Here is a 65,518-nt window from a genome sequence, read left to right on the forward strand (position 1 = left end):
TGCATCTTAATCAGAAGTTTTAAAGGGGAACTTTAAATATGTTTGTGTGTGTGTGCGTGTCTCCGTCCGTGCATACGTGCTTGTGTGTGTATGTCCTCTCAGTACTGTTCTGATCTCTATCAGTGATCAACTGCAAGTGAAACTGTTCTAAGTATTCAATCACATTCAATCAGGAAGCTGGTGGACCTGCTAGGACATTGTAGGACATTGAATCTCCCCTTTCCACAAAGTGGTCATGTTAGTTTGTAGGCCAAACCGCTTCGGACCCTACAGACATTTTGAGAGAAGACCGATTTTTGGTATGTCTCATGGTCTGACAAACACCGCTTTAGCTCAGCCACCTTCCACTGCAGATGAGGAAGGGTGATATCGGCGGATGTGGTTGATTGAGACGCAGCCCATACAAACAACCCATATATCTCCATCTTAAACTGACAGATTTTGATGGGAATTGATTTATTATGTTACTTAGATTGACGAACCGTTAAAAAAAAATATCGGTAGATACTAAGATTAACATGTTTCAACTGGAAATGATGAAATGCACCGCATGCAGTGTGCAGAAAGTAAAATGTACTAATGTAATGTTGATTTGTCAAAGAACTACTGGTATAAAAGAAGCTACAATCTGAGGAAAAAACTACTGGTATACAGGAAGCTACAATAATTAGCAATTGTATTATGATACAAACAAATAAAACAATAGGTGCATGTGTATGTGCGTGCATCTACACTTCTGAGTATGTTTGTGTGTGCCGGTTTGAGAGAGAGAGCGAGAGAGACTTGTGAGGGCTACTGTATGTGTTACAGTATGTTGTCATGGTGATGTTAAACCACTTTCTCACAAATCCAGTTGAGTTTGCTGTCACATGACAAGTCATTCCATGCCTTCAGAAGACTCTGATCTTCACGTATCTCAACACAGTCCTCCTCACCATTTTCTGCTTGGCCACCACCATTATCAGGCTGTGGTTTATACCAGTACCTACAGGGTTAAAAACAGTCAGATATCATGGTTAATACCAGTACCTACAGGGTTAAAAACAGTCAGATATCATGGTTAATACCAGTACCTACAGGGTTAAAAACAGTCAGATATCATGGTTAATACCAGTACCTACAGGGTTAAAAACAGTCAGATATCATATCAAGTGAAAACATGTTTTTAGACATTTTTGCAAATTTATTGGAAATGAAATATTTAATTAACATAAGTATTCACACCCCTGAGTCAATACTTTGTAGAAGCACCTTTGGCAGCGATTACAGCTGTGAGTCTTTCTGGGTAAGTCTCTAAGAGCTTCCACACCTGGATTGTGCAACATTTGCCCATTTATTCTTTTCAAAATTCTTCAAGCTCTGTCAAATTGGTTGTTGATCATTGCTAGACAACCATGTTCAGGTCTTACCATAGATTGTCAAGTAGATTTAAGTCAAAACTGTAACTCGCCCACTCAACATTCAGTGTCTTGGTAAGCAACTCCAGTGTAGATTTGGCATTGTGTTTTAGGGTATTGTCCTGCTGAAAGGTGAATTCATCTCCCAGTGTCTGGTGGAAAGCAGACAACCAGGTTTTCCTTTAGGATTTTGCCTACGCTTAGCTCCATTCTGTTTTATTTTTTATCCTGAAAAACTCCCCAGTCCTTAATGATTACAAGCACACCCATAACATGATGCAGCCACCATGTCAAGGGGTGCTGAAGGTGGGTGTGGTGCATGAATCAAGCGCAGGACGCAGAAGCTCAGTCCAAAATACTTTATTGCAATAATCACGTAGAAAATAAGCACAATAAGCCCGAAGGCGAAATCACGGCGCACACAGGCGTCAAACCAGGAGGAGGAGCAGCCTCGGCCGAAACCGTGACAGTACCCCCCCCTTGACCCCCGGCCTCGGGGACGACCAGGAGGACGCAGAGCAGGGCGCGCGGGATGGTCCCGGTGGAACTCCGACAGGAGAGATGGGTCTAGGATGTCCCTCTGCGGCACCCAGCACTACTCCTCCGGGCCGTACCCCTCCCACTCCACGAGATACTGGAGACCCCCCATCCGGCGTCTGGAGTCCAAGATGGACCGAACGGTGTACGCCGGAGCCCCCTCGATGTCCAGTGGGGGCGGAGGAGTCTCTCCTATCTCATTGTCCTCGAGTGGACCAGCTACCACCGGCCTGAGAAGAGACACATGGAACGAGGGGTTAATATTCTTATACTCAACAGGTAGATGTAACCTATAACACACCTCGTTCAATCTTCTCAGGACTTTAAAGGGCCCCACAAACCGCCGACCCAGCTTCCGGCAGGGCAGGCGGAGGGGTAGGTTTCTGGTAGAGAGCCAGACTCGATCTCCGGGTGCGTACACCGGCCCCTCACTGCGGTGGAGATCGGCGCTCGCCTTGTGACGAAGGACGGCCCGCTGCAGGTGGACGTGGGCAGCGTTCCACGTCTCTTCCGAGCGCCTCATCCAATCATCCACCGCAGGGGCCTCGATCTGGCTCTGCTGCCACGGTGCCAGAACCGGCTGGTAACCTAACACACATTGGAAGGGGGTTAGGTTGGTAGAGGAGTGGCGGAGAGAGTTCTGGGCCATCTCGGCCCAGGGAATGTACCGTGCCCACTCCTCAGGCCGGTCCTGGCAATACGACCTCAGAAACCTACCCACATCCTGGTTGACACGTTCTACCTGCCCGTTACTCTCCGGGTGGTACCATGAGGTAAGGCTAACCGAGACCCCCAAACGCTCCATGAATGCTCTCCAAACACGGGAGGTAAACTGGGGGCCTCGATCAGACACTATATCCTCGGGTACCCCGTAATGCCGGAAGACGTGGGTAAATAGGGCCTCAGCGGTCTGTAGGGCAGTAGGAAGACCCGACATAGGGAGAAGACGACAGGCCTTTGAGAACCGGTCCACAACGACCAAGATGGTGGTATTCCCCTGAGAGAGGGGAAGGTCTGTCACAAAATCCACCGAGAGGTGGGACCATGGTCGTTGTGGAACGGGCAGGGGTTGTAACTTACCCCTGGGCAGATGTCGGGGCGCCTTACACTGGGCGCACACCGAGCAGGAGGAGACATAAACCCTCACATCCCTAGCCAAAGTAGGCCACCAGTATTTAGTGCTAAGGCAATGCACTGTCCGGCCAATAACCGGATGTCCAGAGGAGGGTGACGTGTGAGCCCAGTAAATGAGTCGATCCCGAATCTCGAGCGGAACGTACTTCCGACCCTCAGGACACTGTGGAGGGCTGGGGTCGGTACGCAACGCTCGCTCGATTTCGGCATCGACCTCCCACACCACCGGTGCCACAAGGCAAGACTCCGGTAGTATGGGAGTAGGCTCAACGGACCTCTCCTCCGTGTCATACCGCCGGGACAGTGCATCTGCCTTACCATTCTGGGACCCAGGGATGTACGTGATTTTAAATACGAACCTGGTGAGAAACATACTCCATCGAGCCTGGCGAGGGTTCAGTCTCCTCGCTGCCCGGATGTAGTCCAGGTTCCGATGGTCAGTCAAAATGAGGAAAGGGTGTTGAGCCCCCTCAAGCCAATGCCTCCACACCTTAAGGGCTTGAACTACAGCTAACAGCTCCCTGTCCCCAACGTCATAGTTACGCTCCGCCGGGCTGAGCTTTTTTGAGTAAAAAGCACAGGGGCGGAGTTTAGGTGGCGAGCCTGACCGTTGAGAGAGAACGGCCCCTATACCTGCCTCAGACGCGTCCACCTCAACCTGAAAGGGTAATGCGGGATCCGGATGCGCCAGCACCGGAGCCGACGTAAACAGGTCCTTCAGTCTCCCAAAGGCCCTGTCCGCATCAGCTGACCACTGCAGGCGCACCAGACCCCCTTTCAGAAGGGACGTGATGGGAGCTGCCACCTGTCCAAAACCCCGGATAAACCTCCGGTAGTAATTCGCAAAGCCCAAGAACTGCTGCACCTCTTTTACAGTGGTTGGGGTTTGCCAATTACGCACAGCGGACACACGATCCACCTCCATTCTCACCCCTGACGCGGACAACCGATAACCCAAAAAGGAGACCAACTCCTGGAAAAACAGACATTTCTCTGCCTTGACATATAGGTCGTGATCCAACAGCCTCCTCAATACACGACGCACCAAGGTTACATGCTCGGCTCGGGTAGACGAGGACACCAGAATATCATCAATGTACACGACCACCCCTTGTCCCTGCATATCCCGGAAAATGTCATCTACGAAGGATTGGAAGACTGATGGAGCATTCATCAACCCATATGGCATGACAAGATACTCGAAATGACCTGACGTGGTACTAAACGCTGTCTTCCATTCGTCGCCCTCCCTAATGCGCACCAAGTTATACGCGCTCCTGAGATCCAATTTTGTGAAAAACCGCGCTCCATGCAATGACTCCGTCATGGTCGCAATCAGAGGGAGTGGATAACTGTATTTCACAGTAATCTGATTGAGACCACGGTAATCAATGCACGGGCGCAACCCTCCATCTTTCTTTTTCACAAAAAAGAAGCTCGAGGAGGCGGGAGAAGTGGAGGGCCGAATGTATCCCTGTCTCAAAGATTCGGCTATGTAAGTCTCCATAGCTTTTCTCTCCTCTTGAGACAAAGGATACACATGGCTCCGTGGGAGCGCTGCTCCTGCCTGGAGATCAATCGCACAATCCCCCTGTCTATGAGGAGGCAACTGCGTCGCCCTAGTCTTGCTAAACACGAGAGCTAAATCCCCATATTCAGGCGGAATGTGCAGTGCGGGCACTTGGTTTGGACTCTCCACTGAAGTCGCCCCCACGGAAACACCCAGACATCGCCCCTCGCACTGAGCAGACCACCCATCGAGAGCCCTCTGTTGCCACGAAATAGCAGGGTTATGGGTGCTTAACCAGGGAATTCCCAGCACCACTGGGTACGCAGGAGAGTCGATCAGATACAGCTGTATAGTCTCTTCATGACCCCCCTGCGCACACATCCTAAGTGGCGCTGTGATCTCCCTAATCAACCCCGACCCCAACGGGCGGCTATCTAAGGCATGAAAGGGAAAAGGTTTGTCAACAGGTAGGAGAGGGATCCCTAAATCTACACAAAACTTCCGATCAACAAAATTCCCAGCTGCGCCTGAATCTACTAGCGCCTTATGCTGGGAATGAGGTGCAACCTGTGGAAAACAAACAGGTATACAAAAGTGCGCAACAGAAAGCTCTGGGTAAGTGGGACGTCTACTCACCTGGGAGGCCCCCCCAGTGCGTGGCCTGTTGTCTTCTCCCCCGGAGAACCCTCCCCAGCACCTGGCCGCAGTGTGCCCTCCACGACCGCACTTGGTGCAGGAGACAGGCCCCCTCGGGCTCCTCCTCCTCCTTTCTCTAGCGCCGGCACCCCCGAGCTCCATAGGGCTCGGCTCGGAGGCGCCGGAGGGCGGAATGGACGGACCCCCCTCGGGACGTCCACGGGTGGCCAGCAGGGTGTCCAGACGGATGGACATATCGACCAACTGGTCGAAGGTAAGATGGGTATCCCTGCAGGCCAACTCACGTTGAACGTCCTCCCGTAGGCTACATTGAAATCGATGAGGGCCCGTTCATTCCACCCTGCGTCCGCCGCTAGAGTCCGGAACTCTAGAGCAAACGCCTGTGCGCTCCTCCTCCCCTGTCTCAAGTGGACTAGACGCTCCCCCGCCGCTTTGCCCTCAGGTTGATGGTCGAACACGGCCTTGAAGCGACGGGAGAACTCGGCGTAGGAGATGGTGTTGGCGTCCATCTTCCTCCACTTGGCGTTAGCCCACTCCAACGCCTTGCCCGTGAGACAGGAGATGAGGGCGGAAACGCTCTCGTGTCCCGAGGGCACCGGGTGTACAGTGGCCAGGTAGAGCTCCACCTGCAGGAGGAACCCCTGACACCCGGCAGCTGTTCCGTCATACGCCCTCGGGAGCGAGAGCCGAATCCCCCTGGGTTCCGGACCTGGGACTGGTGGACCGGCCGATGGGGTTGGCAGGGTAGGTGGAGGCGTGGGTACCCCGCTGGCCTCCCATCGGTGCAAGGTGTTGATGACGTCCTGTAGAGTGGTCCCCAGTTGTCGTATCTGGTCATCTTGGCCGCGGACATGCTCCTCGAGCGACTCAGGCGTAACTGCAGATCCTGCTGTTTCCATTCTGGTGTGTGATTCTGTCAAGGGGTGCTGAAGGTGGGTGTGGTGCATGAATCAAGCGCAGGACGCAGAAGCTCAGTCCAAAATACTTTAGTGCAATAATCACGTAGAAAATAAGCACAATAAGCCCGAAGGCGAAATCACGGCGCACACAGGCGTCAAACAAACGGCGCACTAACATGTGCGAAAACCCTCTCCAAAACACTGGAGGGAAGTACGTAGCTCCAACACGAAAACAGAAGAGCAATCACACACAAAGACAAACACAACCAACGAGAACTAAATAGGACACTAACGAGGACTAACAAGACACAGGTGTACAACATAAAGACAAAACCAAACGAACATGAAACATCGATCGGTGGCAGCTTGTACTCCAGGGACGACGACCGCCGAAGCCTGCCCGAACCAGGAGGAGGAGCAGCCTCGGCCGAAACCGTGACACACCACTATGCTTTAAAATATGGAGAGTGGTACTCAGTAATGTGTTGTATTGGATTTGCCCCAAACATAACACTTTGTATTCAGGACAAAAATGTAATTGCTTTGCCACCTTTTCTGCAGTATTACTTTAGTGCCTTGTTGCAAACAGGATGCATGTTTTAGAATATTTGTATGCTGTACAGGCTTCCTCCTTTTCACTCTGTCAATTAGGTTAGTATTGTGGCGTAACTATCAACAATGTTGTTGATCCATCCTCAGTTTTCTCCTATCACAGCCATTGAACTCAGTAACTGTTTTAAAATCACCATTGGCCTCATGGTGAAATTCCTGAGCGGTTTCCTTCCTCAACTGAGTTCGGAAGGACTCCTCTATGTTTCTAGTGACTGGATGTATTGATATGCCATCCAAAGTGTAATTAATAACTTCACCATGATCAAAGGGATATACAAAATATATCTACCAATAGGTGCCCTTCTTTGCGAGGCATTGGAAAATCACCCGTCTTTTTGGTTGAATCTGTGTTTGAAATTCACTCTGGCTGAGGGAGCTTACAGAAAATTGTATGTGTGGGGTACAGAGATGAGGTTGTAATTCAAAAATCATGTTAAACACGTATTGCACACAGTGAGTACATGCAACTTATTGTGACTTATTAAGCAAATGTTTACTCTTGAACTTATTTAGGCTTGCTATAACAAGGGATAGAATACTTATTGACTCAAGACATTTCAGCTTTTCATATTTTTAATTAATTGGTAAACATTTCTAAAAACATAATTCCACTTTGACATTATGGGGTATTGTGTAGCTCAGTTGGTAGAGCATGGCGCTTGCAATGCCAGGGATGTGGGTTCGATTCCCACGGGGGGCCAGTAGGAAAATGTATGCACTCACTAACTGTAAGTCGCTCTGGATAAGAGCGTCTGCTAAATGAATAAAATGTAAATGTAAATATCATGGTTAATACCAGTACCTACAGAGTTAAAAACAGTCAGATATCATGGTTAATACCAGTACCTACAGGGTTAAAAAGAGTCAGATATCATGGTTAATACCTGTACCTACAGGGTTAAACACCATCAGATATCATTGTTAATACCAGTACCTACAGGGTTAAAAACAGTCAGATATCATGGTTAATACCAGTACCTACAGGGTTAAACACCATCAGATAGCATGGTTAATACCAGTACCTACAGGGTTAAAAACCGTCAGATATCACAGTTAGAACATCACAATCCTAAATAATATACAGAAACGTTTCAGCTTAAATTCAACTTTGTTGACTGCTACCATCAATGACAGTAACCTGTATAGATAAAGGTTGAATGAACTGAAAATTGGAGCCTTGTTGTCAGAGTAGCTGTGGTCAGTGTTGTTCCATCCACCCATTTCCAGGTCCCTTCTGTCTCTCTGTCAGTCAGACCAATCCTGACTCTCTTCTTGAGATTGACGATAAACTCTCATGTTTTTGATAAAAATAAATATATATACAGTGAGCTCAAAGTATATGAACAGTGACAAATTTTTGGTTGTTTTGGCTCTGTACTCCAGCACTTTGAATTTGACATGATACAATGACTATGAGGTTAGTGCAGACTGTCAGCTTTCATTTTAGGGTTTTTTCATCCATATCGAGTGAACTGTTTAGAATTGACAGCAGTTTTTGTACATAGTCCTCCCATTTTAGGGGACCAAAAGTATTGGGACAAATTCACATATATGTGTATTAAAGTTACAGACTCACAAATATCATACCCCCAAGATATGAACAGAGCAATAGATGGCACCAACATCCCCATCACCATCCCAAAACTAGTTCAATTATGTGAAACGGAACGGCTTCCACTCTTAATGATCCAATCTTCAAAATGATCTCTCTCCCTCTTTAGCTGGTCTCTCTCTCTTTAGTCAAGTTGTTGTAGCTTGTATGTAGGTGGTCTCTCTCTTTAGTCAGGGTGTTGTAACTGGTCTGTAGCTGGTCTCTCTCTTTAGTCAGGGTGTTGTAACTGATCTGTAACTGGTCTCTCGCTGTAGTCAGGGTGTTGTATCTGGTCTGTAGCTGGTCTCTCTCTTTAGTCAGGGTGTTGTAACTGGTCTGTAGCTGGTCTCTCTTTTCAGTCAGGTTGTTGTAACTGGTCTGTAGCTGGTCTCTCTGTTCAGTCAGGTTGTCTTAGCTAGTCTGTAGTTGGTCTCTTTTCTCAGTAAGGGTGTTGTAACTGTCATGTAGCTGGCCTTTCTGCAGATGTGACGTGGTGATGATGTCACCGTTCCCCCAGGGTGTCAGCACTGATGTAGATATCCACAATCCTCTCCTCCATCTCACCTCTGTCAAACCTTCTTGGTCATATCTGGCGTGGCATAGATGACCTCAGACATGTTCAACAATGTTTATTGACTATAGCTACAGTGCCTTAAAGCAGGGTTTCCCTTAGTGAACGTTTAGGTTTTTGCTCTAGCACTACACAGCTGATTCAAATAAGCAACTCATCATCAAGCGTTGATTATTTGAATCAGCTGTGTAGGGCTAGAGCAAAAACCTAAACGTGCACACAGGGTGGGTCCCAGTACTGAGTGTCTGAGTCCGAAGCTGACTGCTTTTGACCCTGTTGTAGGTGGGGATTTGTGGAACGGAAACATGTCATGGCTGGTTATAGTTGGGACACTTTCTTCTTCTTTTCAGATTTTATCTGATTCCTGAGTAACTTCCTGGTCTACTGGGGGAAGTTCCACCCACATACTGTGAAGCAACACAAACATAGGCACAGACACACACACGATAACATATGCACTCTACACACGTACACATGGATTTTGTGTTGTAGATATGTGGTAGTAGAGCAGGGGCCTGAAGACACACTTCATGTGTTGTGAAATCTGTTGTGAATTTATTGTAATGTTTTGAACATTTTATAACTGCCTTAATTTAGCTGGACCCCAGGAAGAGTAGCTGCTGCCTTGGCAGGAACTAAAGGGGATCCATAATAAATATAAATACAAATACATACACCAGGCACACTCATATATGGTCTCTTACTGCTCTATTTCACTGATTAACATATTGGATGTATACATCTTAACAATGTCTCTGGATGCTTTAACAAATAATGAATAACCAGACCTGGGTTTAAAAACGATTGGAAATCTGTCAAATACTTAGAGCGTTTGGGACTATTCTATTGGTTCCATTAAGTCAGGCAAGCTCAACCAAGCACAGCTAAAGTATTTCGGTCATATTCATTAGGCACGAAATGGAAGAAAGCAAACTGAAACAGGGAGGGACTAACTGTACCTGTCCAATAAGAATAACATGTTTTCATTTGCCGTTGTAAAACATTTTGCTATGATGTGCCCTAATGAATATGCGACCCAGGTCTGCTAGTAACCACCAACCACTGACAGACAGGCTGACAGGAAGCTGTTGTTAAAAGAAGTCAGTGGTATGGCTAAATATGAGTTGGCACAGCTCAGCATGCTGAAATCAACTGAAATTACAATACAATAGGTGCTCCAGCAATAACTTCCCTAAACTTACTGTGTCCCAAATGGCCCCCTATTTCCTAAATAGTGATGGCACTGGTCAAATGTAGTGCACTGTACAGGGAATATGGTGCCATTTCAGACGTACCCTTAATGTCATTATTCACATTCTATGTAGGCCTTATGCACTGCATCTGTCCTAAAAACACAGACCACTTTTCATCCATGGATTTAAGGTCACTACAAGTACAACAGGACATCTGTAAAGAAAAAGGCTTCAATTTAAACTTCAAGAACATCATTTTATTTAATCATACATTTACAGTGAGGGAAAAAAGTATTTGATCCCCTGCTGATTTTGTATGTATGCCCACTGACAAAGACATGATCAGTCCATAATATTAATGGTAGGTTTATTTGAACAGTGAGAGACAGAATAACAAAACAAAAATTCAGAAAAACGCATGTCAAAAATGTTATAAATTGATTTGCATTTTAATGAGGGAAATAAGTATTTGACCCCCTCTCAATCAGAAAGATTTCTGGCTCCCAGGAGTCTTTTATACAGGTAACGAGCTGAGATTAGGAGCACACTCTTAAAGGGAGTGCTCCTAATCTCACCTTGTTACCTGTATAAAAAACACCTGTCCACAGAAGCAATCAATCAATCAGATTCCAAACTCTCCACCATGGCCAAGACCAAAGAGCTCTCCAAGGATGTCAGGGACAAGATTGTAGACCTTTGTCAGTGGGCAAATGTACAAATTCAGCAGTATATAAACTTCAACTTTTATGATATAAAGTCACTGTATATAATCTGTTCAGTTTCTGAATTAGTTCAAATTAGGTGAAGGTTAGGGTCAAGGTAAGGGTCAGTTTTAGGTGTTGTCTATAATCTTCTTGTCAATGGGATGCTGGTCAGAAAGGTCCCTCATGTTGGGTATAATACCTACTTTTATAAGTGTTTGTCTCCCCCTACTGGCTGTTTTCTACAAGCTCAGTTTCTTCCTATTACTGTAACCTTACATTTACATTTACGTCATTTAGCAGACACTCTTATCCAGAGCGACTTACAGTTAGTGAGTGCATAACTTTTTTTCATACTGGCCCCCCGTGGGAATCGAACCCACAACCCTGACATTGCAAACACCATGCTCCACCAACGATCTCTAGTGGCACAGCTAGCACTGCGATGCCTTAGACCACTGCGCCACTCGGGAGACTAGAGCCATAGAGATAGATAGAGGACTCATCTTTATATCTGTACCCTTATAGGGTCTGTGACAGTATGGGTAGAACCATGGAGGCTACAACCAATAGGAAAACCCACCCAGTTGACTACTTTGACTACTTTAAAATGGTGGAAGGATGGTGGAAGCCCAGGTTTATTCTCAGTGGAGAGGAAGTAGAAACTGGAATCAAAGTATCTCCATTCATCTTGACAATACTGCTCTGTTGAAGAGCAAAGGTGAACACATTGAGAAATTTAGCCAGTATCTTTATACTCACAAACCCATTGATATATAATTACTGTTGATTTTACTTCCAGTTAATCACCTATCACAAAAAGCTTTTCCTGAAGATGGCCTCTCTCTTCAGTCAGGTTGTTGTAACTGGTCTGTAACAGAGGAGGAACTTACCTAATGTACACAGATTACATCTGAATATAGGACCTTGTTGTGAAAGTCTGATATAGTGTAATGATTAGATAACAATACACTCACAGACTAGTCTCAGGGAGATGTTGAGAGTGACTTGTAGAACACACAGCATCCCAAAGCTCACAGCACCCATCCTGTAGAGTCTTCTCCCTGAATCCTCAGGTCCTGAGGAGATACACACTGATGTAAGAACACACACACACATCCCCCCACACACAGGTGTGCACATGCACGCACACACACACATACCCACACACAATTACATGCACGTTCACACACACAAACACACACACACACACACACATGTATGAGAGGGTGTGGGTGTGACATCATCAGCCACAATAGGAGCCAATCCATTCTTAATGATGATGTGACGACCCTCCCACTCTGTCTGCCGTATTCTCTCTCTTTGCTCTTGTTTCCTTATTAGGATGCCGGTGGGCGGAGTTGGGAGGGTCGTCAGCTACATGGGAAACACCTGGGCCCGGGTGTGTCCCAGGATAAATGGACCTCTTCCACATTCATTGGGGGAACTCTCTCCATGCAGACACCTTTATTGATTTTTGTTGTGGTATTTTTGTGGCTTTTTGGTTGTTTGCTTTGGCACCTTTCAACACCTTGCATTATTATGCACTCACTTACATTACTGATTACACACACCATTGTTAATTGTACTTAGTTTACTTTAGTTAATAAATATATATTTTGGTATTCCTTGTCTCCACGTTGTCTCCCTTTTGTTACGAACTTTGAGCCGGTTCATGACGATGATAACTTATAAATGCCTCATGAGCTTAGTTAGTTCAACAGTCGTACCCCATCAGAACCCAAAATATACGCTTTTTTACTCCATTGTTTGTAAACAATGATATTGTAAACAAACTGTATGTATAGCCTCAAAACATGGTTAAAAGTATCATGTTGATCTGATGGATGATCAGTTGATGCATCCATAGCTCTGTCTATGAATTTGAGAGTGGTTACATTTCTCCAGCCCCATTCCTCAGCCTTTTACCAAATCAGTGGCTGGTTGACCGCTTTGTTTAGGTTGAACAGCAGATTGCCTCTTTAATAACTCTAAATACCCTTAAAGCGTACATCTATTTGCATAATTGACTTGCTATCAGTTAGCATTTTTCAGTGTTTTGGTCAAGTGTTTGTGTAAGTGTGTTTGTGTGCGTGTGCGTGCATGTGTGTGTGCAATCTGCCTGAGGCCCAGTGATTGCGTTTTATCACAGAGGTGCTTCAATCTCTGTGATAGAGAGCTTTCTTAGTTACTGTATGATTACCTTTCTAACTGACTCTGTATGATTATCTTTCTAACTGACTCCTAATTGAAATATCTACTGTATGATTACCTTTCTAACTGACTCCTAATGGTAATATCTACTGTATGATTACCTTTCTAACTGACTCCTAATGGTAATATCTACTGTATGATTACCTTTCTAACTGACTCCTAATGGTAATATCTACTGTATGATTACCTTTCTAACTGACTCCTAATGGTAATATCTACTGTATGATTACCTTTCTAACTGACCCCTAATGGTAATATCTACTGTATGATTACCTTTCTAACTGACCCCTAATGGTAATATCTACTGTATGATTACCTTTCTAACTGACCCCTAATGGTAATATCTACTGTATGATTACCTTTCTAACTGACTCCTAATGATAATATCTACTGTATGATTACCTTTCTAACTGACTCCTAATGGTAATATCTACTGTATGATTACCTTTCTAACTGACCCCTAATGTTAATATCTACTGTATGATTACCTTTCTAACTGACTCCTAATGGTAATATCTACTGTATGATTACCTTTCTAACTGACTCCTAATGGTAATATCTACTGTATGATTACCTTTCAAACTGACTCCTAATGGTAATATCTACTGAATGATTACCTTTCTAACTGACTCCTAATGGTAATATCTACTATATGATTCTAACTGTACTGACAAGTAGTTGAGAAGTTGGTCTAATGTGCTTCTCCACCAGGTACCTTTTATCTCTGTCTGTGGTCCACTACAGTTGATAGAACGTTTTAAGGGTCCAATCAACTTGTAGCAGGAAGTTATACTCTGTAAGGTTATACTGTTAGTGGCATCGTTCATAAGGAAGTCATGTGATGGCTTGCGCTCGATGGCCATATAGGCATCAGTGTGAAGAGTTATTGAGAAGTGTGTGTGGGAAATGTGACCTAAGTGTCTAAGTGCACACTTCAAGTGCACACTTCAGGAGAAGGAAGGATGGAGAAGAGGGATGCAGTCCTAGTGACTGAGTTGACTACTTTCCACACTCAGAGAGCCTCTTCTCCAGCTCTACCTTCTCATTGGTCAGAACACTGACCCTGACCCTCTCCCCCTCAGTAACTGGTCTCTCTCCCTCAGTAACTGGTCTCTCTCCCTCAGTAACTGGTCTCTCCCCCTCAGTAACTGGTCTCTCTCCCTCAGTAACTGGTCTCTCTCCCTCAGTAACTGGTCTCTGTCCCTCAGTAACTGGTCTCTGTCCCTCAGTAACTGGTCTCTCTCCCTCAGTAACTGGTCTCTGTCCCTCAGTAACTAGTCTCTCTCCCTCAATAACTGGCCTCTGTCCCTCAGTAACTGGTCTCTCTCCCTCAGTAACTGGTCTCTGTCCCTCAGTAACTGGTCTCTCTCCCTCAGTAACTGGTCTCTGTCCCTCAGTAACTGGTCTCTGTCCCTCAGTAACTGGTCTCTGTCCCTCAGTAACTGGTCTCTGTCCCTCAGTAACTGGTCTCTGTCCCTCAGTAACTGGTCTCTCTCCCTCAATAACTGGTCTCTGTCCCTCAGTAACTGGTCTCTGTCCCTCAGTAACTGGTCTCTCTCCCTCAGTAACCGGTCTCTCTCCCTCAGTAACTGGTCTCTCTTCCTCTGTAACTGGTCTCTTTCCCTCAGTAACTGGTCTCTCTCCCTCAGTAACTGGTCTCTGTCCCTCAGTAACTGGTCTCTCTCCCTCAGTAACTGGTCTCTCTCCCTCTGTAACTGGTCTCTCTCCCTCAGTAACTGGTCTCTCTCCCTCAGTAACTGGTCTCTCTCCCTCAGTAACTGGTCTCTCTCCCTCAGTAACTGGTCTCTCTCCCTCAGTAACTGGTCTCTCTCCCTCAGTAACTGGTCTCTCTCCCTCTGTAACTGGTCTCTCTCACTCAGTAACTGGTCTCTCTCACTCTGTAATTGGTCTCTCCCTCAGTAACTGGTCTCTCTCCCTCAGTAACTGGTCTCTCTCCCTCAGTAACTGGTCACTCTCTGTAACTGGTCTCTCTTCATCAGTAACTGATCTCTGTCCCTCAGGAACTGGTCTCTCTCCCTCTGTAACTGGTCTCTCTCCATCAGGAACTGTTCTATCCCTTTCTCTAGCTGGTTTCTGTTCTGCCGGCACTGGACTCTCTCCTTCAGCAGCTGGTCTCTCTCTGTACACAGGTCAGTGATACCACTACTGGTATCTGGCTGGTCTCTGTCTTGTGCCAGGCCGGTTGTGTTGTAACAGGCCTCTAATTGGTCTCTCTCTTTAGTGGAGCAGGCTAAAATAATAAATATGGAGTCAGTGATGTTTCCCCTAGACGCTGATCTTGGGTCAGTTTTGCATTTCCCCCACTAAATGGTTAAGGTTAGGATTGGGGGAGGGAAGTTGATCCTAGATCTCAATTCTCTATGGACGTTGTCTACTATTTTTGTTTTTGTTTCAAACTACAGGTGCCATTAGCTATGTAATGTCAAGTCTCATCTGTAACAGGTCTCTTGTCATACTTGCTGTAGTGAGATAATTAAATAGAGGCTATGTCCCAAATTGCACCCTAATCCTGGCAGCCTATTCTGGTCAAAAGTAGTGCACTAAAGGGAAATAGGGCATAGTCGCCTGTAGCTCAGTTGTTAGAGCGTGGCGCTTGCAATGCCAGGGTTGTGGGTTCGTTTTCCACGGGGGGTCAGTATGAAAATGTATGCACTCACTAACTGTAACTCGCTCTGGATAAGAGCGTCTGCTAAATTACTAAAATGTAAAAAATGTACAATTTGGGATACAGTCTCACTCACAAAAAGCCAGCCTCATAGAGATGTTGAGAGTGACTTGTAGAACACACAGCACCCAGCCTGTAGAGTCTTGATTAAACATTTTTTAAAATCCATTTTAGAATAAGGCTGTAACGGAACAACATTTGGAAAAAGTCAAGGGGTCTGAATACTTTCCGAATGCGCTGTATATTCATATATATCACTCAATAGCCATTGTCAATGTTAAGATTTATAGTTCACTATGTCGCAATTCATGTAGGCTGTACATAAATCTCTCTCTCTCTCTCTCTCTCTCTCTCTCTCTCTCTCTTTATTTGGTCGGCTAACAGTGATGTTGATGGTTGGATACAGTACTGAATGAAAGTAACCTTCCAAAAACATTCAAATAGAAAGAAAGATGTCACGGAAGAGAATGAACAGGGGATGGAGAGGACATCACATACAACTGTCTGGTCTACAAGCTTGCGTCCCTAAGGACACCCTATTTCCCTATGTAGTGCACTATATAGAGAATATGGTGCCATTTGGGACACATATCAAGTCTCCTTCTTATTGGTGGATAGAGCCTTGAAACATCCTGTCACCTGCTGTGGGCCACAGACAGAGAACAGAGAGGGAGCGGGTGGATACCCCATTAGACACCATGCATGAGTGAGTGGGTATGTAGCAGGCAGCTCCACAGGTGCAATTGCCATTGGTCACCTACACGTTGTCCCTTGTACAGTCAAGGTTGGGAGTCATTGGTTTGTTTGTGTGTGTGTGTGTGTGTGTGTGTGTGTGTGTGTGTGTGTGTGTGTGTGTGTGTGTGTGTGTGTGTGTGTGTGTGCACTCTCAGTACTGTTTTTCACTCTGTGTGTGTCCAGGTCACACTGTTTTAAGTATCCAATCACATTCAATCAGGAAGCTGGTAGACCTTGTTAAAGAACATTGTTCCTTTATTTATTACTATGTGACTTTGTTATTCTTATTATTAATGTGATAAGCAGGTTAATAATTGGTCCCACTTTTTTTTGTACGAAGCATAAGCCTATTGTCACGGTTTCGGCCGAGACTGCTCCTCCTCCTGGTTCGGGCAGGCTTCGGCGTTCGCCGTCCCCGGAGTACTAGCTGCCACCGCTGTTTCTGCATTTGATTGCTTTTGTCTGTCTGTATCACCTGTGTCCATTTGTGTCTTGATTACGTGTCCTATAAGTTCCTTGTTTTGTTCTAGTAATTTTGTGTGTTGTTGTTTCCTGCCACAGTATCGGAGCTACGTGTTTGCTCCCGTTTTGTTTTGTATCTTAGTGTTTACGCGTATGCGTAATTGTTCCCTCGCCTCGTTGTTTGTTTTTGAGGTCGGAGGTTTTCCTCTTACTTGTGACTATTAAAGTCTGTTGGACTTTACCTCTGTGTCCTGCGCCTGACTCCTCCACCACATCCACATCGGTATTGTGACAGAACAACACACCTCCATGGAGTCAGCAGGAACAGCGGCGGCACCCGGATCCCTGGAAGACCGGATCAACTACCAGGACACCATGATCCGGCAACTCGGGGCCGCCATGGACGAGGTGTCCAACACGCTGCGCCGATTGGTGAATCGAGAGGTGCCCATGCCTTCTCACACCATCCCATCACCAACGGCCAGTCCTCCTCTCTCAGCACCGGAACCCAGTGGCATTCGGCTCTCGCTCCCGAGGGCATATGACGGTTCTGCAGCCGGGTGTCAGGGCTTCCTCCTGCAGGTGGAACTTTACCTTGCCACCATACACCCGGCGCCCTCGGGATACGAGAGCGTCTCCGCCCTCATCTCCTGTCTATCCGGCAAGGCGTTGGAGTGGGCCAACGCCGAATGGAGGGGAATAGACGCCGCAACCATCACCTACGCGGAGTTCTCCCGCCGCTTCAGGGCTGTCTTCGATCATCCACCTGAGGGGAAAGCGGCGGGAGAGCGTCTATTCCACCTCCGACAGGGGAAGAGGAGCGCACAGGAGTTCGCACTGGAGTTCCGGACACTAGCGGCGGATGCGGGGTGGAATGAGAGGGCCCTCATCGACCACTACCGGTGTAGCCTACGAGAGGACGTTCGTCGTGAGCTGGCCTGCAGGGACACCAACCTGTCGTTCGACCAGTTGGTGGACATCTCCATCCGTCTAGACACCCTGCTGGCTACCCGCGGACGTCCCGAGTGGGGGTCGTCCATTCCACCCTCCAGCACCTCCGAGCCGATTCCCATGGAGCTCGGGGGTGCTGGCGCTAGAGAGAGGAGGAGAGGGAACCCGAGGGAGGTCATCCCCTGCACCACCTGTGGTCGTGGAGGACACACCGCGGCCAGGTGCTGGGGAGGGTCTCCTGGGAGAGGTGACAACAGGCCACGCACTGGGGTGTCATTTCAGGTGAGTAGGCACCCCACTTACCCAGAGCTTTCTGTTGGTCACATGAGTATTCCTGTGAGATTTCCACAGGTGGCACCTCATTCCCAGCATAAGGCGCTAGTCGATTCAGGCGCAGCTGGGAACTTTATTGATCGGGCATTTTGTTGTAGGTTAGGAATTCCCCTTCGGCCGGTAGAAGCTCCATTCCCTGTCCACGCATTAGACAGCCGGCCGTTGGGGTCGGGTCTGATCAGGGATGTCACAGCACCGCTGACGATGACGACGCAGGGGGGTCATGAGGAGATTATTCAGTTTTATCTGATTGACTCTCCTGCGTACCCAGTGGTGTTGGGCCTTCCCTGGTTAAGCACCCATGATCCTACCATAGCGTGGCAACAGAGGGCTCTTATGGAGTGGTCTGCCCAGTGTGTAGGGAGATGTCTAGGTGTTTCCATAGGGGCGACCTCGGTAGAGAGTCCGAACCAAGTGCCCGCACTGCGCATTCCCCCTGAGTATGAGGATTTAGCACTCGTGTTTAGCAAATCGAGGGCAACACGGCTACCTCCTCATAGACAAGGGGACTGTGCGATAAATCTCCAGACAGGAGCAGCTCTTCCCCGGAGTCATGTGTATCCCCTGTCTCAAGAGGAAACAGCGGCTATGGAGACTTACATAGCAGAGTCCTTGGCACAGGGATACATACGGTCCTCCACTTCCCCGGTCTCCTCGAGTTTCTTCTTTGTGAAGAAGAAGGACGGGGGATTGCGCCCGTGTATTGATTACCGTAGTCTCAATCAGATCACAGTGAAATACAGTTACCCACTTCCACTGATTGCGACGATGACGGAGTCATTACGTGGAGCGCGGTTCTTCACAAAGTTGGATCTCAGGAGCGCGTACAATCTGGTGCGCATTAGGGAGGGGGATGAATGGAAAACAGCATTTAGCACCACCTCGGGTCATTACGAGTATCTCGTCATGCCATACGGGTTAATGAATGCTCCTTCAGTCTTCCAATCCTTTGTTGACGAGATTTTCCGGGACATGCATGGGCAGGGTGTAGTAGTGTACATCGACGACATCCTAGTGTATTCTTCTACACGAGCCGAGCATGTAGCCCAGGTGCGCCGAGTGTTGAGAAGACTGTTGGAGCATGACTTGTATGTCAAGGCAGAGAAATGCCTGTTCTTCCAGGAGTCCGTCTCCTTTTTGGGTTATCGGTTGTCCGCGTCTGGCGTGGAGATAGAGGTAGACCGGGTATCGGCCGTGCGTAATTGGCAAACTCCAACAACTGTAAAAGAGGTGCAGCAGTTCTTGGGTTTTGCTAATTACTACCGGAGGTTTATTCGGGGTTTTGGACAGGTTGCAGCTCCCATTACGTCCCTGCTAAAGGGGGGTCCGGTTCGTTTGCAGTGGTCGGCTGAGGCGGACAGGGCATTTGTCAAACTAAAGAACCTGTTCACCTCGGCTCCTGTGCTGGCACATCCGGATCCCTCTTTACCATTCCAAGTAGAGGTAGACGCATCCGAGACCGGTATTGGGGCAGTTCTATCACAACGGTCCGGCACGCCACCTAAACTCCGCCCCTGTGCGTTCTACTCCAAGAAGCTCAGCTCGGCGGAGCGTAACTATGATGTTGGGGACAGGGAGCTGTTAGCCGTAGTCCAGGCCCTAAAGGTGTGGAGGCATTGGCTTGAGGGGGCTCAACACCCTTTCCTCATTCTGACTGATCACTGTAACCTGGAGTACATCCGGGCAGCTAGGAGATTGAACCCTCGTCAGGCTAGGTGGAACATGTTCCTAACCCGGTTCGTTTTTAAGATCACATACATCCCTGGGTCCCAGAATGGTAAGGCAGACGCCCTGTCCCGGCGGTATGACACAGAGGAGAGGTCCAACGAGCCTACTTCCATACTGCCGGAGTCTTGTTTGGTGGCTCCGGTGGTATGGGAGGTCGATGCGGAAATCGAGCGGGCACTGCGTACCGACCCTACTCCCCCCGAGTGTCCTGTGGGGCGGACGTACGTTCCGCTCGAGATTCGTGATCGACTTATTTATTGGGCTCATACATCACCCTCCTCTGGACATCCAGGTATTGGCCGGACCATGCACTGTCTTAGCATGAAATACTGGTGGCCAACGTTAGCTAGGGATGTGAGGGTTTATGTCTCCTCCTGCTCGGTGTGTGCCCAGTGTAAGGCGCCTAGACATTTGCCCAGGGGTAAGCTACATCCCCTGCCCGTTCCACAACGACCATGGTCCCACCTATCGGTGGATTTCGTAACCGACCTTCCCCCCTCCCAGGGGAATACCACCATTTTGGTCGTTGTGGATCGGTTTTCCAAGGCCTGTCGTCTCCTTCCCATGCCGGGTCTCCCTACTGCCCTACAAACCGCTGAGGCCCTATTTACCCATGTTTTCCGGCACTATGGGGTCCCCGAGGATATAGTGTCTGACCGAGGTCCCCAGTTCACCTCCAGAGTTTGGGGGGCGTTCATGGAACGGTTGGGGGTCTCGGTGAGCCTTACCTCGGGGTACCACCCAGAGAGCAATGGGCAGGTGGAACGTGTCAACCAGGATGTGGGTAGTTTTTTGAGGTCCTATTGCCGGGACCGGCCGGAGGAGTGGTCTAGGTTCATCCCCTGGGCAGAGATGGCCCAGAACTCTCTCCGCCACTCCTCCACCAATTTAACACCTTTCCAGTGTGTTTTAGGTTATCAGCCGGTCCTGGCACCATGGCACGAGAGCCAGATCGAGGCCCCTGCGGTGGACGAGTGGATTCGGCGCTCGGAGGAGACGTGGGACGCTGCCCATGTCCATCTGCAGCGTGCCATCCGTCAACAAAAGGCGAGCGCCGACCGCCACCGCAGTGAGGGACCGGTGTACGCACCGGGAGATCGAGTCTTGGTCTCGACTCGAAACCTGCCCCTCCGCCTGCCCTGCCGGAAGCTGGGTCGGCGGTTTGTGGGGCCCTTCAAAGTCCTGAGAAGATTGAACGAGGTGTGTTACAGGTTACAACTGCATATAGAGTATAAAAATATTAACCCCTCGTTCCATGTGTCTCTTCTCAGGCCGGTGGTAGCTGGCCCACTCCAAGAAGATGAGATAGGAGAGACCCCTCCGCCCCCTTTGGACATCGAGGGGGCCCCGGCGTACAGGGTCCGGACCATCTTGGACTCGAGGCGCCGGATGAGTGGTCTCCAGTATCTCGTGGAGTGGGAGGGGTACGGTCCGGAGGAACGGTGCTGGGTGCCCAGGAGGGACATACTCGATCCATCCCTCCTGACTGAGTTTCACCATGGGCATCCCACGCGCCCGGGTCCGCGTCCTCCTGGCCGTCCCCGAGGCCGGGGTCGGCGCACGGCTGGGGCCGCGCGTCAAGGGTGGGGTACTGTCACGGTTTCGGCCGAGACTGCTCCTCCTCCTGGTTCGGGCAGGCTTCGGCGTTCGCCGTCCCCGGAGTACTAGCTGCCACCGCTCTATGTTTCTGCATTTGATTTCTTTTGTCTGTCTGTATCACCTGTGTCCATTTGTGTCTTGATTACGTGTCCTATAAGTTCCTTGTTTTGTTCTAGTAATTTTGTGTGTTGTTGTTTCCTGCCACAGTATCGGAGCTACGTGTTTGCTCCCGTTTTGTTTTGTATCTTAGTGTTTACGCGTATGCGTAATTGTTCCCTCGCCTCGTTGTTTGTTTTTGAGGTCGGAGGTTTTCCTCTTACTTGTGACTATTAAAGTCTGTTGGACTTTACCTCTGTGTCCTGCGCCTGACTCCTCCACCACATCCACATCGGTATTGTGACACCTATGTCAAATCACATGACATGTTGGTAATAAAATAATGAAGAGTCATTTTCCAGAGCACAGTATGTCTACATCCTCTCCTCTAAATCTAAACACAACTATTATTTGTCTTATTTTTTCTCTCTTCCTCATTCTCTTAATTTTCTTCTTCCTCCTGTATGTCTCTCTGACACTAAGGCTCTATCTCAATTAGTCTTTCCTAGATTATTCTCCTCCTATCTCCTCTCTTCCTATCTCCTCTCTTCCTATCTCCTCTCATCCTATCTCCTCTCCTCTTATCTCCTCTCCCCCTATCTCCTCTTCTCCTATCTCCTCTCCTCCTATCTCCTCTCCTCCTATCTCCTCTCCTCCTATCTCCTCTCCTCCTATCTCCTCTCCTCTTATCTCCTCTCCCCCTATCTCCTCTCCTCCTATCTCCTCTCTTCCTATCTCCTCTCCTCCCATCTCCTCTCCTCCTTTCAACCCTATTAGAGGAGAAGGTCCAAGGTCACTCCCATAGGATTGTATTCTCCAATGTGTTTTGAGACAGTCTGTAATACCACTATTTCATCTCCATGGTGAGTTCATCTCTCACTTTAACCACTAGGTGGAATCATCACAACCATTCAGGACCTTATCCAACCTTTAAGATAATAGCTATGAAAGATACTTTCACTTCTTGTCTTTTTGTCTTTGTTTAATGATACATTCTCATTTCATTAAAACCTCATCCCCCACCACCCCCCCAAAAAAAAAAAATATCCCCTGTACTGCATACTCACCTTGCCCTCTACCCCACGATACAAAACACCACACATCACAATAACCAAAACCTCACCACTTCTACAACCGTATATACAACCCATCTTCCCCAGCTATACAGACTGCCCCCCCCAACACACCATATCTCCTGAGACATCTCCACACTTTCATCATTTTATAGAACTCAAATCTCACCCTAAGGCGCGCAGAGACCATCCCATTAAATAATAGTAAAGGGTCTGTTATCCCCCCACCTTTAACCCTGTTCCTCCTTGTTAGCCAAATAGCCAACTTTGCCTGAGCAAACAGAAAATTCAACAACACACATTTGGCCTTCTCCTTATTTGAATACCTGTACACCATTATAAACGTCCCAACAGTAAACTCCACCCCCAACCTCTCACACAGACATTCCAACAGAGACATTAATGGCATTAACCTGGCGCACACAGAAAACACATGAATCACAGTTTCACTCATGACACAAAAGGACACCCCTGTCCAACTCCCGGTTCAACCCGTGCCAACCAGCTGTTAGTGGCCAGGGCTCCATGTAGAACCCTCCACTGGAGGTCCCCTGAACTCTTTGGTGCTGGGAGTTTGTAGAGCCCCCTCCATCTAAAATCCACCATACTCTCCGCCCCACATACTCCCTGCCACTCATGTGCCTTCACTCCTGTTAGGCTCCTAATGTTCCTTAGCTTAATACAGAGGTTGTAGATGGCTTTACCTCCAAACCCCTCAAACTCCCCCATACTCTGAGTGTTAAAATCTAACAAGTCCTCCAGACCCCCTTGCCAGTCCCCAGTCTCTGCCATCTCCTTGAGCATGGAGAACCTAGCTCTTACAAGTGCTCCCTTTGCTTTAACCTGGAAAAAACTGCCCAGGTCCCTACGTAGTTCAGCTAAATTAGCCTGGAGGCCTACATTGCCTTGCCCCACCAGCTCTACATCCATCTCACTAATACTACACTCGAGTTCCCCCAATGCTCTCCTAGCTTCTGAGGATGAGAGAGCTGTATACTGTTGACAAAAAAACAGAATTTGGACTTTTACCACATCCCAACATTGACTCAGAGACTCATACTCCTCTCTTCACTGCCCCCCACCTTCCCAAAACATTCTAGAAACCTGAGCAAAAAGAGGAGAAATTGCCACCAACACACTGCTTACAAATATTCCACTAGCAATGAGCTTACCCAACAAATTTGCTCTTTTCATAAACACAACCACAGCTTTGTTCATTCTTGATGCGGAATTTAGAAATTCAGCTCCTACCTGTTCGCCGACCGCAAGCAGAACCTCCTCCACCTTAACTCCATTCTCAGGAACAACCTGAATCCATGCCGTAACGACAGCGTCTCCTCCACGCTAGGCTTCGGAGCCATCACGCACACCACACCGTTCAAACCCCAGGAAACTAAACCTTTGACCTCTTCCTCCCTAACTTGAAAATAATAAACAGTGGGTACCGCTAAAACAAACAGTGCGTTAACCATCCACCATAGAAAAGGAAAATTGAAAGAAAAGACCAAGGAAATAATGAAGAAGAGAAGTCTGTTACTGTGGGTTATTCTTACACCACTTTCTCACAGATCCAGTTATGATTTTTGTCACATTTGTCATCATTCCATGTCTTTACAGCGTCATCTTGTCCATAGTATATCTCAACACAGTCCTCTTGGCCACCATCATCAGGCTGTCCTGCCCCCCAGTACCTAAACACAGAGAACCAGACAGTCAGACACTGAGGTACAAACATCCTCCTCAATTATAGACATAGCCCTATGTTTTCTCAGCTTTAAAGCCACATTCTGTAAGATGAGCATACCATTATCAAGAGTGACCATCAACACACTTAATATTTCACTCTTTAAATTACATTTTCAGATGTAAATATTACCTGGTTTATATAATACATCTATAGTTCTCATTGAATGACATTCGAGTCGAAACATACATTTTTATGAACATGATTGGAAGCAATATATCATTGTTGTTTTTTTTATCTCCAGAATGGTCAAATCTCTCACCCTTTGGTCAATGATGTGCCGTCCACCCACTTCCAGGTCCCCTCAGTAACAGAGTCAGTCAGACCAATCCAGGCTCTCAGTTGGAGATTGAAGAGAAATGTCTGTTTTTGAGAAAGATAAAAAACGGTCACTTTTAATATATTTATAAGATACTGCCCACATATTAGTGTACTGATGAAAATTATACTTGCTCCACTCTCTCTCTCTCTCTCTCTCTCTCTCTCTCTCTCTCTCTCTCTCTCTCTCTCTCTCTCTCTCTCTCTCTCTCTCGCACCTGCTCCTCTCTGCTGTTTATGATCACCAGGTCTGCTCCTCTCTCCAGACAGTCCTGTCTGCTCTCCTCCCAGGTTTTCTTCTCAGTGGAGAGGAAGTACAAACTGGAGTCAAAGTATTTCCATCCCCACTGATAATGCTGCTCTGTTGAAGAGCAAATGTGAACACATTGAGAAACTTAGCCAGTATCTCTATACTCATAAACCCATTGATAAATAATTACTGTTGATTTTACTTCTAATTTATCACAGTTTATATCTCACCTATCACAAAAAGCTTTGCCTGATGATGACCTCTCGCTTTAGTCAGGGTGTTGTATCTGGTCTGTAGCTGGTCTCTCTCATTAGTCAGGTTGTTGTATCTGGTCTGTAGCTGGTCTCTCTCAGCAGTCAGGTTGTTGTATCTGGTCTGTAGCTGGTCTCTCTCAGCAGTCAGGTTGTTGTATCTGGTCTGTAGCTGGTCTCTCTCTTCAGTTGAGTTGATTTTATAAAGGGAAAATCTCTGGAACAAGTTGTTTCTTTTATCCTCATAATCTTTGATGGCTCTGTTATCTACAAAGTATAAACACATAGTTACTAAGTTAAACACCAGGTAAATAGGCCTAGTAACCAGCACTTCTTACAAGTAGGTGATAAGCTATGAACTTGGACACAAACTCACAGTAGACAGACAGGCCTATGATCCCAGCCAGTAGAACACACAGCAGCCCCAGACACACTGCAGCAACTAGGAAGGGTCTCTTCCCTGAGCTATCAGGCTCTGTGGACACATACAAGAGACGTTTACGTTTGTGTGTGTGTGAGTATGTGTGTGTATGTGTGTGTGTGTGTGTGTGTGTGTGTGTGTGTGTGTGTGTGTGTGTGTGTGTGTGTGTGTGTGTTTGTGTGTGTGTGTTACCTGAGTACTGGTCTCCTGGTCCATTATTAGGAGCAGTGTCTGCTGTCTCTTCTCTCTTGGTGCTGGTCTCACCGTCTCTCAGGGTGTCTGCACTGACATATATATCCACAATCCTCTCCTCCATCTCACCTCTGTCAAACTTGACCTTCTCGGTCATATCTGGCTCAGCATAGATGGCCTCAGACATCTCCATCCACTGTTTGTGTTTTCAGTCTATTCTCAGTTTCTGGTCCTATCGTTGCCCCTGTGTCTGTCTCTGTGCCTGTCACAAATGTACTAAATTCATGTTGACTCTGATGATGTGTGAAACATAACTACTGGTACACAGGAAACTACAAACAGGAAATAAGTAGGACTCATTGTGGGAGAGAGAGAGAGACAGAGAGAGAGAGAGAGAGAGAGAGAGAGAGAGAGAGAGAGAGAGAGAGAGAGAGAGAGAGAGAGAGAGAGAGAGAGAGAGAGAGAGAGAGAGAGAATGAAGGAGGAAGTTGTGTGCACTGTATGCTACTGTATGTGTTACAGTATGTTGTCATGGTGATGTTAAACCACTTTCTCACAAATCCAGTTGAGTTTGCTGTCACATGACAAGTCATTCCATGCCTTTAGAGGATGCTGATCGTTGTGTATCTCAGCACAGTCCTCCTCCCCAGTAGGACCTGCATTATCAGGCTGTTGATCATACCAGTACCTACAGGGTTAAAAACCCAGAGAGAGAAGATGTGGCTGTCAGAGTGAGATTGGAGGGAGGGAGGGAGGGAGGAAGGGAGGGATGGAGGAGAAGGTGGGAATAGGGAGAGGGGATAGATAGAGAGAGAGCGAGAGAGCTTAGTCAGACAACTGATGTAGCTGATAACAACTGGTAACTTACAGCAACCAATTCCCTTCAAATCAGTGGCTGTGAGGGAGAGATGATATGAGAAAAGGAGGCCATTTTAGAGTTTAGAAACAAGACCCTTACCTTGCTGACAACAGAGAGACGCAGGAATGCGTTGTTCAAGTATGCAGCTCCAGCGGCCTCGGCCTCGATGGTCAGGGTGGCGTCCGTTCCTGACTGGGTGCTGGCGGGCGTCAGGAGACTCACCGTACCGTTGGCCGCGCAGCCCCCAGTCACCATGGAGATGATGGCAGGGAAGAGGAAGTGAAGCTGTGATCGTTGGTGGCTCGGACGGTAAAGGTTGCTGCGGTTCAGTTGGCCGTTTCCACGGTGAAGGGGACGGAAATGGTAGAAGTCTATGTCTGCATCTTAATCAGAAGTTTTAAAGGGGAACTTTAAATATGTTTGTGTGTGCGTGTGTCCGTGTGTGTTTACGTGTTAAAGTTAAAGATGCACAAATATCATACCACCTCAAAAATGCTAACCTCCCATGTTATTGTAATGGTGAGAGGTTAGCGTGTCTTGGGGGTATGATATTTGTGAGTCTGTAACTTTCTTACTCATCATTATTCACAATTCATTCAGGACTATCTGTAATCATGGTAGCATCCACATTTATGTAGAAGTGTTTAGAAACATATTATATACTTATTTCCAATAAAAGTGACTCCAAAATGACACAATTTATTATTTACCATTAATTTCTATTGGGCACAAAATAATCTGAAACACAACCAAAACAAACAGCAAATGCATCCAACAATTTTGTAGAGTCACATGATCTAATCATTGCGTGCTAGTAATATGGGACCAAATACTAATCTTTTGACTACTTTAATATATGTAAGTGAATTTGTCCCAATACTTTTGGTCCCCTAAAATGGGGGGACTATGTACAAAAAGTGCTTTCATTTCTAAACGGTTGTCAGAGTGGTGTGTGTGGATGAGTGGAAGGAATCAAGCGCAGGAACCAGGATGACTTCAAACGTCTTTAGTAATGTTCCAAAACACGTGAACAAAATGAGTCGCCAACCCAACCGGGTGGCGCAAACAATTACGCACAAACACAGTGCGAATACACAAGAAAAGCGCACGCAGTGCGAACTCTCGGGAAAAACAACAACGAGAGAATAATAAACTCCTCAGAGGCAGGCTGACAATAAACAATCACGCATAACACCTGACCCAAACAAACGAAACTAAATAGGGAACATCATCAAACACAAACAAGGGACAGGTGTTACAAAGAGACAAAACCAAACGAACATGAAACATAGAACGGTGGCAGCTAGTACTCCGGAGACGACGACCGCCGAAGCCTGCCCGAACAAGGAAGAGGAGCAGCCTCGGCCGAAACCGTGACAGTACCCCCCCCCCTTGACGCGCGGCTCCAGCCGTGCGCCGACCCGGGGCTCGGGGACGACCCGGACGACGCGGAGCAGGGCGCGCAGGATGACCCCGATGGAACTCGGTCAGCAGGGACTGGTCCAATATGTCCCTCCTTGGCACCCAGCACCGCTCCTCCGGGCCGTACCCCTCCCACTCCACGAGATATTGAAGACCCCCCATCCGGCGTCTCGAATCAAGGATGGACCTCACGGTGTACGCCGGAGCCCCCTCGATGTCCAACGGGGGTGGAGGAGTCTCCTCAATCTCAAAGTCCTGGAGTGGACCAGCTACCACCGGCCTGAGGAGAGACACATGGAACGAGGGGTTAATATTCTTGTAATCAATAGGTAGTTCTAACCTGTAACTCACCTCGTTCAATCTCCTCAGGACTTTAAAGGGCCCCACAAACCGCCGACCCAGCTTCCGGCAGGGCAGGCGGAGGGGCAGGTTTCTGGTTGAGAGCCAGACTCGATCTCCAGGTGCGTACACTGGCCCCTCACTGCGGTGTAGGTCGGCGCTCGTCTTCTGTCGACGTATGGCACGCTGCAGATGGACGTGTGCAGCGTCCCACGTCTCCTCCGAGCGCCGCACCCACTCATCCACAGCGGGGGCCTCGATCTGGCTCTCATGCCATGGTGCCAGAACCGGCTGGTACCCTAATACACACTGAAAAGGGGTTAGTTGGGTGGAGGAGTGGCGAAGAGAGTTCTGTGCCATCTCGGCCCAGGGCACATATCTCGCCCACTCCTCCGGCCGGCCCTGACAGTATGACCTCAGAAACCTACCCACATCCTGGTTAACGCGTTCAACCTGCCCATTACTCTCCGGGTGGTAACCCGAGGTAAGGCTTACCGAAACCCCCAACCGTTCCATAAATGCTCTCCACACTCTGGAGGTGACCTGGGGGCCTCGGTCAGACACTATATCCTCGGGTACCCCGTAATGCCGGAAGACATGGGTAAACAGAGCCTCTGCGGTCTGTAGGGCAGTGGGTAGACCCGGCATGGGAAGGAGACGACAGGCCTTTGAGAACCGATCCACAACGACCAGGATGGTAGTATTCCCCTGTGAGGGGGGAAGGTCGGTAACAAAATCCACCGAGAGGTGGGACCAGGGTCGTTGTGGAATAGGCAGGGGTTGTAGCTTACCCCTGGGCAAATGTCTGGGCGCCTTACACTGGGCACACACCGAACAGGAGGAGACATAAATCCTCACATCCCTAGCTAACGTTGGCCACCAGTACTTCGTGCTAAGGCAGTGCACTGTCCGGCCGATACCCGGATGGCCAGAGGAGGGGGACGTATGAGCCCAACAAATGAGGCGATCGCGTACCTCGAGCGGAACGTACGTCCGACCCACTGGACACTGTGGAGGACTTGGGTCAGTGCGTAACGCCTGCTCGATCTCGCCATCAACCTCCCACACCACCGGTGCAACCAGACAAGACTCTGGTAGTATGGGCGTGGGCTCAACGGACCTCTCCTCCGCGTCATACCGCCGAGACAGAGCATCTGCCTTCCCGTTCTGGGACCCAGGGATGTAGGTGATCTTAAACACAAACCGGGCTAGAAACATAGTCCAGCGGGCCTGGCGAGGATTCAGTCTCCTAGCTGCCCGGATGTACTCCAGGTTACGATGGTCAGTTAGAATGAGGAAAGGGTGTTGAGCCCCCTCGAGCCAATGCCGCCACACCTTTAGGGCCTGTACCACGGCTAACAGCTCCCTGTCTCCTACGTCATAATTCCGCTCCGCCGGACTGAGCTTCTTTGAATAAAACGCACAGGGACGGAGTTTAGGTGGAGTGCCAGAACGTTGGGAAAGAACGGCCCCTATCCCGGCCTCTGACGCGTCCACCTCTACCTGGAACGGTAAAGAGGGATCCGGATGCGCCAACACCGGCGCCGAGGTAAACAGGTCCTTCAGTCTCCCAAATGCCCTGTCCGCCTCAGCTGACCACCGCAAGCGCACCGGACCCCCCTTTAACAGAGACGTTATGGGAGCTGCCACCTGTCCAAAACCCCGGATAAACCTCCGGTAATAATTCGCAAAACCCAAGAACTGTTGCACCTCCTTCACAGTGGTTGGGGTCTGCCAATTACGCACAGCTGACACCCGGTCTACCTCCATCTTCACCCCTGACGCAGACAACTGGTAACCCAGAAAGGAGACCGACTTCTGAAAAAACAGACATTTCTCTGCCTTGACATATAGGTCATGCTCCAACAGCCTCCTCAATACTCGGCGCACCAGGGCTACATGCTCTGCTCGGGTAGGACTGTACACCAGAATGTCGTCGATGTACACGACTACTCCCTGTCCCTGCATGTCCCGGAAAATCTCATCGACGAAGGATTGGAAGACTGAGGGAGCATTCATTAACCCATATGGCATGACTAGATACTCGTAGTGTCCGGAAGTCGTGCTATACGCTGTCTTCCATTCATCGCCCTCTCTAATGCGCACCAAGTTATACGCGCTCCTGAGATCCAATTTTGTAAAGAACTGCGCACCGTGCAGTGACTCCGTCATAGTCGCAATCAGAGGAAGTGGATAGCTGTACTTCACCGTGATCTGATTGAGACCGCGGTAATCAATACACGGGCGCAGACCTCCATCCTTTTTCTTCACAAAAAAGAAACTCGAGGAAGCGGGTGAAGTGGAGGCCCGTATGTATCCCTGTCTAAGAGACTCAGCGATGTACGTCTCCATTGCCTTCCTCTCCTCTTGAGACAAGGGATACACATGGCTCCGCGGGAGAGCTGCTCCTGACTGGAGATCTATCGCACAATCCCCCCGTCTATGAGGCGGCAGCTGCGCCGCCCTAGTCTTACTAAACACCAGTTTCAAATCCTCATACTCGGGGGGAATATGCAGTGCTGTCATTAGATTCTGACTTTCCACCGAGGTCGCCCCTATGGAAACACCCAGACACCGCCCCTCACACTGGGCAGACCACCCTTTAAGAGCTTTCTCTCGCCACATAATAGTAGGGTCATGGGTCATCAACCAGGGAAGGCCCAGCACTACCGGATACGCAGGAGAGTCAATCAGATAGAGCTGAATCATCTCCTCATGACCCTCCTGCGCCATCATCTGAAGGGGTGCTGTGACCTCCCTAATCAACCCAGACCCTAACGGACGGCTATCTAGGGCATGAACAGGGAAAGGCTTATCAACTGGAAGGAGGGGAATCCCTAACTCTATACAAAACTGGCGATCTACAAAATTCCCAGCTGCGCCTGAATCTACCAGCGCCTTATGCTGGGAATGAGGTGCAACCTGTGGAAAACAAACAGGCAAGGTTAGGTGCACGACAGAAAGCTCTGGGTAAGTAGGGCGCCTACTCACCTGGGGGGACCCCCCAATGCGTGACCTGCCTTCTCCTCCACCGGGGGACCCTCCCCAACACCTAGCCGCGGTGTGCCCTCCACGGCCACAGTTGGTGCAGGGAACGGCCCCCCTCGGGTTCCTACTCCTCCGTTCTCTAGCGCCAGCACCCCCGAGCTCCATAGGGCTCGGCTCGGAGGTGCTGGAGAGTGGAATGGGCGAACCCCACCCGGGACGTCCACGGGTGGCGAGCAGGGTATCCAGCCGAATGGCCATGTCGACAAGCTGGTCAAAGGTCAACGAGGTGTCCCTGCACGCCAACTCTCGCTGGACGTCCTCCCGGAGGCTGCAACGGAAGTGGTCTATATGGGCCCGCTCATTCCACCCTGCATCGGCCGCTAGAGTCCGGAATTCCAAGGCAAAGTCCTGGGCGCTCCTCATCCCCTGTCGGAGGTAGAACAGACGCTCCCCCGCCGCCTTCCCCTCTGGTGGATGGTCAAACACAGCACGGAAGCGGCGGGAGAACTCCGCATAGTTAGTAGTAGCGGCGTCCATTCTCCTCCATTCAGCGTTGGCCCACTCCAACGCCTTGCCGGTGAGACAGGAGATGAGGGCTGAGACGCTCTCGTGTCCCGAGGGCGCCGGGTGTACGGTGGCGAGGTAGAGCTCCACTTGCAGCAGGAACCCTTGACACCCGGCAGTGGAGCCGTCGTACGCCCTCGGGAGCGAGAGCCGAATCCCACTGGGTTCCGGAGATGGGGCAGGAGGACTGACCGATGGGGATGGTTCGGTTCGTGGGGTCGTGGGTACCCCGCTGGTTTCCCATCGGTGGAGAGTGTTCATCACCCCCTCCAGGGCATGACAGACCTGGTTAATACGATCCTCCTGCCCACGAAGACGTTCCTCCATCCCTGCTGTTGGCGCGGTCGCTCCTGCTGATTCCATGGATGATGCGTGATTCTGTCAGAGTGGTGTGTGTGGATGAGTGGAAGGAATCAAGCGCAGGAACCAGGATGACTTCAAACGTCTTTAGTAATGTTCCAAAACACGTGAACAAAATGAGTCGCCAACCCAACCGGGTGGCGCAAACAATTACGCACAAACACAGTGCGAATACACAAGAAAAGCGCACGCAGTGCGAACTCTCGGGAAAAACAACAACGAGAGAATAATAAACTCCTCAGAGGCAGGCTGACAATAAACAATCACGCATAACACCTGACCCAAACAAACGAAACTAAATAGGGAACATCATCAAACACAAACAAGGGACAGGTGTTACAAAGAGACAAAACCAAACGAACATGAAATATAGAACGGTGGCAGCTAGTACTCCGGAGACGACGACCGCCGAAGCCTGCCCGAACAAGGAAGAGGAGCAGCCTCGGCCGAAACCGTGACAACGGTTCACCGGATGTGGATGGAAAAACCCTAAAATGAAAGCTAACAGTCTGCACTTTAACCCCATAGTCATTGTATCATTTCAAATCCAAAGTGCTGTACTACAGATTTTTTTTAAAACAATACTTTTTAAGCTCACTGTTTGATCATATCTACCCCACCGCACACCCATATCACACAAATGTTTTTTGTTGAGAAATATAAAGATGCTGTCAATTTTTCTCTCTCTCTCTCTCTCTCTCTCTCTCTCTCTCTCTCTCTCTCTCTCTCTCTCTCTCTCTCTCTCTCTCTCTCTCTCTCTCTCTCTCTCTCTCTCACCTGTTCCTCTCTGCTGTTTATTATCACCAGGTCTGCTCCTCTCTTCAGACACTCCTGTCTACTCTCCTCCCAGATTTTCTCCTCAGTAGAGAGGAAGTAACAACTGCAGTCAAACTTCCTCCATCCACCAAAACAACCGTTAGCCAGCCAGCTAATGTTAGTAGACTTCATGACATATCATATGTTTTGCAAATTCACATAATAATGTAAGTTTTGCAAATTAGAAACCACGATTTGATACATACCATATGAAATCTAATATATCATACTAAATAGAGTGTCTCAGAATTACGTACAGAATAATACGAAATGCTTTGAGACCAGGTTGGAAGTCACAAAGGACTTTATGAACATGAAATTGAATGTTTCTGCAATTAGTGTACATCCTGAAATACAGAGCCTCGAACATTACAAAACATTTAACCTCTAGTCTTAAAAGAACAATCTTTCATTCAGGAGATGTAGTATTTAGCGTTTCATGTATATATTTCCACAAGTATATTAATTCAAAAGCTTTCCCTTGTGAAGTAAGGCACCTTCATTTGGAAGACACATTGTATTCTGTTTTTGAACATTAATAATCTGTTTGTTACAGTTTATTTTACTTAGTTGAGTTTTGAAGCCTTGGCGCATGGGGCATTGGCCAACCTCATTACATTAACAGAAGCTAAATTGTTTGTGCGGCAAGTGGAAGGAGAATAACCATTGGTTTAGACTTCAATGTGTGTCACTATGACTACAGTGTACTTACCAGTATTCTGAGATTCAGGTTGTTTATCTATGCTCCTGTTAACTGTATCCTGTCCACGGCTCTTCCTGTCAACATTAGCATAAATCTCCTTAGACTGCTCCATATAAAGGCTAATTCTAATTGCCCCCTTAAAATATACTTTGGTACTTTATGGAGCTGCACACAGTACAACGGACAGTATATTCTGTGGTATATCCTCTTAAACAGCTGCTGTAGCTTAACAGTCTGTTGTGTCTGAGAACGTGCAGTGTTATAGGTTTAGGGAGGACTTCACACCTTAACCAGTGGTTTGAGCAGACAGCAACCTCCAGGAAGAGACACAACAGCAGAGAGACAAGCTGCATGAGTGTGTTGGGAATGTAGCAGGCAGGTCCACTGGTGCATGGTGCATTGTGTTGCCATTGGTCACCTACACATTGTCCCTTGTACAGTCAAGGTTGGGAGTCATTCTCACCGTCATTAGCATCGTTTTTTTCGTGTGTGTGTGTGTGTGTGTGTGTGTGTGTGTGTGTGTGTGTGTGTGTGTGTGTGTGTGTGTGTGTGTGTGTGCCCTCTCAGTACTGTTCTGCCCTCTATTTGTGTCCAGGTCACACTGTTTTAAGTATCCAATCACATTCAATCAGGAAGCTGGTAGACCTTGTTAAAGGACATTGTTCCTTTATTTATTAATCTGTGACTTTGTTATTCTTATTATTAATGTGATAAGCATAGGTTAATAATTGGTCCAACTTTTTTTTTGTACGAAGCATAAGCCTATGGCAAATCACATGACATGTTTGTAATAAAATAATGAAGAGTCATTTTCCAGAGTACAGTACGTCTACATCCTCTCCTCTAAATCTAAACACAACTATTATTTGTCTTATTTTTTCTCTCTTCCTCATTGTCTTAATGTTCTTCTTCCTCCTCTATGTCTCTCTGACACTAAGGCTCTATCTCAATTATCAACAAAATGACATGGGTAGTTGTGGCTATGCTAATACAAAAAATAGAACAATATCAATACTTATGTCCGTATTTGTGTGCATGTGTGTGTGTGAGAGATTGTTACAGTGGTTATTATTAAACCATTTTCTGCTGCACTATATAAATCATTCCATGTCTCTACATGGTCATCTTGTCCAGAGTATATCTCAACACAGTCCTCCTATCCAGGGAATGGGACTTGCTATTTGTGATGATGGACAGGACACTATCATACCAGGAAGATATAGATAATAGAGGGAAAGTGGAGAACAAAGTCTATCTGTTAACTTATATGGGTCCTCTGTAGCTCAATTGGTAGAGTATGGCGCTTGTAACGCCAGGATAGTGGGTTCGATCCCCGGGACCCCCCATACGTAAAAATGTATGCACACATGACTGTAAGTCGCTTTGGATAAAAGCGTCTGCTAAATGGCATATTATTTATTATTATTATATATTAAATATCATATGTAACAGCCCCAAGATAATTCAGGGGGTTTCCAGAACTCCCCCTTCCTTTCACCTTTCTGCTGATTTGGACCCTCTGTTTACTCCCAAATATACACCAACATGTTCAGGAGGTCCAGGACTACAAACTTGGGTCATTATAATGTCCATGTCATGGACGTTTAAGGACGGGTCAGACCAAGGCGCAGCGTGAAATGCGTACATGTTTATTTAACTGATAAACACACGACAAAACAATAAACCAAACGAAACGTGAAATCCTAAGGTTACACACAAAACAAGCCTCGAACACGGAACAAGATCCCACAACATGACAGTGCCAATAGGCTGCTTAAGTATTGGCCCCAATCAGAGACAACGAGCGACAGCTGCCTCTGATTGGGAACCACACCGGCCAACATAGATCTACAACACCTAGATCACAAACATAGAAAAAACAACATAGAAAATCCACACCCTGAATCAACATATAAGAGTCCCCTGAGCCAGGGCGTGACAGTCCATACAATAGATTTAACACTACAACCTTCTCCAAGTGGATATTGAGGGTGGGTAGGCTTAACAAGTGAAGATCAGATGACAACAGTAACCGCCGGGGCTCACCTCAACATTTACATTTACATTTGAGTTATTTAGCAGACGCTCTTATCCAGAGAAACCTACCGGAGCAATTAGGGTTAAGTGCCTTGCTCAAGGGCAGAGACAGATTTTTCACATAGTCGGCTCGGGAATTCGAACCAGCAAACTTTCGGTTACTGGCCCAACAATCTTAACCGCTAGGCTACCTGCCGCCCTCTCTCTTAATGAAACTGATTGATCGAGGAGATTTTGAGTGACAGCTGGTTGAACGACTGAAAAGATCCACTTAACTTCACTCTTTTGGGACCGATATAGAGGAACAACAGTCAAATATGAGAATTTGATATTGTGCTTATATGTAACATGACTACAAAGACTGACTGTCAAAGATGATTAAGTAACATCCTTTGATACCCTTTAATATCTATACTACACTCATTGACTGGTGATACAGTCAACTCCTATACAGTGTATGTAATTGTGGCTTGGTACTGTTGAGAATGTTCGCACCAGACCTAAATTGAGCATGTAAATATCTGTAGGATATATTTGAATAAGAAATTATGTGTATGCACAAGGTCAAATGTACTAACTTCAAGTTGAACCTGATGACGAGTGAAACATAACTACTGTGACACAGGAAGTTACAAACAGAAATTAAGTAGGAATTTTATTAATACGATACCACAAACAAATAGAACGATAGGTGTGTTTGCATGAGTGTGTGTATGTGCATGCATGTATGCATGTGGGTGCATGTGTGTATGAGGGTGTGTGTGTGGGTTTGAGAAAAAGAGAGTGTGTGAGAGAGAGAAAGAGAGAGAGAGAGAGAGAGAGAGAGAGAATGAAAGAGGAAGTTGTGTGCACTGTAGGCTACTGTATTGTTACAGTATGTTGTCATGGTGATGTTAAACCACTTTCTCACAAATCCAGTTGTGTTTCCTGTCACATGACTTGTCATTCCAGGCCTCCAGAGGACGCTGATCTTTACGTATCTCAACACAGTCCTCCTCACCATATTCTGGATTGCCACCACCATTATCAGGCTGTGGTTTATGCCAGTACCTACAGGGTTAAAAACAGTCAGATATCATGGTTAATACCAGTACCTACAGGGTTAAAAACAGTCAGATATCATGGTTAATACCAGTACCTACAGGGTTAAAAACAGTCAGATATCATGGTTAATACCAGTACCTACAGGGTTAAAAACAGTCAGATATCATGGTTAATACCAGTACCTACAGGGTTAAAAACAGTCAGATATCATGGTTAATACCAGTACCTACAGGGTTAAAAACAGTCAGATATCATGGTTAATACCAGTACCTACAGGGTTAAAAACAGTCAGATATCATGGTTAATACCAGTACCTACAGGGTTAAAAACAGTCAGATATCATGGTTAATACCAGTACCTACAGGGTTAACAACAGTCAGATATCATGGTTAATACCAGTACCTACAGGGTTAAAAACAGTCAGATATCATGGTTAATACCAGTACCTACAGGGTTAACAACAGTCAGATATCATGGTTAATACCAGTACCTACAGGGTTAAAAACAGTCAGATATCATGGTTAATACCAGTACCTACAGGGTTAACAACAGTCAGATATCATGGTTAATACCAGTACCTACAGGGTTAAAAACAGTCAGATATCATGGTTAATACCAGTACCTACAGGGTTAAAAAACAGTCAGATATCATGGTTAATACCAGTACCTACAGGGTTAAAAACAGTCAGATATCATGGTTAATACCAGTACCTACAGGGTTAACAACAGTCAGATATCATGGTTAATACCAGTACCTACAGGGTTAAAAACAGTCAGATATCATGGTTAATACCAGTACCTACAGGGTTAAATACAGTCAGATATCATGGTTAATACCAGTACCTACAGGGTTAAAAACAGTCAGATATCATGGTTAATACCAGTACCTACAGGGTTAAAAACAGTCAGATATCATGGTTAATACCAGTACCTACAGGGTTAAAAAACAGTCAGATATCATGGTTAATACCAGTACCTACAGGGTTAAAAACAGTCAGATATCATGGTTAATACCAGTACCTACAGGGTTAAAAACAGTCAGATATCATGGTTAATACCAGTACCTACAGGGTTAAAAAACAGTCAGATATCATGGTTAATACCAGTACCTACAGGGTTAAAAAACAGTCAGATATCATGGTTAATACCAGTACCTACAGGGTTAAAAACAGTCAGATATCATGGTTAATACCAGTACCTACAGGGTTAAAAACAGTCAGATATCATGGTTAATACCAGTACCTACAAGGTTAGAAACAGTCAGATATCACAGTTAATACCAGTACCTACAGGGTTAGAAACAGTCAGATATCATGGTTAATACCAGTACCTACAGGGTTAAAAACTGTTGTCCCTACACGTTGTCCCTTGTACAGTGAAGGTTGGGAGTCATTCTCACCGTCATTAGCATCGTTTTTTTGTGTGTGTGTGTATGTGTGTGTGTGTGTGTGTGTGTGTGTGTATGTGTGTGTGTGTGTGTGTGTGTGTGTGTGCGTGCGTGTGTGTGTGTATGTGTGTGTGTGTGTGTGTGTGTGTGTGTGTGTGTGTGTGTGTGTGTGTGTGTGTGTGTGTGTGTGTGTGTGTGTGTGTGTGTGTGTGTGTGTGTGTGTGTGTGTGTGTGTGTGTGTGTGCCCTCTCAGTACTGTTCTGCCCTCTGTGTGTGTCCAGGTCACACTGTTTTAAGTATCCAATCACATTCAATCAGGAAGCTGGTAGACCTTGTTAAAGAACATTGTTCTTTATTTATTAATATGTGACTTTGTTATTCTTATTATTAATGTGATAAGCATAGGTTAATAATTGGTCCAACTTTTTTTTGTACGAAGCATAAGCCTATGGCAAATCACATGACATGTTTCTAATAAAATAATGAAGAGTCATTTTCCCAGAGTACAGTATGTCTACATCCTCTCCTCTAAATCTAAACACAACTATTATTTGTCTTATTTTATCTCTCTTCCTCATTCTCTTAATGTTCTTCTTCCTCCTTTATGTCTCTCTGACACTAAGGCTCTATCTCAATTATCAACAAAATGACATGGGTAGTTGTGGCTATGCTAATACAAAAAATAGAACAATATAAATACTTATGTCCGTATTTGTGTGCATGTGTGTGTGTGAGAGATTATTACAGTGGTTATTGTTAAACCATTTTCTGCTGCACTATATAAATCATTCCATGTCTCTACATGGTCATCTTGTCCAGAGTATATCTCAACACAGTCCTCCTGCCCAGGGAATGGGACTTGCTATTTGTGGTGATGGACAGGACACTATCATACCAGGAAGATATAGATAATAGAGGGGAAGTGGAGAACAAAGTCTAGCTGTTAACATATATTAAATATCATATGTAACAGCCCCAAGATAATTCAGGGAGTTTCCAGAACTCCCCCTTCCTTTCACCTTTCTGCTGATTTGGACCCTCTGTTTACTCCCAAATATACATCAACATGTTCAGGAGGTCCAGGACTACAAACATGGGTCATTATAATGTCCATACAATAGATATGACACTACAACCTTCTCCAAGTGGATATTGAGGTTGGGTATGGTTAAAAACAGTCAGATATCATAGTTAATAACAATACCTACAGCGTTAAAAACAGTCAGATATCACTGTTAGAACATCACAATCCTAAATAATATACAGAAATGTTTCTGCTTAAATTCAACTTTGTTGACTGCTGCCATCAATGACAATAACCTGTATAGATAAAGGTTGAATGGACTGAATATTGGAGCCTTATTGTCAGAGTAGTTGTGATCTCTTACTCTGTTGTCAGTGTTGGTCCACCAGTTGAATATGAAGGACCTAGAGTATGAATAACACAGAGAATCAGTCCTAGTCCTTCCAATGTGGTCAGTGTTATTAGAGCATTAGTGTTTTACCTTGGGGTGGTCAGTGGGGTGCCGTCCACCCATCTCCAGGTCCCCTCAGTAACAGAGTCAGTCAGACCAATCCAGACTCCATTGCCGAGGTTGAAGACAAACTCCTGTTGTTGACAAAGATAAATATGTATCTATATGTTTGATCATATCTACCCCCTGAACACCATCTCTCTCTCTCTCTCTCTCTCTCTCTCTCTCTCTCTCTCTCTCTCTCTCTCTCTCTCTCTCTCTCTCTCTCTCTCTCTCTCTCTCACCTGTTCCGCATCACTGTTTATGATCACCAGGTCTGCTCCTCTCTCCAGACAGTCCTCTCTGCTCTCCTTCCAGGCTTTAGTCTCAGTAGACAGGAAGTACCAACTGGATTCAAACTTCTGCCAGCCTTCAGGACAGGTTTGTTCTACAAGATGAAAACATGCATTTTCTACAACTTATCACACTAAACACTTAATGAAAGAATACAGACACACTGTAAAGTGTGTGGGATTAATAATAATGTATTACTGTAGGTGTACTCACTGAGATTGGTAAGCCTCCTGTTAAGAATCTCTCTCTCAGTCTGTAGCTGGTCTCTCTCTTCAGTCAGGGTGGTGTAACTGTTCTGTAGCTGGTCTCTCTCTTCAGTCAGGTTGTTGTAACTGGTCTGTAGCTGGTCTCTCTCTCTGGTCAGAAAGCTGTAACTGGCCTGTAGCTGGTCTCTCTCTATTGAGTCGTGATGACCAATGACTCCATCTGTAAAAGGGTAAAGTTAATCAAACATGTAACTACCACACCATTGATGATTAAGTATGATTAAGTAGGCTACTTAAGTCTCAGTGACAACTTACTAAACTTACAGTAGACAGACAGGCCTATGATCCCAGCCAGTAGGAGAAAACACAGCAGACCCAGACACACTGCAGCAACTCCAGAGGGTCTCTTCCACCACTGAATATGTACTGAATCACAAATCATTAAAGTAAGATCTTTGGTCGTGTGTTTTACTTTATGATCCTTGATTGGGACAAATAAAGCTATAGTACTACATGGTACTCTCACCTGTTTATTGTGTGTGTGTGTAATTTATATGTGTGTGTGTGTGTGTGTGTGTGTCTTTGTTTGTGTGTGTGTGTAATCTTACCTGAAGCAACAACTCCGTCTCTTGGACTGGGCTTGAAGGCTCTTACGTTGGCATATAATTGCCCATCAATGTCTGTGTTCTTCATTGCATCAGGCTCGTCGTCTTCAAATCTCTCTGAGTTTTTATAGACTCCTTCTGACATCTTAACACACTTGTGCTCAAATACAGTAACTTCTACTTCTAACCTCAGCTCTAATGTACGTCTGTACCTGTGTCTTCTCCCTACACTGTCTTGAGATGTGTGGCTATTGGAAGTGAAACTCTTTATCAGTCAACCACAGTGAAAGGGAAACTGTCATATCAACACATCACTGGCCCCCACATGACTCCCCCCACTTTAGCTTCTAATGGAAATATGTTTGTTTCCCGTCCGTTTTAAACGATTCAAGATATAATTGAAGTGATCATCTATTTTAGCAGAGAAAAAAATTGGACCCTCTGAATTTGTACATAGATCTAGATCATATAACATTACTGAGGCTTTGACATCCCAGCCTTCATAAGGAGGTCACGTTATGGCTTGTACTCTGTGACCGGCCATCGATGGCCATATAGGGTCCTTATTTTTCTATGTATGCTGTCTCTGTGTGACATCAGTGTGAGGAGTTATTCAGAAGTGGTGGGGGAAATCTATATCTGCATCTTTATCAGATGTTTAAAAGGGGAACTTTACGTGTGTGTGTGTGATGTGTTTGTGTGTATATGCGTGTGTGTTTGTGTAAGTTTGTGTGTGTGAATACTTCAGTGCCTGCGTATGTGGCTAACTTTGGTTTGTTTCCTCTTAGTACTATTCTACCCTCTGTCGTGTTCAGGTCACATCCACTCTGGTAGTGGTATTAACGTTGATATCATTTACATATACATTTACGTCATTTAGCAGACGCTCTTATCCAGAGCGACTTACAAATAGGTGCATTCACCTTATAGCCAGTGGGATAACTACTTTCCAATGATTATTTTTTTTATTTTATTTATTTTTTGTCTTTGTTGTCAAGTGAGTCTTTGTTGTCAAGTAACATACAGTTGAAGTCGGAAGTTTACATACACCTTAGCCAAATAAATTTAAACTCAGTTTTTCACAATTCCTGACATTTAATACTAGTAAAAAATCCCTGTCTTAGGTCAGTTAGGATCACCACTTTATTTTAAGAATGTGAAATGTCAGAATAATAGTAGAGAGAATGATTTATTTCAGCTTTTATTTCTTTCATCACATTCCCAGTGGGTCCGAAGTTTACATACACTCAATTAGTATTTGGTAGCATTGCCTTTAAATTGTTTATCTTGGGTCAAACGTTTCGGGTAGCCTTCCACAAGCTTCCCACAATAATTTGGGTGAATTTTGGCCCATTCCTCCTGACAGAGCTGGTGTAACTGAGTCAGGTTTGTAGGCCTCCTTGCTCGCACACTCTTTTTCAGTTCTGCCCCAAATGTTCTATAGGACTGAGGTCAGGACTTTGTGATGGCCACTCCAAAACCTTGACTTTGTTGTCCTTAAGCCATTTTGCCACAACTTTGGAAGTATGCTTGGGGTCATTGTCCATTTGGAAGACCCATTGGTGACCAAGCTTTACTTCCTGACTGATGTCTTGAGATGTTGCTTCAAAATATCCACATAATTTTCCTTCCTCATGATGACATCTATTTTGTGAAGTGCACCAGCCCCTCGTTTAGCAAAGCACCCCCACAGCATGATGCTGCCACCCCCGTGCTTCACGGTTGGGATGGTGTTCTTCGGCTTGCAAGACCCCCCTGTCACGATCATTTACAGACGGGACGGACCAAGGCGCAGCATGATATGCCAACATGTTTATTTAACGAATAAACACACAACAAAACAACAAACGAAACGTGAAGTCCAAGGTAGCACACAAACAACATACCTCACACGGAACAAGATCCCACAACCCACTAGTGCCAATAGGCTACCTAATTATGGTCCCCAATCAGAGACAACGAGCAACAGCTGCCTCTGATTGGGAACCACACAGGCCAACATAGATCTATACATACTAGATCCAAACCTAGAAAATAACACATAGGAACATACACAACAAGGAAAATCACACCCTGACTCAACAAATAAGAGTCCTCAGAGTCAGGGTGTGACAGCATAAACATAACAGGGTAGGGGCCGGGTGGGCATTCCGCCTCGGAGGCGGATCCGGCTCAAGGCGTGACGACCACTTACTCTCCGCCTCCCTGTTGCGCCCCTGGTCTGGTCTGGACCTCGGCACGCTGCTTCCCCTCTCCTTCCTCCCACGAAGTACCAAGCCCTGTCTGGACCCTGGTGTGGGAAACCCCGAACCTGGAGAAGGGCTGACGTCTGGGTCTGGACTGGAACCGCTGACTGGAGCTGGACCCGACGACGGTGGAGCAAACTGCTCTGGCTCCGGAGTGGAGCCGCTGACCGGAACTGGATCAGGCACCGGTGGAGTGGACTGCTCTGGCTCCGGAGTGGAGCCGCTGACCGGAGCTGGACTGGATCCCGGTGGAGCGGATTGCTCTGGCTCCGGAGTGGAGCCGCTGACCGGAGCTGGACTGGATCCCAGTGGAGCGGATTGATCTGGCTCCGGAGTGGAGCAGCTGACCGGAGCTGAACTGGTCACCGGTGGAGCGGACTGCTCTGGCTCCGGAGTGGATCCGCTGACCGGAGCTGGACTGGACCCCGGTGGAGCGGATTGCTCTGGCTCCGGAGTGGAGCAGCTAACCGGAGCTGGATCAGGCACAGGTGGAACAGGCACGGGCCGTGCCGGACTGGACACACGCACCACTGGCTTGGTGCGGGGAGCAGGAACGGGCCGGACCGGGCTGACGATGCGCACCACTGGCTTGGTGCGGGGAGTAGGAACGGGCCGTACCGGACTGGCGATGCGCACCACTGGCCTGGTGCGGGGAGCAGGAACAGGCCGGGCCGGGCTGGCGACGCGCACCACTGGCTTGGTGCGAGGGACAGGAACAGGCCGGGCCGGGCTGGCACCGCGCACCACTGGCTTGGTGCGAGGGGCAGGAACAGGCCGGGCCGGGCTGGCGACGCGCACCACTGGCTTGGTGCGAGGGACAGGAACAGGCCGGACCGGGCTGGCGATGCGCACCACTGGTTTGGTGCGAGGGACAGGAACAGGCCGGACCGGGCTGGCGACGCGCACCACTGGCTTGATGCGAGGAGCAGGAACGGGCCGAACCGTACTCGGAACACACACCACTGGCTTAGTGCGGGGAGCAGGAACGGGTCGGGCCGTACTGGGAACATGCACCACTGGCTTAGTGCGGGGAGCAGGAACGGGCCGGACCGGACTGGCAACATGCACCACTTTCTTGGTGCGAGGAGCGGGACTGGGTTCCTTTATAAAGCCCCGCTCCTTCTGCTGCCTAACCAGCTCCTCTCGCCGTGCCTCTACACTTTCCTTCTCCCTTTTTGCCTCCTGTAGCTCCTCCCTCTGACCTAATAACTCCTGCTCCCTCTGAACCAATAGCCCCCGTAACATGGTTGCCTCCTCTCCTAAGCCTCAGATCCGCCCTGTCGCTGCCTCCTGCTGCCTCGTCATCCACACCGTGTGCCCCCCCAAAAAATTTCCTTGGGGTTGCCAAACTCAAGAAGAGAAGATACAGAAGGAGAAAACCTGCTGAGAAAATAATCCCAAGAATTGGAGGAGAAGAATAATACATTGAGGTCAAGGAAAGGCCAATAGTAAGAAGATGATGGAAGATGATATTTCGAGGACCGAACTTAGAATATAAGCTTTTGAAGAATCCTGATATGTCAACAGCAAGAAAGAACAGGATCAAGAAACTCTCAGAAAACTCAATCATACAACTGGTGGAGAAGAGAAGCTTTGGTTATGAAGAGAAGCTTTGGTTATGTTTTTGTCATATGAGAGGCGATAGGACGAGACGACAGGAGGGAGAGAGAGAAGGAGAGGGGGTGCGTGACGTAGCGTCACGTGACGCGACAGAGGATCAAGTCAAAAAGGGTTTGAGACTGGTCTGGTTACAAAATCTTCTTTGATGTTATGACAATTTCACATAGGCTTGGCAAACTGATTCATTAAAAATTGCATTTTGGAGGCTATGTGCATCACTTGGGTTAATTACAGATGTGTTGGGAATCAAGGACTGACATTATTCTGTAAAATTAAGATAAGGGTTTATGGGAATTGTAGTGTTGAAGGGTTAGAGGCTTTGGTTTGGGATTGCTTTGAAGTTGACTAACTTACATTTGCATTTGATGGATTGTGGTAAGATAGCCACTAATAGATAAATGGGTAAGTTAGGATATAGAAATAAAAAATTGGTTTTAAATTATTCATAATTTTTAATTGATTTTTTAATTGATTTTTTATTTTAATTAGAAATGGTTTTTGAATAAAACATTTAATTAAATTTTTTAATATTCATATTTTAGTTGATTTGATTTTGGGAAAAAAAAAATATATATATATTTTTTTTTTTTGGAGTTGTTTAGTTATATTAATAATTAAAGGGGGGAAGCCATAGGCTATATAGTCTAAAATAAGATAATTCATAATAAAGGAATATAAAAGAGTAGTTACAATGGGGAGAAAGGACAGCAAGGCTATAAATGTCAGTACACCGATTGATATAGTACAAAATAGTAACCCTTTAACTAGAGTATTGCTAGGTTATCCGGCAAATGAAACGAAAGTTGCCCTTCATTCTCAAACAAAAACTGATAAAAGATTCCAGCGATAAGATAAACAAAGCTATAGAGATAAGGCTAAGGGAAGTAGAGCTTAGGGATGTTTATTTTCAGCTTCCAGTGATCATCCAGGAGGGTGATTATTGCATCAGAGATGGAGATGAACGAATAATAGATAGAGGACAAGCAGAAACGACGATAAAGATGAATCCAAAACTCCAGAAGGAAGAAAATGAGATGTCTGGAAGAGAAGAGTGAGGTTAAAGAAGACCAGGATGATGAAGATGAGAGTGATTGAGAAGAGGTCATGGGTGGATATGACTCTGTGATCAGAAGGAAGTTGGCAAGAGAGGAAAGAAGAAGGATACTAGAGATTTGATCTCTGATGGAAGTTGAAGGAAGAAGGATACAAGAGATTCGAGTTCAGATGAAGACAGCGATAAAGAGGGGACTAAAGGTGCTGTGTATTCAAAAGGAGGTTATCCTACAATGACTAGCAAAGAAGAAATAGAAGGAGATATAGACCGATGCTTATCATGCCTGGATAAAGCGACTAGTTTAGAAGAAGTAATACAACTGGATGAACAACTCAAGAAGAGAAGATACAGAAGGAGAAAACCTGCTGAGAAAATAATCCCAAGAATTGGAGGAGAAGAATAATACATTGAGGTCAAGGAAAGGCCAATAGTAAGAAGATGATGGAAGATGATATTTCGAGGACCGAACTTAGAATATAAGCTTTTGAAGAATCCTGATATGTCAACAGCAAGAAAGAACAGGATCAAGAAACTCTCAGAAAACTCAATCATACAACTGGTGGAGAAGAGAAGCTTTGGTTATGAAGAATCAGAGTGAACCAAATCAACAATCACTGTTACAGCTTCAACTGAACAATATCAAATGCAATTGTACCAGCCAAGGGGGGTACCAGGTGTTCCATATCCACAGCCAGTTTCTGGACAGACACAGAATTGGAGAGGAAGAGGACGAGAAGGCTTAGAAGGAGGAGGAAGATTTCAGCTACACTTCCAGCAACTTTCAGAAGACTGTTATAATTGTGGACAGATTGGTTACTTTACCTGTGAGTGCAACAAGTCAGGAGGAAACAACAGAGAACATTTTTAAGGAAGATACAGGGGCCAGTGTCACGATCGTTACAGGAAGCGGACCAAGGCGCAGCGTGTGAAACAAACATGACTTTAATTAGTTAAAGTATACCAAACAAAACACGACTCGTGAAGTCCACGGTAAACAAATACCGACACGGAACAAAAACCCACAACCACAAAGTGAAACACAGACAGTTAAATATGGCTCCCAATCAGAGACAACCAGCACACAGCTGACACTCGTTGCCTCTGATTGGGAGTCACTCAGTCAAACATAGAAATAGAAAACATAGAATGAACACACCCTGGCTCAACATAATGAGTCCCAGAGCCAGGGTATGACAGTACACCCCCCTAAAGGCGCGGACTGCGACCGCGCCTAAATACGAGCAAAACAGGGGAGGGCTGGGTGGGCATTCCTCCTCGGCGGCGGCTCCGGCTCCGGGCTTGCCCACCACCCTCCAACAAACCCCCCATAGCGCCCCTGGTCCGGTCTGGCCCCGCTGGCTGGAGCTGGACTGGACGTAGCAGGAGCGGTAGGCTTCAGCTCCTTAGTGGAGCAGTAGAGCGGTACCTGAATTGGCACCGATGACCCAGGCACGGGTTGTGCCGGACTGACGACTCGCACCCCTGGCTTGGTGCGAGTGGCAGGAACGGGCCGGGCCGGGCTGGCGACGCGCACCGTAGACTTGGTGCGAGTGGCAGGAACAGGCCGGACCGGGCTGGCGACGCGCACCGTAGACTTGGTGCATGGAGCAGGGACAGGCCGGGCCGGGCTGGCGACGCACCCCGTAGGCTTGGTGCGTAGAGCAGGGACAGGCCGGGCTGGGCTGACGACGCACACCGTAGGCTTGGTGCGTGGAGCAGGGACAGGCCGGACAGGGCTGGCGACGCACACCGTAGGCTTGGTGCGTGGAGCAGGGACAGGCCGGGCAGGGCTGGCGACGCACACCGTAGGCTTGGTGCGTGGAGCAGGAACAGGCCGGGCTGGGCTGGCGACGCACACCGTAGGTTTGGTGCGTGGAGCAGGGACAGGCCGGGCTGGGCTGTCGACGCACACCGTAGGCTTGGTGCGTGGAGCAGGAACAGGCCGGGCAGGGCTGGCGACGCACACCGTAGGCTTGGTGCGTGGAGCAGGAACAGGCCGGGCTGGGCTGGTGACGCACACCGTAGGTTTGGTGCGTGGAGCAGGGACAGGCCGGGCTGGGCTGTCGACGCACACCGTAGGCTTGGTGCGTGGAGCAGGAACAGGCCGGGCAGGGCTGGCGACGCACACCGTAGGCTTGGTGCGTGGAGCAGGGACAGGCCGGACTGGGCTGGCGACGCACACCGTAGGCTTGGTGCGTGGAGCAGGGACAGGCCGGGCTGGGCTGGCGACGCACACCGTAGGCTTGGTGCGTGGAGCAGGAACAGGCCGGGCTGGGCTGGCGACGCACACCGTAGGTTTGGTGCGTGGAGCAGGGACAGGCCGGGCTGGGCTGGCGACGCACACCGTAGGTTTGGTGCGTGGAGCAGGGACAGGCCGGGCTGGGCTGTCGACGCACACCGTAGGCTTGGTGCGTGGAGCAGGGACAGGCCGGACTGGGCTGGCGACGCACACCGTAGGCTTGGTGCGTGGAGCAGGAACAGGCCGGACCGTACTGGGAACACACACCACTGGCCTTAAACGGGGATCAGGAACGGGCCGGACCGGACTGGCAATACACCTCAGTACCTCTCGCCGTGCCTCTACAACTTCCTTCCCTCCTCTCGCCAATGGCTCCCGTAACCCGGTGGCCTTCTCTCCTCGTCTCCCATTTCGCCCTGTGGCAGCCTCCTGCTGCCCAGTCGCCCATGCCGTGTGCCCCCCCCTAAAAAATTATTGGGGGTGCCTCTCGTCCGTCCGACGATGGCACTGCTGACGCCGCTGCTCCTCTCTCGCCAGGGCCTTAATCCTACCCCAAGGTCCCTTGCCCCCGAGCATGTCCTCCCAGGACCACGATTTGCCCACCTGGGCCATCGCCAGCCTCTCCATCTCCTTTCCTGGCGCTTCCTCCCATGTCCAGTCTGCCTGCTCCTGGACACGCTGCTTGGTCCTTTTACGGTGGGTTTTTCTGTCACGATCGTTACAGGAAGCGGACCAAGGCGCAGCGTGTGAAACAAACATGACTTTAATTAGTTAAAGTATACCAAACAAAACACGACTCGTGAAGTCCACGGTAAACAAATACCGACACGGAACAAAAACCCACAAACACAAAGTGAAACACAGACAGTTAAATATGGCTCCCAATCAGAGACAACCAGCACACAGCTGACACTCGTTGCCTCTGATTGGGAGTCACTCAGTCAAACATAGAAATAGAAAACATAGAATGAACACACCCTGGCTCAACATAATGAGTCCCAGAGCCAGGGTGTGACAGCCAGTCAAGATCACCTGTTCTCCAGGTGAACCCTAAGGATTCTAGAGTGCCTAGAAGATACGAAGGGGGGTGTCAGCTGATAGCACCGATTAGAGAAGAAGAGAAAATATCTAACAATTGAAGTAAAACCAGAGGACTATGAGAAGTGATAGTGAATAGTGGAAAAGCTTTTATCTGTGTTGAGCCTAAAGAGGTTAAACATCTCACTATGTAAAATTAACTAATTAGGATAGGGATTTGAGGTAGTAAAACAGCTAATTACTCTTAGGGAACCAATTGAGCTATGCTATAAAAAATCAAGGAGAAATTAAAATAGACATACTAATATTAGTACCTATTGCATTGTTGGGAAGAGATGCATTGTTCAAATTGAATTGTACAATAAGATGTACACTAGACGGATGTCTGGTAGAGGATTTTAAAAAGTAGGGTTTTTGGGAATCATATTTGCTTAAAAAGATAATATCATAGGAAGGATGATAATCTATTAGACTGCCTATTAGACAATCTGTCTGAAAAATAAAGTTAAAAGGGGTGACTGTTATTCTGGGTTACATTCTTACACCAAGAGATTTCAGGCTAGGCTGAAAGGTGTTTAGTCGTTTGCCAAGTCTGTGTGTAAAGAAGTCAGAAGCAGGTGGGGACTTTCCCAATCACATATTCTAAAATTTGGTGGTAAAGGGATTTTGTGAATAAATCAGTGGAAAAGTTTTTAAAGGTTAGGAGAAAAGATTAGATTAAAATAAGTTAGGAGAACTAGGTTGAAGGAACTCTAAGACAGTAAGCTAAGTTTCAAAGTTAGTAGTAAGAGAGAGAACAGTGGTGAAGGACACTTTAGAGTAGGGAGATCAAGGTAATTATAGGTGTATTTTTATAATCAAAAGTTTGAAAGTTAGGACTGAGAGTTGGAAAAAGTGACACTAGTGGTGATAGATGGAAGTACAAGTAAAGAGTTCAAAGCTTTGGGGAAACTAGAAGTAACAACAATGACATCAACACTTCAGTCTATTAAAACAACAGTGAGAAGCAATTTAACTCTTTCAACATGGATAGTTATTAAAGCCATAAATATATCGCATTTGATTATAAGGGAACCAATAGCTCCAGCACCAATTTTAGGGGGAAAAATACTTATTAGGGTTAGGATGGGGACGTTCCTCCCACATGGAGAGATAATTATGGAGAAGAAGTATACTTATCTAGTGCAAGCATTAGAATTTGTTCCGGTTAAGAATTATTGGTTAAAGGGCTATGTAATTCGTAAAGTGACGCTTATAATGGAAGATTTGAAATCTGTTGAAGTTTCCACAGTCACCAAAGGAGGTCAGGAAGAATATGTTACAGTAGTCACTCCAACAGTAAATAATACAGAGTATATTGGTAACTTTCCCACTAGAAGTAATTAAAGGTGGTAATACATCAACTAAGTCAACTACTTTAATGGTAACTTTGGAAGGGATTAATGATACGATGGCAATAGCAAATGTAGGAAGTATGACACCGACAACAACTTTTCTGAAATTAAAGGAGGTAGCAAGAAGGACTCAGGGGTTTATGTTACGAATTGGAGAGTGCTGTCAAGGATAGTACGAATAGGGTTAAAATAGGAGAGTAGATAGTATTAGAGTCAATATAGATTCATCTGAAATAGTGAAATCATGGAGGTACAGGATGAGGTCTTTGATTTTAATGACAGTCAAGGAGAGGTATCTGCAGTACCGCTCGTTAGGGAAGAGAGAAACTAAATGGAGTGGTTTGATTCTTCTGTTGTGAAAATTAGAGATAGATGGGCAGGTTCCAGCAGCTCATTCTGTAAGATCAGTGAGGAATCTTGAGGGTCCATGTCTGGTGAGAATTCCAGCACCAAACATGTTAGAGACGGTCGCACGACCTCTATCAAGTATGTGTCAATCTTATGCTTTGTCATGACTGTTGTATCAGCAACAACACTCAGTAACAGATAAAATAATGTAGTTGTCAAAACATTTGTTTAAGCCTAGGGTTAGGTGGTATTGGGTTAAGTGAATTAACTTGTGTGCATTTGTTAGATGGGAAGAAAACTCAGGTAACAGCGAACCCTGAAGCATTTGAGGTGTAACCATTGAGGGCTAAAAGTTGTGTTTGTTCTAATAAAACATATGATGTAAAGGGTATGTTTATGGGAATATCCGATTGTGATAATTATATGATGACTTTGGATAAGCACGAACATAAGGTTAGAGAGGACAAATATAATGTAACTTTTTATGTACCAGGTAGTAAGAAGAGCAGGACTTTGATGGTTAAAAGATTAGCTTTTGCCTGACAATGTGACTATTGGGAATGTTAGAGATATTTAGAGGGTTTGTGGTGATAAAGCGTATATATTCTTACCCTATGGATGGACAGGATGTTGTTACATGTCAACGTTGAAGCTTCCATATGAGGTTTCTACCATTATAAGAGGGGTAGCACCGGACACAGAAATCTGAAGCTAGGTTTGAAATTGGATGAAAAGAGACATGGAGACATGTCATAGTCTTCAAGCCTATCATTGAAGTATAAATCTAAGGGAGAAGGGGGGACTTTTTCCATGGTATGGTGTAACATTTGGGAAGATCATATTGATAATATTAGTTATACTTTGAGTCCAGATAGTTCAGATATTATCACTAGGGTTATATATGCATTGAAGAATATAAGGGATGCATTTGGTATATCTGAAGGAGCGGAAGTCAGCGAAGACTTGGTTACATGATCAGGTAGGCCAGTAGGGGCAGTGATGGGTTACATTTAATGGCAGCTTTGATAGCACTGTGTGTGATGTTTGTAATTTGTTACTGACCTTTGAGAAAGCTATGATATTGAGATAGGTTGGAGAGTGATGCCTGGAGACAACACTCAGATGCCGGTGTTGACTGTTCCTGATCTGGATGAAGATGGACAAGTAGAACTGGATGGATAAATATCCTTTTTGATGTTTTGATCATTTTTCATTTATTTTATTTTTTTCAATATTAGGGTGATTTTGTAATGATTTTATGAATCAAAGGGGGGAATAGGTTAATGTGATTCATACATCATTTATATATCATTTTTATATTCTTAGTTGATTTTGATGTTTAATTTGGAAGTGTTTGTTTTGCAAAAGATACTGTTTGGTCTTTTCTTTTTCTTCCAGAAGCATTTGGGGGAACATGTGGAGATTGAAATACTCAAACAAGGACAATATGAAAGGACAATATGACTGGAGGAGATGAAACAAGGAGGGTGTGGAAAGATTCCGATTCCATCATCAACAATACATTGGAAGTCGAGACTACGGGGAGATGAAGTGTAGTGGACTACATTCCAGTGTCTGCAATGAAATATAGACATGTGTAATACATAATTTGTGTCATAGCCTTAGGGATTAATTTTTGTAGAAGGATATTTGATGTTATTGAATACATGTGAGGATCTTAGATGTTTTTGTTTATTTCAGTGATGCTTAGGGACAGGGAGTCTAGGCAGGGAGAGGTCCACTGTAGGGTCCAATGGGTTGACCAGCCTTAGAGTGGATATTTTATGGATAGGATTTTGTTTGCAGGGGCTTACATGTGTATTTAATTGCATCATAGTTTCAAATGCATTTACATTGTTTATGAGTTTATCGGGAGTACCGAGGTGGTTGCCTGGGGCAGAGGGACCGTGAGAGAATTTTACTGTCTTGATTGATGGATGGATTTGGAACGAAGGTTGCCGGACAGTTTTTCGCTCTTACACTCCATAAAGATTTGTTCATATTTCATAGTAATGTATTCACACTTCATAAACAGTTATTCATATTTCATAGAAAGGTATATACACTCTAGAGAATAATGTTTTTTGGTTTAATGTTAAAGATACTCAATAAGATAAATTGTTACTTGTCATAATCCTATTCTGTTTGTTTTCGAGACTTTTAGTTCGTCTCGAAGGGGGGAAATGTCGTGTATTAGGATTATGCCTTTGTTAAATGTTTTTATGATCTTAGTTCAAATGTAGCCGTTTGGAGGATGACGCCCCAGGGGAGACTGGTGATTGGCCAGAAGAGGGAGCCACCCATCTTTTTGCATTATTCATAAGTAGGGGCTAAACGAAGAAGAAGTCAGAACGGCCATTACAATCTGGGACGCCGTTCTCCGGATGTCATGACATCTGTCACTTATGGTGAAGCTTGTGATATGAATAAACCTTATGATCCAAGTTCAGTATGAGCGGACTCCTTTGTTCATCAGCAATAATTGCCACCATTCACCCGATACGACAATCTCTAGGAGACAGAATGCATCTCCTTCCTGAGCGATATGACGGCTGCGTGGTCCCATGGTGTTTATACTTGCGTACTATTGTTTGTACAAATGAACGTGGTACCTTCAGGCGTTTGGAAATTGCTCCCACGGATGAACCAGACTTGTGGAGGTCTACAATTCATTTTCTGAGGTCTTGGCTGATTTCTTTTGATTTTCCCATGATGTCAAGCAAAGAGGCACTGAGTTTGAAGGTAGGCCTTGAAATACATCCACAGGTACACCTCCAATTTACTCAAATGATGTCAATTAGCCTATCAAAAGCTTCTAAAGCCATGACATCATTTTCTGGAATTTTCCAAGCTGTTTAAAGGCACCGTCAACTTAGTGTATGTAAACATCTGACCCACTGGAATTGTGATACAGTGAATTATAAGTGAAATAATCTATCTGTAAACAATTGTTGGAAAAATTACTTGTGTCACGCACAAAGTAGATGTCCTATCTGACTTGCCAAAACTATAGTTTGTTAAGAAGAAATTTGTGGAGTGGTTGAAAAATTAGTTTTAATGACTCCAACCTAAATGTATGTAAACTTCCGACTTCAACTGTATAAGCACAATATCAAATGCTTATATTTGACTGTTGTTCCCCTATATGGGTCCCAAAAGAGGGAAGTGAAGTGGTTCAACCAGCTGTCACTCAAAAACTCCTCAACCAATCAGGTTCATCAAGAGAGAGGAGAGCACAGGTGAGTTCTGTTGTCATCTCATTCTCACTGGTTAAGCCTACCCACCCTCAATATCCACTTGGAGCAGTTTGTAGTGTCAAATCTGTTTATGGACATTATAATGACCCATGTTTGTAGTCCTGGACCTCCTGAACATGTTGATGTACAGTGAGGGAAAAAAGTATTTGATCCCCTGCTGATTTTGTACGTTTGCCCACTGACAAAGAAATTATCAGTCTATAATTTTAATGGTAGGTTTATTTGAACAGTGAGAGACAGAATAACAACAAAAAAATCCAGAAAAACGCGTGTCAAAAATGTTATAAATTGATTTGCATTTTATTGAGGGAAATAAGTATTTGACCCCCTCTCAATCAGAAAGATTTCTGGCTCCCAGGTGTCTTTTATACAGGTAACGAGCTGAGATTAGGAGCACACTCTTAAAGGGAGTGCTCCTAATCTCAGATTGTTACCTGTATAAAAGACACCTGTCCACAGAAGCAATCAATCAATCAGATTCCAAACTCTCCACCATGACCAAGACCAAAGAGCTCTCCAAGGATGTCAGGGACAAGGTTGTAGACCTACACAAGGCTGGAATGGGCTACAAGACCATCTTCAAGCAGCTTGGTGAGAAGGTGACAACAGTTGGTGTGATTATTCGCAAATGGAAGAAACACAAAATAACTGTCAATCTCCCTCAGCCTGGGGCTCCATGCAAGATCTCACCTCGTGGAGTTGCAATGATCATGAGAACGGTGAGGAATCAGCCCAGAACTACACGGGAGGATCTTGTCAATGGTCTCAAGGCAGCTGGGACCATAGTCACCAAGAAAACAATTGGTAACACACTACGCCGTGAAGGACTGAAATCCTGCAGCGCCTGCAAGGTCCCCCTGCTCAAGAAAGCACATATATAGGGCCGTCTGAAGTTTGCCAATGAACATCTGAATGATTCAGAGGAGAACTGGGTGAAAGTGTTGTGGTCAGATGAGACCAAAATTGAGCTCTTTGGCATCAACTCAAATCGCCGTGTTTGGAGGAGGAATGCTGCCTATGACCCCAAGAACACCATCCCCATCGTCAAACATGGAGGTGGAAACATTATGCTTTGGGGGTGTTTTTCTGCTAAGGGGACATGACAACTTCACCGCATCAAAGGGACGATGGACGGGGCCATGTACCGTAAAATCTTGGGTGAGAACCTCCTTCTCTCAGCCAGGGCATTAAAAATGGGTCGTGGATGGGTATTCCAGCGTGACAATGACCCAAAACAAACGGTCAAGGCAACAAATGAGTGGCTCAAGAAGAAGCACATTAAGGTCCTGGAGTGGCCTAGCCAGTCCCCATAGAAAATCTGTGGAGGGAGCTGAAGGTTTGAGTTGCCAAACGTCAGCCTCTAAACCTTAATGACTTGGAGAAGATCTGCAAAGAGGAGTGGGACAAAATCCCTCCTGAGATGTGTGCAAACCTGGTGGCCAACTACAAGAAACGTTTGACCTCTGTGATTGCCAACAAGGGTTTTGCCACCAAGTACTAAGTAATGTTTTGCAGAGGGGTCAAATACTTATTTCCCTCATTAAAATGCAAATCAATTTATAACATTTTTGCCATGTGTTTTTCTGGATTTTGTTGTTGTTATTCTGTCCCTCACTGTTCAAATAAACCTACCATTAAAATAATAGACTGATCATGTCTTTGTCAGTGGGCAAACATACAAAATCAGCAGGGGATCAAATACTTTTTTCCCTCACTGTATATTTGGGAGAAAACAGAGGGTCCAAATCAGCAGAAAGGTGAAAGGAAGGGGGAGTTCTGGGAACCCCCTGAATTATCTTGGGGCTGTTACATATGATATTTAATATATGTTAACAGCTAGCCTTTGTTCTCCACTTCCCCTCTATTATCTATATCTTCCTGGTATGATAGTGTCCTGTCCATCATCACAAATAGCAAGTCCCATTGCCTGGGCAGGAGGACTGTGTTGAGATATACTCTGGACAAGATGACCATGTAGAGACATGGAATGATTTATATTGTGCCGCAGAAAATGGTTTAACAATAAGCACTGTAACAATCTCTCACATGCACACATGCACACAAGTACGTACACAAGTATACAAACTTGTTCAATTTTTTGTATTAGCATAGCCACAACTACCTGTGTCATTTTGTTGATACTTCCCTAGAGTTAACGCCTACAGCAGTCACACAGACAGAGAAACACAGATGACTCCGAGACAGAGAAATCACTAGAAGCAGAGACTTAACATATAGAGGGCTGCAGTTGACGTACGACGCCTCCTGGTGGCCATGTTGGAAGACCACCACATTAATTCTAGAAGCAGAGACTTAATGTATAGTAGACCTACATAGAAAGAAAGACCCAGGCATTGTTAAAGATGTCAAAGGTAATCTATGCTGAGCCAGATATGAACAAGAAGGTCAGGTTTGACAGAGGTGAGATGGAGGAGAGGATTGTGGATATCTACGTCAGTGCAGACACCCTGAGAGACGGTGAAACAAGCGCCAAGAGAGAAGAGACAGCAGACACTGCTCCTAATAATGGACCAGGAGACCAGTACTTAGGTAACACACACACAGCATCTCTCTTAGCCTGATAGCTCAAAGATGAGACCCTTCCTACAGATGTAGGATCTCATTTTGATCACTCTTTTGATGCTGAGAATTTTCCTGAATAGCAGGAAATGCAAACTTTTTGTGTATTCAAGGTTTAAAAAGGTTTCTAAAGTTTGTAATTTCCACATTGAAATTTAAGACTTGATTTGCCCTAAAGAAAATAAAAAAGTCCATTAATTATAATTCACATAATAATTATAATTTCCTGTTGCTGCTATTTTCCAGTTATAGCAAACTGGCTCAAATTAAGATCCTATATCTGTATCTTTTGCAGTGTGTCTGAGGCTGCTCTGTGTTCGATCACAGGCCTGTCTTTCAACTGTGAGTTTGTGTCATATGTTCATTGCTTGTCAATTAGTTGTAAGAAGTTCTGGTTGCTAGACCTATTTACCTATTTATGTAAATAAGGTATTTTCATATGAAAATGTAATTAACTAACAAATAATGATAATTGTTGATGGCCCACTCTTGATGATGGTATCTACATCTTACAGAGTGTGGCTTTAAAGCTGAAAAAACATAGAGCTATGTCTATAATTGAGGAGGATGTTTGTACAACAGTGTCTGACTGTCTGGTTCTCTGTGTTGTTTAGGTACTGGGGGGCAGGACAGCCTGATAATGGTGGTCAGTTTTCTGGGCAGGAGGACTTTGTTGAGATACTATGGACAAGATTACGCTGTAAAGACATGGAATTATGACAAATATTTCAAAAAACATAACTGGATCTGTGTGATAATTGTTTAACAGTTGCCTACTGTAACAATGTACTCTCTCTCTCTCTCTCGTAGTTATTATGTTGATGGTGGGATACAGTACTGAATGGTTAAGTGATGATTTCACCTAGTGGTTAAAATGAGAGATGAACTCACCATAGAGTTGAAATAGTGGTATTACAGACTTGCCTACGGGCTCTTTCTCAATTCACCTTTCCTTGGTTCTTTCTCACGTCCTCTCTCCTCCTCTCCTTCTCAAAACACATTGGAGAATACAATCCTAGGGGAGGGACCTTGGACCTTCTCCTCTAATAGGGTTGAGAAGGAAAATAGGAGGAGAAGAAATTGGAGGAGAGGAGATATGAAGAGAAAAGATGTGAGGAGAGGAGATAGGAGGAGAGGAGATAGGAGGAGATGAGATAGGAGGAGAGGAGATATGAGGAGATAGCAGGAGAGGAGATAGAAGGAGAGGAGATAGGAGGGGTGGAGTATGAGGAGAGGAGATAGGATGAGAGGAGATAGGAGGGGAGGAGATAGGAGGAGAGGAGATAGAATGAGAGGAGAGAGGAGGAGAGGAGAGGAGATGGGAAGAGAAGAGATGGGAGGAAAGGAGATAGGAGGAGAGGAGATAGGAGGAGAGGAATATAGGAAATACTAATTGAGATAGAGCCTTAGTGTCAGAGAGACATAGAGGAGGAAGAAGAACATTAAGACAATGAGGAAGAGAGAAAAAATAAGACAAATAATAGTTGTGTTTAGATTTAGAGGAGAGGATGTAGACATACTGTACTCTGGAAAACTACTCTTCATTATTTTATTAGAAACATGTCATGTGATTTGCCATAGGCTTATGCTTATAATTTTTTTAAATAACAAAGGCACAGATTAATAAATAAAGGAACAATGTCCTTTAACATGGTCTACCAGCTCCCTGATTGAATGTGATTGGATTCTTAAAACAGTGTGACCTCGACACACACAGAGGGCAGAACAGTATTGAGAGGACACACACACACACACACACATACAAAAAAAAAACGATGCTAATGAAAGGTGAGAGTGACTCCCAATCTTCACTGTACAAGGGACAACGTGTAGGTGACCAATGGTAACACAATGCACCATGCACCAGTGGACCTGCCTGCTACATACCCACTCACTCATGCATGGTGTCTAATGGGGTCTCCACCCGCTCCCTCTCTGTTCTCTGTCTGTGGCCCACAGCAGGTGACAGGATGTTTCAAGGCTCTATCCACCAATAAGAAGGAGACTTGATATGTGTCCCAAATGGCACCATATTCTCTATATAGTGCACTACATAGGGAAATAGGGTGTACTTAGGGACGCAGGCTTGTAGACCAGACAGTTGTTTGTGATGTCCTCTTCATTCCTTGTTCATTCTGTTCCATGTCATCTTTCTTCCTATTTTTAATGTTTTTGGAAGGTTCTTTATGATCCAACCCTTCATTCTGGTGTTGTCCACCTATTCCGCTCCAGTCATTACCACGAGCCAATCCTCCCCAATTAAGGTGCCACCAACCTCCTGTGACACACACACACACACACACACACACACTTAACTAGACAAACATTAACACTATATAATCCCAAAAAAATTGTGAAGTTTTGATGCTTTTTCTTCTGTGTGTCTCAGTTGGTAACAGCATACCACTGGGCACAGATGTCAGTTCAACGTCTGGTTTTGATTCACACTTGGTTCAGTTGTCAGCATTATTGATGTAAAGTGTGTGTGTGTGTGTGTGTGTGTGTGTTCCTTTGCAGATGGAAGACCAATACTCTACAGGCTGGGTGCTGTGTGTTTTGGAGTGCTGTGTGTTCTACAAGTCACTCTCAACATCTCCCTGACGCTGGCTTTCTGTGAGTGAGCTGTGTCCCAAATGGAAACCTACTTCCCTTTAGTGCACTACTTTTGACCAGAATAGGCTGCCAGGAATAGGGTGCAATTTGGGACATAACCTGTACTTCATTATCACACTACAGCAAGTAACACAATTCAGATGAGACTTGACATTACATAACTAGTTGGACTTGTAGTTTGAAACACACAAAACAGCTGTAGGCAACGTCCATAGAGAATTGAGATCTAGGATCAACTTCCCTCCCCCAATCCTAACCTTAACCATTTAGTGGGGGAAATGCAAAACTGACCCAAGATCAGCGTCTAGGGGAAACATCACTGACTCCATATTTATTATTTTAGCCTGCTCCACTAAAGAGAGAGACCAATTAGAGGCCTGTTACAACACAACCGGCCTGGCACAAGACAGAGACCAGCCAGATACCAGTAGTGGTATCACTGACCTGTGTACAGACAGAGACCAGCTGCTGAAGGAGAGAGTCCAGTGCCGGCAGAACAGAAACCAGCTAGAGAGTGAGAGAGACCAGTTACTGAGTGAGAGAGACCAGTTACTGAGTGAGAGAGACCAGTTACTGAGGGACATAGACCAGTTACTGAGGGAGAGAGACCAGTTACTGAGGGACAGAGACCAGTTACAGAGGGAGAGAGACCAGTTACAGAGGGAGAGATATCAGTTACTGAGGGAGAGAGACTAGTTACTGAGGGACAGAGACCAGTTACTGAGGGAGAGAGACCAGTTACAGAGGGAGAGAGACCAGTATCAGAAGAACATACACCAGCTAGAGAGGGGGTAGAATGATTTTTTTGGGGGGGTGTGGTAGGGGGAGGGTAGAATTATTACTTTTATCCTATCCCAGGTATTCCTTAAAGAGGTGGGGTTTCAAGTGTCTCCGGAAGGTGGTGAGTGACTCCGCTGTCCTGGCGTCGTGAGGGAGCTTGTTCCACCATTGGGGTGCCAGAGCAGCGAACAGTTTTGACTGGGCTGAGTGGGAACTGTGCTTCCGCAGAGGTAGGGGGGCCATCAGGCCAGAGGTGGATGAACGCAATGCCCTCGTTTGGGTGTAGGGACTGATCAGAGCCTGAAGGTACGGAGGTGCCGTTCCCCTCACAGTTGCGTAGGCAAGCACCATGGTCTTGTAGCAGATGCGGGCTTCAACTGGAAGCCAGTGGAGTGTGCGGAGGAGCGGGGTGACGTGAGAGAACATGGGAAGGTTGAACACCAGACGGGCTGCAGCATTCTGGATGAGTTGTAGGGGTTTAATGGCACAGGCAGGGAGCCCTGCCAACAGCGAGTTGCAGTAATCCAGACGGAAGATGACAAGTGCCTGGATTAGGACCTGTGCCGCTTCCTGTGTAAGGTAGGGTCGTACTCTGCGAATGTTGTAGAGCATGAACCTACAGGATCGGGTCACCGCTTTGATGTTAGCGGAGAACGACAGGGTGTTGTCCAGGGTCACGCCAAGGTTCTTTGCACTCTGGGAGGAGGACACAACGGAGTTGTCAACCGTGATTGCGAGTTCATGGAGAGGGCAGTCCTTCCCCGGGAGGAAGAGCAGCTCCATCTTGTCGAGGTTAAGCTTGAGGTGGTGATCCGTCATCCACACTGATATGTCTGCCAGACATGCAGAGATGCGATTCGCCACCTGGTTATCAGAAGGGGGAAAGGAGAAGATTAATTGTGTGTCGTCTGCGTAGCAATGATAGGAGAGACCATGTGAGGATATGACAGAGCCAAGTGACTTGGTGTACAGAGAGAATAGGAGAGGACCTAGAACTGAGCACTGGGGGACACCAGTGGTGAGAGCACGTGGTGCGGAGACAGATTCTCGCCACGCCACCTGGTAGGAGCGACCTGTGAGATAGGACGCAATCCAAGAGTGAGCCGCGCCGGAGATGCCCAACTCGGAGAGGGTGGAGAGGAGGATCTGATGGTTCACAGTATCAAAGGCAGCAGATAGGTCTAGAAGGATGAGAGCAGAGGAGAGAGAGTTAGGTTTAGCAGTGCGGAGAGCCTCCGTGACACAGAGAAGAGCAGTCTCAGTTGAATGACCAGTCTTGAAACCTGACTGGTTTGGATCAAGAAGGTCATTCTGAGAGAGATAACAAGAGAGTTGGCTAAAGACGGCACGCTCAAGAGTTTTGGAGAGAAAAGAAACAAGGGATACTGGTCTGTAATTGTTGACATCGGAGGGATCGAGTGTAGGTTTTTTGAGAAGGGGTGCAACTCTCGCTCTCTTGAAGACGGAAGGGACATAGCCAGTGGTCAAGGATGAGTTGATGAGTGAGGTGAGGTAAGGGAGAAGGTCTCCGGAAATGGTCTGGAGAAGAGAGGAGGGGATAGGGTCAAGCGGGCAGGTTGTTGGGCGGCCGGCCGTCACAAGTCGCAAGATTTCATCTGGAGAGAGAGGGGAGAAAGAAGTCAAAGCATAGGGTAGGGCAATGTGAGCAGGATCAGCAGTGCATTACCATCTGAGTAGGGGCAGAGTGAGTAGTGTTGGAGGAGAGACCAGTTACTGAGGGAGAGAGACCACTTACAGAGGGAGAGAGACCAGTTACTGAGGGAGAGAGACCACTTACAGAGGGAGAGAGACCAGTTACTGAGGGAGAGAGACTAGTAACTGAGGGAGAGAGACTAGTTACTGAGGGAGAGAGACCAGTTACTGAGGGAGAGAGACCAGTTACTGAGGGAGAGAGACCAGTTACAGAGGGAGAGAGACCAGTTACTGAGGGAGAGAGACCGGTTACTGAGGGAGAGAGACCAGTTACTGAGGGAGAGAGACCAGTTACTGAGGGAGAGAGACCAGTTACTGAGGGAGAGAGACCAGTTACTGAGGGAGAGAGACCAGTTACTGAGGGAGAGAGACCAGTTACTGAGGGAGAGCGACCAAGAGAAAACAGACAAAAACCATTTACAGGAGCGTTACATTGCCCTGACCAATGAGAAGGCGACTCTGGAGAAGAAGCTCTCTGAGTGCGGTGAGTTGTCATGTCAGTCACTAGGGCTGTGTCTAGACTCTCTACCCTTCCTTCTCCTGAAGTGTGCACTAGCAGTGTGCACTTAGACACTGGCTGCATTATGATTCTCTAGCCTTATCCAGAAGTGTGCATTGGATTGTTGCAAGCATGGCTGGAGGGAGTTTCCACCATATTTCTCCCACTAGTTCATTTAAATTCCTGAAGGGGAGTGTAGAGAATCAGAATTTAGCCCTGTGTCCACACCAGTCGTAGATTTACCAACAGTTAATTCCAACGTTAGAATTTGTTGTTCAATACGTGTAACATACAGTATATTTCTCAAACAGAGCTAAACAGTTGTTGGAAAATCAGGAAAACCTGTCCTGAAGGAAACCAGTCCCAATAATCTCTACTTTCTCCAGATGTGTGCACTTGTTCACTTCCTTCATGATTTGAATGGAAATTACTGGTATATGGGAATTCCCTGTAGTGCCCATCCCTACACCAACCAATACTTTTATATTTGTGGGAAGTAGTGGACAAATAAACACTTCCGGAGAAAGGAGATATTATTGGAAGGCAATCCAGATTATAATATTGAAAAACCAATATGGTGGACGCTGTGTGTGTTGTATGTAGGTACTGGAACAGTACTGGAAGAGAGGGACATGGCAGTCCCAACGATGAGGACTGTGTTGAGGTGTCCTGAAGGATGGAGGATTTTGGGATCCAGCTGTTACTTCCTGTTTACTGAGAGCAGACTGGACTGTTTGGAGAGAGGAGTAGACCTGGTGATCATAAACAGCAAGGAGGAACAGGTGTGTGAGAGAGAGAGAGAGAGAGAGAGAGAGAGAGAGAGAGAGAGAGAGAGAGAGAGAGAGAGAGAGCGAGGGGGGGGGAGAGAGAGATCTGTACGCTTATGAATCAGGTATATTATTAATACTCACATGTAATTGACATCTTTATCTTTCTCAACAATAGAAATTCCAAACTGAATTAAACAGGAACATTGATTGTGTCTGGATCGGTCTGACTGACAGAGGGGACCAGGAAATGGGTGGACGGTACACCACTAACCACAATGTGAGAGAAAATGATCTGACCATAAGAATGTAACCATTTTAAGTAGAAAAACATCTGGGTATGATTAATAATGTTCTGTTTACCACAGTGTCTGACTGTCTGGTTTCTGTGTTGTTTTCCCTCTAGGTACTGGGGGAGAAACCAGCCTGATAATGGTGATGGTCCTATAATACACATAGGAGGACTGTGCTCAGAATAATTATGGGCATCCTGGTCCTGTAAATAAAGGGAATGACGTAGGATGTAGACATGAATGTATCTGGATTTGTGAAAGAGTGATTTAACAATAGCTCATTATGGACAGGAGCGTTGCATGGGATCCTGAGTGGCGCAGCGGTCCCAAATGGCATCCTATTTCCCTATGTATTGCACTATATAGAGAATATGGTGCCATTTGAGAAACATATCAAGTCTCCTTCTAATTGGTGGATAGAGCCTTGAAACATCATGTCACCTGCTGTGGGCCACAGACAGAGAACAGAGAGGGAGCGGGTGGAAACCCCATAATCCCTGTGTAGCTCAGTTGGTAGAGCATGGCATTTGCAACGCCAGGGTTGTGGTTCGATTCCCACGGGGGCCAGTATGAAAAAATTTAAATAAAATTAATGCACTCACTAACTGTAAGTCGCTCTGGATAAGAGCGTCTGCTGAATGACTTAAATGTAATTAGACACCATGTATGAGTGAGTGGGTATGTAGCGGGCAGGTCCACTGGTGCATTGTGTTGCCATTGGTCACCTGCACCTTGTACAGTGAAGGTTGGGAGTCACTCTCACCTTTCATTAACATTTTATTTTTTTGTGTGTGTGTGTGTGTATGTGTGTGTGCCCTGTCAGGGCTGTTCTGCCCTCTGTGTGTGTCCAGGTCAAACTGTTATAAGTATCCAATCACATTCAATCAGGAAGTTGGTAGACTTTGTTAAAGGACATTGTTCCTTTATTTATTAATCTGTGACTTTGTTATTCTTATTATTAAAGTGATAAGCATAGGTTAATAATTGGTCCCAGCTTAATTTTTTTACGAAGCACAAGCCTATGTCAAATCACATGACATGTTTCTAATAAAATAATGAAGAGTCATTTTCCAGAGTAAAGTATGTCTACATTCTCTCCTCTAAATCTAAACACAACTATTATTTGTCTTGTTTTTTCTCTCTTCCTCATTCTCTTAATGTTCTTCTTCCTCCTCTATGTCTCTCTGACACTAAGGCTCTATCTAAATTAGTATTTCCTAGATTCCTCTCCTCCTATCTCCTCTCCTCCAACCTCCTCTCCTTCAACCTCCACTCCTCCCATCTCCTCTCCTCCTATCTCCTATCTCCTCTCCTTCTATCTCCTCTCCTTCTATCTCCTCTCCTATCTCCTCTCCTCCTATCTCCACTCCTCCCATCTCCTCTTCTCTCCTATCTCCTCTCCTCCTATCTCCTCTCCTCTCCTATCTCCTCTCCTCTATCTCCTCTCCCATCTCCTATCCTCCTATCTCCTCTCCTATCTCCTCTCCTCCTATCTCCTCTCCTCCTATCTCCTCTCCTCCTATCTCCTCTCCTATCTCCTCTCCTTCTATTTCCTCTCCCATCTCCTCTCCTCATATCTCCTCTCCTATCTCCTCTCCTCCCATCTCCTCTCCTCCCATCTCCTCTCCTCCTATCTCCTCTCCTATCTCCTCTCCTCCTATCTCCTCTCCTCATATCTCCTCTCCTTCTATCTCCTCTCCCATCTCCTCTCCTCCTATCTCCTCTCCTATCTCCTCTCCTCCCATCTCCTCTCCTCCACTCTCCTCTCCTCCTTTCTCCTCTCCTCCTATCTCCTCTCCTCCTATCTCCTCTCCTCTCCTATCTCCTCTCCTTCTATCTCCTCTCCCATCTCCTCTCCTCCTATCTCCTCTCCTCCACTCTCCTCTCCTCCTATCTCCTCTCCTCCTATCTCCTCTCCTCCTATCTCCTCTCCTCTCCTATCTCCTCTCCTTCTATCTCCTCTCCCATCTCCTCTCCTCCTATCTCCTCTTCTATCTCCTCTCATCCTATCTCCTCTCCTCCCATCTCCTCTCCTCCTTTCAGCCCTATTAGAGGAGAAGGTCCAAGGTCCCTGCCCTAGGATT

The 65,518-nt window shown here is 46.3% G+C and overlaps 1 protein-coding gene across 1 annotated transcript; it reads right to left on the minus strand.

Annotated features, from left to right (window-relative positions):
- Positions 1 to 25,424: 25,424 nt before the first annotated feature.
- Positions 25,425 to 41,081, minus strand: LOC311116583 (uncharacterized protein; the record flags this gene model as incomplete). Its single annotated transcript, XM_084191656.1, has 8 exons — positions 25,425 to 25,509; positions 25,619 to 25,717; positions 36,858 to 36,993; positions 39,880 to 39,983; positions 40,134 to 40,276; positions 40,396 to 40,608; positions 40,713 to 40,814; positions 40,997 to 41,081. The coding sequence occupies 7 exons, from the start codon at positions 41,079 to 41,081 to the stop codon at positions 25,685 to 25,687; spliced, it is 816 nt and encodes a 271-aa protein (XP_084047782.1). The 3' UTR covers positions 25,425 to 25,509; positions 25,619 to 25,684.
- Between the last annotated feature and the right edge of the window lie 24,437 nt (positions 41,082 to 65,518).

Source organism: Coregonus lavaretus (assembly GCF_964263955.1).
Source record: "Coregonus lavaretus genome assembly, contig: HAP1_SCAFFOLD_3277, whole genome shotgun sequence".
Classification (NCBI taxonomy): domain Eukaryota; kingdom Metazoa; phylum Chordata; class Actinopteri; order Salmoniformes; family Salmonidae; genus Coregonus; species Coregonus lavaretus.